General features: G+C 54.4%; 1 protein-coding gene across 5 annotated transcripts; it reads left to right on the top strand.

Annotated features, from left to right (window-relative positions):
• Positions 1–23,059: 23,059 nt before the first annotated feature.
• On the top strand, positions 23,060–69,224 carry CRHR1 (corticotropin releasing hormone receptor 1). 5 transcript variants are annotated; one of them, XM_059380540.1, is made up of 13 exons: positions 23,060–23,365; positions 42,764–42,851; positions 51,429–51,548; positions 56,213–56,298; positions 62,573–62,679; positions 63,437–63,557; positions 63,769–63,922; positions 64,239–64,299; positions 66,377–66,449; positions 66,639–66,724; positions 66,942–67,077; positions 67,261–67,302; positions 67,925–68,157. In XM_059380540.1, the coding sequence occupies exons 1-13, from the start codon at positions 23,333–23,335 to the stop codon at positions 68,063–68,065; spliced, it is 1,248 nt and encodes a 415-aa protein (XP_059236523.1). In that variant the 5' UTR covers positions 23,060–23,332; the 3' UTR covers positions 68,066–68,157. The 5 variants fall into 5 exon arrangements, with proteins under 5 accessions (XP_059236523.1, XP_059236521.1, XP_059236526.1 ...); XM_059380538.1 differs by lacking the exon at positions 66,942–67,077 and having other exon boundaries at positions 67,925–69,224; XM_059380543.1 differs by lacking the exon at positions 51,429–51,548.
• Positions 69,225–69,720: the final 496 nt, after the last annotated feature.

Raw genomic sequence — 69,720 nt, 5'->3', positions numbered from 1 at the left:
CATTGATGATGTAATAATAACTGTAAAACCAATTCCCCACTTATTAGGGTCCTGGGCAGGCTAGAGCTAAGTGCTCTACATGCATCTTTTTTTTTCCCCTCACCACTGCCTTATAAGACAAGTGTTGGTTACTATGAGGCTCAGAGAGGTTAAGTAACTTGGTAGGGTTGCACAGCAAATAATTGCTGGAACTGATGTTGGACCTCGGGCTTTCCAATTCCAATAAACTCTTCCCTCTGTATACTAGTGGTGCCCAGGTCCAAGCTCATTACATCAGAGCTACCGTGGCTCTAGTTAGAAATGAAGATTTCTGCTCCCTCACCCTCAGAAATTACTTTTTTAAAAGTTTTATTTATTTATTTGAGAGAGAAAGAGAGAAAGCACAACCTGGAAAAGGGGCAGAGGGAGAGGAAGAAGCAGACTCTCCAGTGAGCAGAGAGCCTGAAGCAGGACTCCATCCCAGGACCCCAGGATCAAAACCTGAGCCACCCAGGCACCCCCTCAGAAATTCTTACTCGGGAGGCTTTGAGTGGGGCCCAGGAATCTGGGTTTTGTCGTTTGTTTGTTTCAATGTTAACAGTTTGTCTCAGGAGATTCAGGAACAAGACCAGGTGTATTTCGGGGCAGCGCCTGGTGTATTCGGGGACACCCCCTAGAGGTGTGTGTGTCATCTGGCCCCAACCTAACCCCTGGCCCACCTCTTCTCAGGCTCTTCTCTTTCTCTTGCAGTGGGGAACAGCAAGGAAAACACAACTGAGAACAGACAGAGTGAAAGGGCTTTCTGGAGACACGGGTAGGGCTTGGGGACAGGGTGCCTGAAGTCGGAAGCCAGCCAGGCAAAAAGCTCGAGAGAAGGGAGGTTAGGTGATCTGTGGGGTCTTTGGTCTAAGTGTCCCCGATGAACACACTGAGAAATCTCAGGGACGGTGGCCCAGCATGCCTGGTCAGTCCCCGAATGATGAGTTATGAGGCAGCAGGAAGAGCTACTGCCCCGGAATGGTGCTATAAGGCAGACAGGAGCCTGCGCATCACCATTGCCCCGAGCCCTATCCCAGCACTTCCTTCTCCTTGCTGCACGTCAGTCCTCCGACCCTATCTTGTCCAGTGAATGGGGATCTTCGGTTCTAGTCGGAGGGCATGTCCGAAACGAAGGAACAGCAGAGATTACCATGCGACGACACAAAATCAAGCGCTGAGACATGCTGCAGTGTGGACGAACCTCGGGGCCAAGATGCTCTGTAAAATAAGCCCGGCGTGCAAAGACAAACACTGTAGGATCCCACTTATCTACGGTACTTCGAGGAGTCAAATTCGTAGAGACAGAAAGCAGAACGGTGGCTGCCGGGGGCTGGATGAGGGGGAATGGGGAGCTAGCATTTAATAGGGACAGAGTTTTCATTTTGCAAGACGATAGAAGTTCCGGGGATGGATGGCATGGCGGTGAGACAACTGAGTGAACGTACTTCTTGCCTGTGACTGTGCCCTTAACCATGGGTGAAAGGGCAATTTTATATGTATTTTATCCCAGTTAAACTTCTTTTTAAATTTTTTAAAATATTTTATTTATTTATTTGACAGAGAGAGAGATCACAAGTAGGCATAGAGGCAGGCAGAGAGAGAGAGAGGAGGAAGCAGGCTCCCTGCTGAGCAGAGAACCCAATGTGGGACTCGATCCCAGAACCCTGAGATCATGACCTGAGCCGAAGGCAGCAGCTTAACCCACTGAGCCACCCAGGTGCCCTTCTTTTTAAATTTTAAACTTAAAAAATATATGTTGCATTGTGTGGGGGTGGTAGAGACTGTTAGTTTCCCGCCAATATTCATGCTCTTCTCTTTCCATAGAAATAGAAATTTTATCTGGGCACAAGGCCAGTCAAAATAAAGACTAAATCTCTCAGCATCCTTTGTAGGTAACTTTGGCCATTTGACTGAGTTCTGACCAAAGGATACAAGTGAAAGAGTCCTGTGATAGCCTCTGGAACCTTCCTTAGGAGTCAGCACTAAGGGGCGCCTGGGTGGCTCAGCAGTTAAACCTCTGCCTTCGGCTCAGATCATCATCTCAGGGTCCTGGGATCGAGCCCCACACTGGGTTCTCTGCTCAGCGGGAGCCTGCTTCCCCCTTCCCTTTGCCTGCTGCTTCCCCTGCGTGTGCTCTCTCTCACTGTCCAATAAATGAATAAAATCTTAAAAAAAAAAGGGGGGGTGGGAGGGAGAGACAGCACCCAGTACACACTTTATCATTCCTCTTTGTCCCTTCCTGCATATTGACTACTGGGAACATGGAAGTTGCCATCTTGGACTGTGAAACTGGAGGCCAGGAGCTCATGGGAGTCAAAATACGCAGAACAATAGGTAGGAGGCCTTAAAATTGAAACTACGTAGTTCAGCCCTGAACTACGCGCCCAGATGTCTGTGGGAGATAGACTTCCATCTCCTTCAAGCCACCACTGCTGTTCTGTCGTCATTTGTGTACAAACTTAAGCCTAAGGCATTCAGAGGAGTAGAAGGAAGCATGGTGGCTCTCAAGGAACAGAAAGGACCATGAGGCTGGGGCATTTGATGAAAGCGGTACGATGGGGTAGGATCAGAGCTGTCCCAAGAGCAGAGTAAGGTCTGGTTCATGTGCTCAAGGGGCTCACCGCCTGTTGGAAGAAATGTACATCTATCTGTAAGCAGGGCACTTGCAATCAGCCAGTGGCTGAGGAGCCCTTGCCATGCACGCATCAGGCCAGTACGCGGACTCGTGTTCAAGCTTCCCAACAGCCCCTGGAGGCGGGTGTTATAATTAATCAGCCTTGTTTTTCAGGGGGAAACAGGCTGATGAAGGTTAAGCAGCTTATCAAGATCGTATAGATTGATGGTGGAGTGGGGATCGTGCCCCCTGTGGTTTGATCTTCAACCACTTCACAAGGCAGGATATAAGGAAACTCAACAGACGGAGTGCTCATGGTTTTGGTAGGGTTCTGGAAAGCTCTATGCAGAAAGTGACCTTTGTTCTGAGCCTCCAAGAGGCACAGGGCAAGGATATTCCAGACGGAGGACACAGCAGAGAAGATGGCGTGTCGGGGAGCTGGTGAGGCTGACCCAAGAGGGGTGTGGTGGGAGACAAGGCTGGAGAAGAAGAGAAACCGCCTCCACGTGCAGGGCTGCACAGATGCTATCTCTTGGGCCGAAAGTGTTTCTGGCTGAAGGGCTTGGATTATAGAAGGCTGTGGACCTCGGGGGATGGATCTTCCAGAAATATGAATTTTTTTAAAGGCCAAATTTTTCTCGGGAAGAAGGGGGTGGAAAGATGTAGGGGTAGGAAAACAGGTGAATTCCCGCCTAGAAAATTAATAGTCGGTGGCTTAGTTAGTCGGGCAGCTGGCAGCACCTGGAAAGGCTTTTTTTTTTTTTTTTTTTTTTTTTTTTTAAAGCAAACTGCTTGCAGATGTCTACGGAGAGTTCCAGGCCATGGATTTTGAAAACTAAAGTATCTCCAGAGACGCTAAGGGAGAAGTCAGAATGATTTGAAGCAGAGGTTGATAACAGTTTTGTTGGACAGAAAGTCCCCATCTGTACTCAGAAACTGGGGTTACATTCAACCGTGCGCTGAATGAAATTTTATCTTAAATTTAACAGGCAAAACAGAGATGTTAGATAAGTATTCATATCATTGTTTCAGTGTTTCTGCTTTACGGGGGGGAAAAAATCTATTTACAAATAGAAATGCGTGAGATGGAGGGCTCCTGAGGAATAAACCATCATCTGATTTGTGCCCTGTGGGGTCAGTTACTTGATTTGGGGACAGGTGGCCAAAGGGAAACTAAGCAGCCCCTCCAGGGACCAGGAAATGGGTAGGGTGGAGGTGGGGGAAAGGAGAGGGTGCTGGTGAGGGAGGCACTGGGGGAGGGGAGAAGGCTTGCCCTGCAGAGGGGTAGGCAGCCATAGCCCTGCACCCCACCCCTTGCCTTTGGAAGAAACTTTCAGTTTCTGCTAAGTCCTTTTATTTTCTGTGATCATAACATTCCTATGGAGTAGGAGGGAACATTCACCTGGTGGCATTATCCCGCTTGCAGTAAAGGTGAGCCTCAGAGAGGGACGTGGCTTTCCTAGGCTCATAGTTGCCAAGTGGTGCAGAAGAAGCTCCAGATATGGGGGGTAGGGAGTGGATATGTGGGTGCAGGTGTCCCAGCAGAGGCATGACCCACGAAGCGGCATGGGCTCCAACCCGGAGTGGATGGTGGGAAGGAAGGCAGTGGGAAGGGACTGAGGTCTGGGGGACCGCTCTGATCCCAGCGTGTTTCTCGTGCCCCCCTGCCCACCCCCAGCACCCTCCCACAGCCAGGGCTGGGTCCACCCCTCCCTCCAGGGAACTGTGCCTCATCCCCCTCGAAGGAGTTTACACCAAGCCCTTTGCTGCTGAGCTCCCTGTCTCCTTGTGCCTCTGTGCTCATTTTTCTTTTTTAAGAAATCAGGATGAAATTTTATTAAAAAAAAAAAAAAATCAATACCCACCACATAACCTACAGCAGATAAATCAGAGAAGCTTACGTTTCTCAGTCCCAGTGGCTTTTTGCAAGGATTTCCCCATGTTGCTTCTACTCCCTCCGCCAAAAAAGTCTTCCTGTCCTGGGAGTCTTTGATGGGCCACTTCTGGGAAGCCAGCCCCCGCCTCGCATCTTGCCAGCTTTGCTGAGCAGCGCTTTGTCCCGTCCTGGCTCACCTCTGTTCTTCATCCTGACTGATTTCACCCCCCACCCCCACTCCCACCCCTGCCAGCCCTGGCCAGCCCAGCCTCTCCCACACTCACTCGTGCCCTCAGCGCAGTTCACCTGCCTCCCCAGCGGTCTGGCCCATTGTGTCCTTCACCCGTTTCTGTGTCACCTCGTCCAAGAAGCAGGCACTTTGGTGTCAACGGCGCCTGATCGCCACTCAACTCCTGTGTGACCTTGGACCCACTGCATAACCTCTCCGAGCCTTGGGTCCCTTATGGGTAAACATGTGGACGATAACACCACTTTCACGCATTTTGGGGCCGAGGAAATTGCTTTGTGTACGTAACAGCCCTTAGGATGTGCTCAGCACACTAGTAAGCTCTCGGTGATGTTTGAGCCCTTTCTCTGGGCCCACCAGTGCTCTGATCCTTCATTTTACTTTTCTGCCAGAGAGCTACTTCCTAGGAACAGAACAGCCTACCCCTCTCTCCTCTGCTGGGTGCGTCCAGTGTGGGAGGTCTCCAGCTCCCGTCTGGAGGGTCAAGGTCAGGATTCTGTATGCAGTGAGCACTGGGTGCATGCCAAAAGGAGATGGAGGATGAAAAGTCAGAGGAAGGAAAGGAGGAAGAAGGGAAGGGGAAGGAGAGGCAGGAAGGGGGGATGAAGGAGAGGCGAGGAATAAAGGGACGGGAAAGAAATCATGGCGGCAGGAAGAGAAGGACAGACTCCTTTAGCAGTAATGGACACCATGTGAATTGCACACTGACTGGTACAGAACACAGGCTTCGGGCATGGCATGTGAATGGAGGGGTGGGTGGAGGGAGAGAAGAAAGGAAGGAGCAACAAGGAAGGAAGGGGGGAAGGGAATGCAGCATTAGTCTGTGCCCCTCGGTCTGGATTTCCCTTTCTGTCCACCTCAGCTCTCCCTCGAGGTGATGTGGGCCTTCCAGGTAAGAGCCCTTGGCCCCCGTGGCCTTGTGCTGCCCAGGAGAACCAGGAATGTTCCCCCGCCGCTAGGCAGGTGCAGCACAAGGGCACGGAGAACAGGAACAGCCCATCAGAGCCTAGGCAGGCCAGAGCATGCGCCTACGTCCTCCTCCTCCGCTTTCCGCCTAACCCCATTCTCCACTCGGAGGCCCTGCGGAGGAGCAGGCCTGTTTAGCATGCAGGGGGCCTCCTGCCTGACTGTAGGTAGGAGAGGCAGCAGGACAAGAGCCCTCTGGAGGTTACTGAGCTTGTAAGGCCTGGGTGGACAGATAGCTGCATGGCAGGCAGGGGGCTGGGAGCTAGCCTAGGCCTCCTTGTCCCCATGCTGAGTGATGGACCAGAGCTGCCGGAGCCCATGCTCACCTGGAAATACCCCTAGGAAAGCCCTAGGAAGTCTTCAAAATGACAAGAGGGAGGAAGGGACTTCCTTCGTCTCTGCCCCTTTCCTGGACATTCACTTTGCAAGGAACACAGTGAAGGCTCTGAGGAGTCCCGCAGCTAAGAAACCCATTGCACTTGACGACTGCTTGCCAAACCTCTCCCATCTCCTGAGAGCACTCAGTTCACATCTTGAAGATGAGAGTTTTGTAAGATGCAGTTTGGAAATGCTGAGGTGGACTAGGGAATAGGATTTGGGCACTGGAAGTATTGGAAAGTCACCGTGGTGCCTCTGGAAAACTCCTACGCATCCCGTGAAGCCCACTTCAGAAGACTCGGGCTCTCCATGGCGTTTCCCTTCTGGGAGAATCAGCCAGTCATTCGTCTGTGCCCCATGACCTTCACACACCACTTGACTCTGTCCTTTTCCCACAGAGTTGCTGCGTTGGGCTTATTTCCTGCTAGACAGCAGCCTCCTTGAGGGCAGGAACCGCATGGTGTTCAACTTGGTTTCTCTACCACCTGACACATAATACACTCTCATTTATCAGTGGAATTTAATACAGCATCCTTATTCTACAAAGGAGTAAGCTGAGACCTAGGGAGGGGCCAGGTCTTGTCCAGTGTTTCCCAGCCGGACTTGGTGGGGGGAGGGGGATAAGGAGTGCCCGCCGGGCTTCCAGGCTCCCCTGAACTGCCCTCTCCCCCTCCCTGACTCTGAGCCGGTTGTCATGGGTGCTAGTTTTTCTCTCTGGCATCTCTAGTCATAGTCAGGAAAAGGACTCAGGCAGGGGGAGGCTGTAGCTGATATCTCCACTTGGATCAGCAGATGTCAGGGGGGTCTTTTCTGTTCCCTGCCTTCACTGTTGATGTCACCGGTGGCTGTAAGCTTGGTTCAAGCAAGGCCTAATGCCCCTGACCCGGGTCCTTCTCTGAACCTAGTTAGTAGAGGACTCTGCTTCCTCTCATTCTTTAGCATCTGAGGCTGATTGCTGGCATCCTGGTGGGGAGGGTAGCCATCAGTTAAATAAAGCTAGGTGAGGGCAGGGAATCTGAAAAGTGGGTGAGAGTGTGCCCCAGCACCCCCATCAGCAACTCACCCCCAATCCTGTCTTTGGTGGGGGCCCTCAGTGAGGGGGGCTGGGTCTCTGTGCCAGCCTGGCAGGAGAGCCGGTGTAGAGAGCAGGAAGAGTAGGACGAAGCGTCCTGAGCCCGGAGAGCAGTGCCCTCTCTGACACCCAGCCCTGCCCAGCTTCGGAGGCAGCCGGCCCGTGCTTTGGCCGGGCTGACTCTTGGCATCTGTGTCTGTGTCCTCTGTGTGGCCTTGCCCCGCCTCGGGGCTCACATGCAGGCATGCAGGGTGTGGGTTCCAGGGAATGAGGGCACAGTCTTCTCTTGGGCCAGGTTAACGATTATGGAGTGGGCACATTTTGTGCTGAGGCCTGGAGGGTGGGAGTCGGGCACAACGGAAGTGCCAGATGAGGTTTCCTTTCAGAGAGCTTAGTGTCTAGTCACGTGAGACGTGCCTCTAAACCTTCTCTAGGGCTCGGCAGCCAGGAGGGACCCTGCAAGGACAGAATGACCCGGTGTCAGGCTGGGTTGGGGCTGCAGGGTGGGCAGCCACTCATAAGTTGTCAGGATGGGGCAACGGGACACCCCACTTTCTGGAGGAGCCCTCGTGCCCCCAGTGGGATAACCCTGAGCCCTGTGCCCCACAAAGGCTCCCCAGTTTCCTCAGGGGGACTAAGCTCCTGTCACTGTAGGGGTAACTCGCTTGGTCTCTTCCCCTCCCTGTCTCATTCTCCCCTTCCCTACTGGGGCTACCTGGCATCACTCCCCAAAAAACTACCTGCCTTCGGATCCTTATCCCAGGGTCTGCATCTGGGGAAACCTACTCTAAGACAGTGCAAGTCGGCACAATCGATCTGGGGGACGATTTGACAGTAAGCGCTGTTATAAACGCACCTGTCCATGGGTGAGCCATTCCCCTTCTGAGAATTTATCCTATAGACATTCACTTATATATGCCAAAAGATTTAGGAACACGGATGTCTTTTGCAGCACTGCAAATGGAAACACCTAAATGCCCAGCCCTGGGGATAAGTAGAACATGGTTGCATTCGATCAGCGGAATATTAGGCAGTCACGGCAAAGGAATGCCAGGGGACCCTCTTGATGGGCTGATTTGGCACCATCTCTAAGAAAAATTAAGTGGGGGACAAAAACAAGGTACAGAGAAGCATGTTTGCTTGAAACGAAAAGAATATGCAGCCATAATTCCTTGTTTGTGTAAACAGACTATCTCTGGAAGGGTACCAAGAAGCTGACAAAGTTGGAGCCTCCGGAGGGAGGGATTGGGTAGCTAAAAGCAGGGAAGGAGGGGGAAATTTTCAGGGTTGGGTCTGCGCGTGTTTTGAGGTTTGCATCATGGGCAGGGTCTGTGGTCTCCCGTCAAAATTTTATAGAACTTAAAAATAATTATAAAGGAGAACCGCAAACACAGGAACCCGATCAGAAGGTTTTGCTATCATGATCAACCCAATTTTAACCTGGCTAGGAAAAGTTGAACCTATGGCCAGGGGCGTTTGGCCTTCCTTTTCTCATTTAGCGTTCCCATAAGGTTGTTCTGCACCATTACTCCAGGTGTCTAAATAAGGAAAGTAGGCCTGAGTTCAGTCTTCTCCCAAGATGCTGAGAGTCCAAGCCGTCCTTCCCCTACCCCTTCCCAGGGGAGAGAAGAAACTTCCTAAATCTTCCTGACCCAGGGAAGGTTGAAGCTTTTCTTTTCCAGAGCTATTTGAAATGCAGACTGCTATCTTCGGAGGGGATGAGAAGAGGCAGTGGGCTGGACGGAATGACCTCTCCATGCAAGCCCCTTGTGGGTGAGCACCGCACTCTATTTCTCTGTCCCAGAGGCCCTGGCATAGCACCTGGCACGTTCGTCGGAGGGATGGGGGATGATTGCCTTTTGCCCCAGGATTTCAGGCACGGAGAAGCAAAGGGGAAGAAGACTGGTTCTTTCCAACTCCTGGGATCCCAGGTCAGTGAGAGCTGGTGAGCAAAACCCTAGAGTTGGACACATCCTCTCTGAGATCGAGGTTCTGCTTTTCCGGTACAGAGACTGCCCCTCATGCAGAAGACTGAGCAAGACCCCACTGAGGGGCTGCCCAGTGTGTCTGGTACACAGCGGCTCTGCTAGGGGTCTGCTCATCCCCACCCCTCCTCTGGGCAAAAGGATAACCATCACCAAGGTCAGACATTGTCCCCTCTTTGCCTCCATCAAGCATCCTCCTGACAAGGGGCTCCTCCTTCTGTCTAATTGTACGCCCCTTCTGCCTGCTGTACGCCCTGCCCAAGCCTCCTGTGCTCGTGTCCATGGGCAGAAGGAAAAACCAGCAACCTGGTCCCACAGGGTCCTTGTCCCTATCTGGAGGCATCGAGAAAGTTAAGGTTGAGTCCCATCACCCATGGGCCCAGCCACCCCAGTGCCTCCTGCTAGCCCCAGTCTCGGCTCCATCCCTTTTATTCTCCCTGTCCCCTCCTGGGCTAAAGGACTCCTGGTGCAAGGTCAGCTGAGAACCCTCCGGAGTCCCAGGGCACAGCACCTGCCCCTTCTCCGCCCCACTCTCTTCCCTTCCACGGGAGGAATCAGCAAATAGCTCAGAGTCTGATGACAAGGAGATTGAACCCCAGGCGCGGCAGCCCTGACAAGTTGCATTTTACAATAAATCCCCACAATTAGACCCTGCAAACAGCGCCGCTGTCGCTTCTTTGATATACGGCAGGGAATTAGCTTAATGTCCCTGGCAACCAATTCTTGGACTAAAAATAGTATGGCTGTGGGTTCACCTTCCCCTGCTCAACATCCAATCTTTGCTGGTGCCAGGGAGGGAATGGCCCCGGGGTCTGGGTCTGGGTCTTGCCGTCGTGCTAGGGGCTGGGCGTGAAGAGTTAACCCAGCTTTCACTAATGTGTCTGTCGAGAAATTATCCAGCAGGGCGGGGGTGGAGGCCGCCTTCGGTGGGGGAGGGAAGCCAGGCTGAACTGTTTTATTTTAAATACAGGCTTTTTGAGTAGGCAGTCACCCTCCCAGAGGACTCCCTGGTTGGCCTCCTGAAATATTACCTCTTCTCCGCCCATCTCGCCCCAGCCACCAACAGTAGCATGCCACCGTTTGGGGTATGGTGGACTAGGAAAGGGTTCTAACCCAGTAGGGCTCACGGTCACTTCTCTCTGGTTTGCAGTTTCCTCATCGACAGGAGGAGGGATGACATGAGCCCATCTCATCGTACATTGGATTTGCAGACACTGTAGACTCACAGTTTCCAGTCTTTGGTCCCAACTGTCCTCACAAACATCAGGATCCCTGAAATGCCAACATGTCTGTGTGCAAAGTCCCTGACAGATCGTCAGAAAGCACCTGCAGGGAAGCACGGACACACGGCATGCACGTGTACACACGAATGCACACCCAAAGGGAATTTCTTTGTGTAACACTTCTGCCGTGTGCGGCGCTCTGATATGTTTGCTCCTTTTTTCTTTTTAATATTTTAGGGCTGGTTCTGACTCACCCCATTTATTTCACCATCTTGTAATGGGTCACAAACTGCAGTTTGGAAAATGCCGACCTTGTTCAGACCCTTATTTTACAGATAGTAGTACCAAGGTCCAGAGAGGGGAAGGGACTAGTCCAAGGTCACACAGCAGGCTGGTAGGAAGACCCGGACCAGACTCTAGGTCGGCTGGCTTCACAGTGTTGGTGTGTCTTCTCACACACGGACCCCTTTATGTTGCGGCTGCTCACACGAGATTATAGTTCCACAAAGATCAGAGTCATGTCCCCAGCACCACTGCCCCTCCCTCTGTGAAAGGCTTGCCCATAGTAGGTGCCTAATAAATGGCTCCATTGGGCTGATGGGATAATGATGAGAAAGGGTTTGGGGATCAGTACTGGTCCTGCTGCAGTGGTGGTGGTGAGGTAGATACATACAGTGATCTCAGCCCAGAGACCAGGTCAGCTTCAGCTCATCAGCAAGACTGGGCTCTCCCAGGGCTTAGGGAGGCTGACATTCATGGTGGAGGAGAAATCCTACTACCAGGCTGGGGTGGTAGTGGAAGAGAGGGGGCTCTCATTAGGAGGTGGTGTTAGAGGTGGGCAGGGGCTACAGTGACCGGACGGGTCACCCGGAGCATCAGAACATGCTCCAGAGAGAATGGAACTCGGTCTCCTGTGACTCCTCCGTCTTTCTGGAAGGAGCCGCTGGGGAGGTCTCGGAGGTGAGGCAAGGCCGTGCAAAGGGGGAAATGGAGATGGGGACACAGAATGAGCCATTTCCATGAGCTCTGCTGAGCTAACACCAGAGGCGCCACAGCCCAGGGGTGGCCAGGAGCCCTCCAGAGCTCCTCCCCCGCCACAGCCACCCCCCACTCCACCCCAGAGGAGAAGGGCTGCCCCTGTCTCCTTTATCTGTGAGAAACTAGAGAGTGGGGGCTGAGGGTGGGGGGGACTGGGCAGCCTGGGAGGAACAAGCACTCATTCACCGACAAGATGAGCATCTACTTGGTCTACACCCCGTTCTCATCTCGGGAGAGAGATCCGGCGAGCAGGGACTCCTCAGGCCATCCCCTGTGGCGGATCCTTCCCGTCCTGAACACATATGATCAGCACAGATGCAGGACATAGAAAATGAGCCACGTAGGGTGGCCTGGCAGGAGCAGGTCTCGGACCATTGGGTTATTCATTCATTGCACAAGTGTCCATTGAGTTCCTGCTACGAGCGGGATGCGGTGCTCAGGGTACGAGAGACTTGCTGTGAAATGGCAGAGAGCTCAGGGTGTCAGGGAAAGCAGACTTCGCCCAAGGATGTTTTGAGTGGCAAGGGAGTAGCTCACAGAGCTCGTGGGCAGCACCAGTGAAGCCTTCCTAGGGTGAGGGAAGTTTAAAGTAACAGAGTCAAGGTGAGGGTTTGCAATGTGACAGGGGCCCGAGGAGCCCGTCTTGTGTGGGTTTATTAGAGGTCTCCTCAGCCCTGGGTCTCGGCCTCAGCTTGGCAGCCTTGGGGAACTTTGTCATTTCATCTGCCTCCAGTGGGCCAGGGCTCAGGGGGGCTGACTCACAATAAACAAACTTTCCAGAGACTGACTCATACACCAAAATGCCAATTTGTTTTTCTGTAATGGAAGTATATTTGGTAAGCGGAGCCTCATCGGCAGCCTGCTTGAGGGTTAGAAAACTGGGGTGTGAGTTTCAGGGGCCACATTATACCAAGGGAGGAGATTAGGCAAAGCTTTGATCTTCTGTGAGCCTTAGTTCCCTCATCTGAATATAGTGGCTACCCCAGGGGGTGCTGAGGATTAAGTGAGCTATTGCCAAGTGAAAGAGCCTCGTTTCTCTATAAGAATATCTATACACAAATTAGTGATTTCTTAAAGTTATGGGTTTTTAAAAAAATAGATGATCGATGTACATGGTATGAAATCCCAAAGGTACCCACATAATAGAAGTCGACAAGTGAGTCTTGTCCCTGTTCCTCTCTCCTGCCCTCTCAGCTACCGGTTCTTCTCTTTGGAAGAAACAAATAATCACCAACCACTGGTATATTACTATTTCTTTGAAGGCACTTCCTTTAAATTATAAAAGTAATTCACAGTTGGAGCGCCTGAATGGCTCAGTTGGTTAAGCATCTGCTTTCGGCTCAGGTCATGATTCCAGGATTCTGGGATCTGGGATCGAGCCCTGCATTGCATTGGGATCTCTGCTCAGAGGGGCATCTGCTTCTCCCTCTCCTTCTGCCTGCCTCTCCCCTTGCTTGTGCATTCTCTCTTTCTCTCTGTCAAATAAATAAGTAAAATCTTTTTTTTTTTTAAGTAATTCATGGTTTAAAAAAAAAAAAAATCCCAAGAAAACAAGAGGAAATACAGGAACATTTTCTTTCTCCCGAGTCCCCCAAGCTCACACCCTAGAGGTGACTGTGGCTGCTGGTCTCTTGTGTTCCTTCACAGGGTACCTATTAGTGCTGGTTCCAATGCACTTTCAAGGCGGGGGGGGGGGGGTCTGCTCAGGGGACCGGGTTACAAATGAGAACAAGCAGGATTAGTCAGGAGGTGGGCAGAGGCAGTGGGAAGTTCTCAGGGGACATTTCTATCAACTTAGGGCCATGGAATGAATTGCCTTTTCTCCACTCCAGGGAGATTTATCATCTACCCAGCCGCCCACTAGTCCACCCATTCAACCCTTGCTGGCGGGGCCCTCTGCTAGGTGCTGTGGGAACACGAGATGAATGAGTGAAACATGCTCTCTTCTCCTGTGTCATCTATCAGTGGGACAAAGGACATGCATCTATGGATTTGTTTAAGCCTGAAAGGGACAGGAGAGGTTCCCTGATACACCTTTAGCCATTGTGACATTTCACAGACAAGGAAACTGAGGTCCAAAGAGAAGATGTGACTTACCAAAGCCACGCAGCCAAAAGTCCGCGGCGCCAGGGCTGGAGGTCTGGGGACACGACCCTGATATAAGGTGGGAACGGGTGTAGGAGACAAACGGGCTTGGAATGAGTGTATGGCACCCAGGGTAGAGATTCTAGTCCTGGGGAGGGGGCGGGGCACTCAGCAGCTGGCAAAGCTTGAGGACAAGCACCAAGGCAGGTTGCTTGGAGGCTGGATATTTACAGGGGCGGAAGGGAGCAAGTGTGGAGGTGTAGGCTTGTCCAGCAAATGGGGTTTATCCTTGGAAGTTTAGCAGCCATGCGCCGAGGGACCCTGGGTACCCCTGGAGTCATGCAGGGCACAGCTGTCTCCATCAGCACAGTGAGAGAGGCATGGGCAGAGCCTAACCTTGTTTTTCTCTGGCTTGGACCCTCTACCTCCTGCCCTCCCCTACCCCATAGCAATATCTTTTCAGTGAGGTTGGGGGAGACCCTTAGGTCTCCTCCTGATGCCTCTACCAACCATGCCTCCAGCTGGATTCCCTTCACTGGAAATGAAGTCTCTGCTCATTTGTTTGAGGTTGCCCCGCATCCTGCCTTGCATCCTTGGTGTGTCTGTCCAGTCAGACCCCCTGGGAGGCCTCGTCATTTCTTGAGTTCACTGGAGTCACATGCAAGAAAAGACTCATTGTGAACACTCTCATATTTGCAAACTCAGCTTCTGAGCAGCCTGCACTGACCGAAGCCTTAGCAAGAAATGCACGGCCCACTTGAACTGGATAATTCAAGAAGAGTTTATTGAAGAGACTGTTCACAAAGATTTGCACAGAACGGGGAAACCGCAAGGGGTCATGCAGGACCCCGAGGCCAGTGAGAACGGACTCTCCTTAGATCCAAAGGGATGAGGGGAAGAAGTTACCAGAACCTCTGGAGAGAGGTTGCCATGAGAACAGCAGGGGGCCTTGGTCACGTGACACAGCCAGGCCAAGGCCACCCCACAGGGAGAGAGCTAGTGGGATAAATACCCCAACTCCCTCTCCTGTCTTCAGCTGATCTAGAATCAGGGCTTCCTGTTGGCTGAATGCAACAGGAAGTGAGAGATTGACCAGTCAGCCACGGGGGCACACAGCAGGTGGGGAAATGCAAAGGGAGCTATGGAACAACAAATGGATGACCCTGCCCGACCACCATGAGCTCCTTCATCGCCGACATAGCCACTCCCCCTTTGTGCCCTCACAAGTCCAACCAGGCTCTGTTTCCTGCCAAGGGATCTCCCACCTGCCTCACAGGTCATTTCCCCTCTTCTCTTCTCCTCTGCTCCATGCCTCAGGAGCTCTCTGTGCTTCTCCCCCATCAAGCATGCAGGTGGGCTGAAAGAACTTCAGGCTTTGTCACCCCCTTGTCCTGAGCACATGGGATGGAGCAGTATGGCCAGTCTTAGGCCAGTCCTCTCATGCGGAAGGTATCCGTGCAGCATGAGGCCTTCATCTTCTGGAATGAACAGCTATTGTGTGGCCATTAGGTTGAGCCCTGGTCAACACTTCTCTGGCTCAGGAAGACTTGGAGGTGCTGGCCCATGTCCAGCTGAGCCACTGGGGCCTGGCCAGATGGCAGCCAGCAAAGCAAGGCCGCCTCTGAGCCACAGGCCTGGCTTTGGAAATCAGGCAGTAAGTGACCTGCAGGAGGGAGCATGCCTACAGGCGCCTCAAGGTGGGGGAAATTGACCCATCCCCTGTCCCAGCATAGGCCAACTTGACCCAGACCTCAGGTCTACTAAGTCCTGCAGGAGCTATGGGACATCCGCCAGGCCTGAGGAAGGCAGTGTGGTGCAGGGCAGAGTGCAGGAATCTGACAGCCAGAGGACGAGGCTCTGCCCAGCTCTGCCCCCAATACACCTGGTCTTAGAAAAACGACTTCCCCTGCTGGGAAGAACCTTTTTCAAAACATGACCTCTGCGGTATACCTCTAATATATCAAACTGGTCAAACGAAAATGCAGCCTCTGAGCCTTCTCCTCAATCTCCCATCACCTCTTCCTCCCCCTACCCCATCTCTAACTTCAGTCCCTGAAGCATCTTTTCAGAATCCTGGGGTTCCACAGAAGATGGTTCGGGGGCACCTGGGTGACTCAGTCGGTTAAGTATCCAATTCTTGGTTTCAACTCAGGTCATGATCTCTGTGTTGGGAGCCCCGTTGGGCTCCCAGGTCAGCAAGGAGCCTGCTTCTCTTCTTCTCCCTCTCCCTCTGCCCCTCCTCCCTCTACTCGGGAGCATGCATGCACTCTCTCTCTCAAATAAATAAATCTTTAAAAAAAGAAGAAGAAGATGGTTTGGAACCCTGGCGTATATACTCCCTAAGTGGTCTCAGGCAGCTCTCACATGCTGTGAATTTTTTTAATGCATTAAAAACAAACAAAATGTTGCCATAAAACTCCCATGTACCCATCACCCAGATTCAACAGTTAGCAACTCACGGCCAACCTCATTTCATTAATATGCCTGCCCACTTTTTTTCCTGTATCACTTTAAGGAGAACCCCAGACATCATGCCATTTCATCTATAAATATTTTAGGTTGTGTCTCTAAAAGATAAAGACTCATTTTAAATATATAACCACAATGCCATTATCACACTTTCAAATATCTAATTAGAATTCATGTTTCCAATTGTTTATTTATAGGTCTTTTTTTTTTTTTTTCTTTCAATTTGTTTGAATCAGAGTCTGAGCGAAATCCTCATAGTGTGGCTGGTTAATACGTCCCTTCAGTGTCTCTGTCTTGCTCTGTGAGTTATAAGTGGCCAGTGAAGGTCAGGGTGACCACTTTTCCTGAGTTTCTCTGGGAGCAATGAAGACATTCCCAATTCCCAGCAAACTGGAGGGGAAATCTTTCCTGCCAGGAGACCTTTTTAAGGCCCGAGGGGACGGCGGAGGGTGGGGAAAAGGAAGGGTGAAAAGGCCAGGCTGAGGCTCAGTTCTATGGTTTACCACCTGGAAGGTGTAACTGCCTGTTTGGGGGCGGGGGGGCTAGCCAGGGCTGGGGTGAGGCCCAGAAGAGGTGAGGGTGAGGCTTCAGAAGAGAGAGTGCTGTGCTGCACTGGTGGGGAGAAGGACCCAGAAGAGGACAAAAACCTATAGAGTGCACTACCCTGGAGGCAAGATCCTGGGGTCTAGTCCAATGGTGAGACTGACCATTAACTGTAAATATTTCGTTTGGCATCTACTGAGCTGGAGGACTTTGACAGCGGCTGGTACTGCCAACTGAGGTGAAGAGGAAGCAGGATGTGCCCTCCAAGGAGCTCACAGCTCTTCAGGGAGATGGATAGGCACATCGCATATTTAACCTCTAGACTTCAATGAACCCATCTGTCAAACAAAAGTAATAGCACCGTGCCTATTAGACCAGCAGGTTTGTACGAGAAACTTCCTCATTCTAAATAGGATTTTAGGAATAGGAAAAAAAGGAACAAACTACACCTGTAAAAAAAAGGTGGAGGTGGGAAGGCTGAGTGCTAATCTGGGGGAGGGTGAGGAGCATTCACAGAAGAACCCAGAGTCCTTAAGTCCTCTCCAGGCTCTACCAACTACCCAGCACGGGGACCTTAAGCAGATCCCTGCGCCCCCACAAACCATCATTGGTGTTACTGCAGTGTGTTCCCTGGGGCCTCAGAGTTTTGGAAATGATGGAGTTCAAGAAATGTAGAGTGGGGAACCCTTGCTTTTCTGTGGTCTTCAGACAGAATAGAATGTGGATTTCACAGATCATAGCCCCATGGAAAGCCTGGGTTTCTGCTGTCCATGGTACCAAACTGCAGCCTAGGCCACGGAGCCTGAACCCCAGCGTTGAGATATGTTGAGCCAGATCTTTGCCGTGGGGGCCGTCCTGTGCATTGGAGGATGTTTAACAGCGTCCCTGGCTTCTATCCACGAGATGCCAGGAACTCTTCCCTGGTTATGAAAACCAAAAATACCTCGAGACTTTGCCAAATGTTCCCTGGGGGGCAAAAGCCTCCAGTTGAGAATCACAAGTCTAGACTAGAGGGATGCCATTTCTCTGAGAAGAGATGTGAGTGTGTGCCCTTCCTTTTGACTCTGCACAAATGGCCAGTGCCTCTGGTCTATTTTTCTTCCAGAATGTTCCCAAGGTGTTAACACTTCTTACTTCAGCGCACCTTTAAAATGTTTTCTTAGAAACAACTTCAGTGCTCCTCTTGGCCACACTTAGGAGGGGGAAAAGTTCTATTTATTAATTTTAGAGAGAGAGTGTGTGTGTGCACATGTAAGCCAGGGGTGGGGGGTGGCAAAGGGAGAAGAGAAAGAATCCTCAGAGAGCCTGATGCAGGGCTTGATCCCAGGACCCTGAGATCATGACCTGAGCTAAGATCAAGAGTCTGACGCTTAACCCACTGAGCCCCCAGGTGCCCCTTGGCCACACTTAATAAGGGTAAAAATACAGGCATGGTACCCAGCGTAATCATGCTTGTCCTTCATTGATCTAGACTCAGACTCGGGGAGAGGAGGTGGAGTGGGTAGGTCATCTGAGACTTCTGTGGGTGACCGGCCCACCTTGCTTGCTGTCACTGCCAAGCTTGTCCCATGGCTTGCCTTTGCTCCTCCCTTTTGTCTATCCATGGGGAAAGTAAAAGGAAAGAATGATTCTAGAGCATCATTTTCCTGGAACCAGGACCATCTCTAGGTGAAATCACAGCCCTCCAGGGGTCTAGGCTCAAGTCATGTCTCTGTGGTACACTGGAAAACATGCGGAATGGGATTTGGGGATATCAGGCTAGAGTCCTGACAGTGCCAAAGCCAATCTTGTGACCTCGGGTGAGGGATCAGCCTCTGAGCTCAGATTTCTCAACTGTAAATGCTGTAAAATGAAGCTGTTAATACTTTTTTTACAGGGTTGTTGTAGGTATTAAATGAGAACATATCTGTGAAAGAGCTATGTGGTACAAACTGCCACATGAGTCCTAATTACTATTGTTATTATCTGTTGTTCTAAATGGAAGACTCTGTGTGTGTCAAATAAATAAAATCTTGGGAAGAAAAGGATGGGGGACACCTGGGGGGTTCAGTTTGTTAAGCGTCTGCCTTCAGCTCAGGTCATGATCCCAGGGTCCTGGGATCAAGCCCCGTATCCTGCTCCCTGCTTAGTGTGGTGCCTGCTTCTCTGGCGCCCTCTCTCTATGCACCCCCCCCCCATGTGCGTGGGCACGCTTTCACACACTCTCTCTGTCTCTGTCAAATAAATAAAATCATTAAATAAATAAATGAGCAAAGCAATAATATCAGATCCCTTATTCAAGGGGATCCTCAACCTGTCCCCTTCCCCACTCTGTTCTGCCAAGCCTCACCAGATCACTACATCCCCATTACTTGTCCCAATCAGACCAGTCTTCTCCCCTGCCCCATACATGTTCTTCTGGCTGTATCTCTTAAGGGACCCTCCTGCTTTGAAGACGTCCTCTCTTCCTTACCCATCTACACTCACGTCCTTCAATATCCAACTCCCAACCTATTTCCTCTAGATCTTTCCTCTGACAAAGAGGGTCGATGAAGGTCACTTTGTCCTCTTCTCCCCAACTGAGCTACCTATAGCCCCACAACCCCAAGACAAAGTTATGCTCAGTTCTGGGTAGATCTGGATGGATGATAAGGAGGATGATGATTTATAAGATTTAATAATAAGAACAGCTGACATTTTTTAAGCCCTTCCCATGCACTGCGCTAAGCACACTACACATATTAACTCATTTATGGAGTGCTGGCTGGCCATATGGGACTGAACATCTGTTTCTGCCTCCAGAGCCTAGCACAATACGACTTCTTTGGTAGAACCTTCCTCATTGGCCCCCAGGCAGAATTAATATCTCTACCTCTGTGCCCACAGTGCCTGGATATTATTGACCTAATTTCACTAGCTTTTAATTATTTATCAAAATTTCCCCTCCCACTCTGCGAACATCTTGAGGGCTAGAGCCCTATTATATTCCTCTTTATTCATCTTGGTGTTCAACAGTAACTGCTACATAGTTGCCACTCATTAAATGTTTGTTGAATGAATGCACAGATGGATGGGATAATTAATGCCATCTCCCCTGATATGCATGTGATTTTATAAGCTGCTCCCTCCATGAGGTCATTTTCCTGACCTCCCACTTGAGAAGCATTCTAGACCAGATTTACTCCAAGCATGATCGGTCTGCAAACAATTTGTTGCCAGTCCATGGCAAAGTAAATGCAGAAATTGACAGTAAGCATTTAGAAAATTTTGGGTAACTTGACAGAGTAGTTTTGTGTCCACTGGATCACTAGAGTTAAAATTAGATCATTAGCTTTACAAATTGGGCTTTTATTTTGTCTTTCTTTGTTATTTCCTTCCTTCTTCTAAGAAGTCATCCCTACTCTACTTTGCCATCATGTCATTTGGCAACAGCTTAAAATTTCAAAAGCAAGAACAGGTTTTTCTGCCCAGGTAGTCTGAGAAGTATGGTTCCAGACCATCAAACTCACTGGGATCCCCAGGACTAAAGCCAGTGGAACCCCACAGGTAGAAGGGGCATGCTCGACCCTCACTCTCTGGGTGCCCCCCATCACTGCTGGTTCACATCTGTCTCTCCTACTGTTTGGAAGGACATGGAAGTGTCTCTTTTTCCATTTAAATTCATTTTTCTCCATCTTTCAAATCTGGCAGGTTAAATGAATGAAAGCTGATTCTGATCCGGGCCTGAACAGGAGGAGGAAAGGGCAAAGGAGGGGTCTGAAGAAAGTCTGGGAAGGGAATGACTGGATGGAGCAGGTGGCAACCCTGAAGAGGGTGGGGAGGCTCCTGAGGAGACCACCCGGAGCTGTCAGGGGTCCAGCTGGAGCAGCTGGGGCCGAGATGGGGGAAGGGCACAGAAGCCTTCGGAATGGCATCTTCATCAGGCCCAACGGATGAGAGCCAGGCTCTCGAAGGTGGAAGGAAGCAGTTTCAGCACAAATGAAAGAGAATATGGAACCCTTTTACAGAAGGGATGTTGAGCAAGAGATTCTCATAACTGACCTGAAGCAAGTGGTCAAGGCCAAAACTATAAATAAGTAGGTATTGGAGTGCTATAGAAGCTCTCCTCTTCCCACCCCAGAAGGGAAGTGGGGTGTAGATATCAAGTCCATGAAATCAAGACAGATGATCAACATGGGGTGGGGGGGAAGAAACTGTAGCATTTGTAGATGCTCCTTTAGAAAAAGAAGAAGGTCTGAATCCCACATGAAAAAGGCAGGAAGGGCAAGGCTTCATTACAGCCCAATCGATGGCATTATCATATTTAAAGATCAGGTCAAGGGGAGGACAATGCGACTCAGAAAAGCAGAATCTGACGGTGTTTATGAAACCTACAGAAGCCCGGAATCTGGAAATCTGGAGCTGTCTGGTTCCTGAAGAGTCAGTTCTAAGGTTGGAGAGTAGTAAGGACTTAACATGTCGGGGGCAAACCTCCCTGAGCACCCACCAGCTTCCTCTCCTCTGATTCCACAGTTCACTGCCTCTATGACCTTCCAATCAAGAATTCTGTTCCTATAAAGAATTGCCTAGAAAGGAGGGACCATGAGGTCCATACACTAGAGCATCAGGTCTACTCAACGATGATGATGACGATGATGGGGGGGGGGCGGTGGCAGTAATAGTGATCATTGCTAACCTTCACTAAGCCCATGCTATGTACCAGGTACCATTCCAAGCCATTTACAAATATTAACTCATTTAAATGAGGTAAGCATTCCTACCCCCATTCTATAGGTGAGAACATTGAAGCTCTGTTAAATAATTTTTCAGGTTGATACAGCTTATAAGCAGAAGAGCCGTGGTTCAAACTCCGGCTAACTGACTCCAGAACATGCACTAGGCTCGACCACTCTGCATTTAACTTTTATTGAGAATAACACATCGGCAATCTGGCTGGGGCATCCGGGTCTTTGGGGCTTGCGTGGCGTGAGTCCGTGCTGGATTCAGCATGCCCAGCACTAACCTAACGGGGGTTTTGCAAGACTCAGGACTGTGTGCTTCATCTAGAAAGTGCCACCCTGTGTGGCTAAGCCCGTGTGACCAGCTGGCTGTCTGGACAATGCCTCTCCCCACTTGAGAGCCCCAAGCCCCTTCAGGGCCCAGTCCTTCAGGCACTTTGAGCTGGGAATCAGGAACCTGAGGTTGAGGCTCAACAGCTATGGGACAGGTAACCACCAGTCTGCACCTTAGTTTCCCCGCAAGAAAACTGTGCATGTTAAATCACACTATCTCTTAAAGTAACTCCCTTCCTGAGTGAAGAATCAGCTGGATCCATGAACGCACGGGTGTCTGCCCAATGTCATGAGTAGTGGGTGGAAAGGGGGATGGAGTGCAGCGGGACACGGGGTCCAGGGAAGTTAGGATCAGAGTTTGATTTCAAAGCTGGCTGCCCACCACTCTGGGACTGTGCTCTGCCCCGGAGTCCGGCTGGCTCTGAAGGGACTTTGCTTGGCGCTGCAGGCTGAGGCTTCAGCTTCCCCGTGAAGGAAGGAAGGAGTAGAAGAAGTCAAAAATTCTGTCCAAATGCAAGGGCTGCAGAGGAAAGTTTAAGGGACTGGAGGAGGTGGGAGCTGCTTCCCAGAGCTGGGGGTGGGGTAGGGAGATAGGGAGCCAAGCCTTCTGAAGACCCCAGGTCTGGAGCGAAACTGACCCCTCCCCCGAGGGTCCGGCCGACAGGGGGCGCTGGGCCTCCTCCACGCCCTGCTTGCTGTATGCCTAGCTGCACTACGCCCTGCCGTAGTGCAATGCGCGCTCTGCTTTCCCCTCCACCGTGCTCAGGTGCCAGCTAGTCCTGCAGGGCACAGCCGTCTCCCCTTCATCTTAGGGTTCCCGGGTTAAGCCCCTTGCCTGGACCAAATCGGGCAAGCGCTTAGTGTGGAATGAATGAATGAATGAATGAACGAACGGACGAGGATTCGTCCCGCAGAGCTTCGCGTCTCTGCGCGCACCTGGCGTGTGGGGGCCAAAGGTGCTGAGGGTCGGATTCAACGCGGGGACCCCGCTGTAGGGGGCGCGGCGCGGACCTTCTCCTGGTCGGCTGCGGGGCGGGAACTGCCCAAACGCAGTTCCCAGCTTCACCCGGTTTCCGCGGCGCCTCTGCTCACTCGGGGCTGCCCTATTCTTCAGTCTCCAATCGCCTCGCTCTCGTAGATTCACCTGAGCACCCCCCCCCTCCAAGTTCCCCCAGACTCCCTGGACTCCCGAGGCCCCAACCTCAAGTAAGGCGGGAGGAGGGAGGCAGGAGGCAGGAGGCTGCCTCCTCTCCCGCCCCCGCCCCCCCCATCCCGGGCTGCGGCGGCCGCCACCGCTGCCAGTGCGTCCCGCCGACTGCCGCAAACCCGGGCGCAGGGAAAGGGGGTCAGCAAGGCTAGGGCGCGAGGAGCCAGCCCGGAAGGCTGGTGGCGGGGCGCGCAGGAGGCGAGGGGAGCGCGGAGAGGGGCGCGGCGCGGAGGAGGGACTGAAGGGGAGGGGAGAGGGGAGGGAGAGAGGGGAGGGGACGCTCGGCGAGGGGGCGGGGAGTCGAGGCGGGGAGCTGCGCGGACCGAGGGGGAGGCGGCGGGGACGCTAGGCGGCTGTCGGCCGGGCTGAGTCAGGAGACGGCGGCCGGACTTGCCCGGGCCCGGGAGAGCGGGAGCCCGCGGGGCCGGGGAGCGCAGAGCCGGGCACCTCGGAGCCGGGCAGCGACACGGGAGCCCGGCCTCCCAGCCCGCGTCGCCGCCCCAGCCCGCCACCGTCGGCCGGCCCCTCTGGGATGTCCGAGGGACCCAGGCGTCCGGGACGGTGATCGAGCGAGCCCGAAGATGGGACGGCGTCCGCAGCTGCGGCTCGTCAAGGTAAGAGCGAGCGGGTCAGCCCTCGAGCGCGGGCGCCCCCAGCCCCGGGCCGGCGCGGGACGCGGGTGGGCTGTGGGTCTGATGGGGGTCACTGGGGAGGGCTGCGCACGGGTCCCTCTCCCTGGACCTCTGGAGCCGGCGTGGCGGGGGCAGGGAGGACTCAAGTGAAAAAAAAGACATCATTGTGGCGAAGCTGCTGGGATGTTGGCGGAGGAGGGGTCCGCCCACCCCGGCCACCGGCTCCGCGCGGAGAATCGCTTTAGGCTTTGGGAGTGAAAACTTGGTTCCACCGCCCACCCCAACCCCTCCCCCCCGATGCAGACCCCGATCCCGGGACAGGCGACTCTGGAGGTGGGCTCCCCACCGGCCTCACACCCTCTCACCAGCTCCCCGACTCCGCCCGCCCCCGCCCGGTTCTTGGGAGCTCCTTCCTGCCCCTTCCCCTGCTCGGAAAGCTGCGAGTCCGGGGAGACAAATGTCCCCCGAGTCTCGCAGCCTTTGATCAACATCGCAATCTCCGGGGAGGAGACGGTGCATCCGGCGGCGCCCAGAGCCCTGCGTGGCGGCCGGCGGGCGGGAGCCCAGCGCTAGCTGCCTGAGCCTTTGCACTCGAGAGTCGCTGCGCCGCGCGGCCGGCCGCGCCTGCTTCTCCGGCTCCCGGTCTGGCGACGCGATTCCGCCGCCCCGAGTTTAGAAAAAGTCCCCAGACCGCCCGTCCAGCGTTTGCCAGCTGAAGTTCGGGGGCGACCGGGAGTGCCTGCCGGCTGCGTCCGCCGTGAAAAGGCCAGGGGGGTGTCGTCAGTCCGGCCCGCGGGTGGTGACAGCCGCCACTTCCAGTGCCGAGCGCTTCCCAAAGCGGTTCGGCTCGCCGGGTGTAGGCGCGTCAGCAGCAGGCAGAGGGAGATGAGAGGTGGGTGGGCCTGGGCACCGCTGCCCCAGAGCCCTGCTCTGGCCAGAGCATCCGGACTCCGCAGGGTCGGTGTGCACCGCCTGGGGTACAAACACAGACCACACCAGCTTGACTGGGTTCAGGGCGTTTAAAAGCGATTACATTGAGAAGAATTGAATTGACTTGGGGGAGGGGTACGAATTTCATTTTTCCATCGGTTATTAAACCAACTGTGCGTATACTGGCTCACAGTGGTTTGATTTAAACCACCCGAATTTTTAAAAATGTTAACAGCTGCCGGTTGGTCAGTGGAGATCTCAGCAGTGACTAAAGCTTTCTCCATCCTCTCTCCCTCCCCAACCAATGGGTTGGTCTGATTGAACCCATATCCCCTCCCCCACCCATTAACTCAGGACTAAGGGTGAACCCAGAGATTATTTTCTGGGTGACCAGGAGATGGAGGAGGGAGGGAGGTTGAATAGATGGGATTGAATGAGAATATTTTCCGAAAGGCTAGTGTGTACCCAACCTTGATCTGAATTCACTCATTAGTTAGACTGAATTGGATCTTTTAAATGGATTCAAGGAATCGAATCGTAGGTTTTGGGTTTGTTTTGTTCTTCTTCTTTTTTAAGTTTACGTGGTAATACGTAAATGTTCTTTCTCTGGCCTTTCTTAGAATCCTGGGCAATTCTCTGCTTAGAATTGCCATATTTTTCTACATGAAAAAACGAATTTTTTTTCTGTCGTTATGTGTGTGTTTTTCCTTCTAGATGGTGACATGTGTATTTCTCCTACTAGATGGTGAGGTGTGTGCCCTTTATGTCTGGCCTAATGAACTCATTAGGTGTTTAATAAACACAGAATGAGTGAGAGGCAGGGAATGAATGGACAGTTCATGCTGGTTTCAATTAAATAATTACCTTTTTTTTTTTTCCTATTTATGTAGCATGTACAAGGTGCTAGGTGTTGTTTTACCTGCTTTGCAAATATTAAGTCACTTCGGCTTCCTAACAGCCCTAGGAAGTAGGGATTATTACTGAGGCACAGAGAGGCTAAGTAACTTGTTCCAGGTCACACAACCAGTGAGTGGAACCAGAATTCAAACCTAGGCACTGTTGTTCTAAGGTCTTGCTTATTAGCTTTGATCCGCGAATATTCACAGCCACTTAAGTCTCATCCTAGGCCTTTGCTGGATGAGATCCCTGGTAGTTCAGTCTGTTTGAGTCCAGGGGAGTTAATCCAACATCCAGCTCAGTCCTCAACAAGTCAGCCAGTGTTGGAAGAAGACTGCACTGGTTACAGGGGACTGGGGCCGGCGGGGTTGGAGGGGGTGCGGAGTGTAGATGTGAGTAAGTGACAGGTGAAATACCGTCTTTGCCCCCAGGAGAGAGGATGCTTGAACACCTCTGGGTCACCCACCCACCAGCTGCAGCTAGGTCTCTCAGGGAGACCCAAAGGTGGGGTCCAGGTGGGCTGCAGGTGTGAGGGCGGAGAAGGCAAAGGCTGGTGGGATAGCAAAGGAGATTGGGTTCTGAAGCTGGCGCTGGTTTTCTTGCTCTTGCTCTCATCATAATGGCAATCTAGTAGGATCACAGAGTCTAGAAACCAGAGGGGACAATTATTACCCCCTCACCCTCCTAACACAGCCACTGCCATCATTTTTGAGATAATCCCTTCAGCTCTTTCTCAAGTGCAGGTTTGGGTACCCTCGTGGCCATTGGGCACACCGTCATACTGCATCACAGCCCGAATCTGTCCCGGGTTATTCCCAAACCTCCAAAGGGAGCTTGTCAACAGCTGCTACTTCCTGCGAGTGAATATACTTTGGATCCTGCACTGGCGCACATTTGGACCATTTCCAAATTCTTTTTTGACAGATACGGTGGAGCCACTTTTTGACAGGAGCATTGGCAGGAGGGCAAAAAAGTGAGCCCAGAGTCGGGGGAGGTGCTCATGGGCCACCACAGACCAGGTACAGAATAGGAGAGCACAGCCAAAAACCAGTCGAGGCCTTCCGGATTCTATACGAGTCTCTAAGGAGGGCATCAGTCCAGTTCTCAAGAAGGGGACGGACCCGTGGAAAAGCAGGACACTGACCCAGAGCCTGTGAAGATCAGCTCAAGTGGAAAATCCATTTCTCACCCTCTCTGACATTGGCTCCTCAGAGAGCATCAGCAGCCAGCAGGGTTCAGTAGCACAGATGAAGGAGTTTGGAGGGTCCCTGGTGCCCCTTGGCTGCACCCCAAGCACCTATGCTGTGATGAGCTCACAGGCCTGAACCCGGGCCGTGGTGTGGCCTGGAAAGAAGGCATTAGGCACAGGGCTGATCATTTCTACAGTTACTTGGGTGGAAAGGCCATCAGCCTGGGATTTGGCAAACCTGACTTGGGTCTCAGCTGTGCCTTTAATCAGCTGTGTGACTTAAGGCAGGTCACCTTCCCTCTCTGAGCTGTTTCTCTATAAACAAGTGTATTGAATGACATTCCCATTCCTGGGTACCTTTCACATCTCTGTGAAAAATGTGTTTCTAAACACTCCTTAGGGCCATGAACTTCCATGGGAAGACTGGGCTGCAGCAGGTCTACTTTCCAGTGCTGTTCCTCCCCAGCTGCGGGACCTTGGTTTCCTTCACACTTGGATTCAATACCCTGTCTGAGCTTGAGGATTTCCAGTTATTTATTTATTGGTGCAGCTTTTTTTTTTTAAATAGATTTTATTTATTTATTTGATATATATAGAGAGAGACAGCGAGAGAGGGAACTCAAGCAGGGTGGGTGGAAGAGGAAGAAGCAGGCTTCTGGCTGAGCAGGGAGCCTGAATGCGTGGCTCAGTCCCAGGACCCTGGGATTATGACCCAAGTCTAAGGCAGGGGCTTAACAACAGAGTCCCCCAGGTGCCCCGAGCATCTCCGGTTATGAAATGAAGACAGTGCCCAACTCACAAGGCCCAGGTAAGGACAAGAGTGTTCATCCACGGAAAGAACCCAAAACAGCACCTGCCACAGAGTTTGTTTTCAGAGAAAGTTGCAAGGTGACTGCTCTCGGACAAAATGGGATAAGGCAGGAGAACCAACCAGAAAATGCTCTTGGAGGCTCAGTATATAGCATTTTTGCATCTTTCACTTTTCACAGCCCTGGACTTAAGAGTCCACTGCACGCCGTGGTCATTTCACGAATGTTCGTCGTTCGGATGGCGTTACCGCAGCTTCTTCCGGTTTACTATTGTACGATCAGAGTAGAGTGACTGCTGTTCCCACAAGACGCAGATGTCATGTCAAAGCCACCCTAGCAGAAAAGCCATCTCAAGGCGCCTGGGTGACTCAGTCGGTTAAGCTTCCGACTCTTTGATTTCAGCTCAGGTCATGGTCTGAGGGTCATGAGATGGGACCCCACGGGCTCTGCGCTGGGTGTAGGAGCCTACTTGGGATTGTCTCTCTTTCTCTTCCTCTGCCCCTCCCCTCTCTCTGTAAGAAAAAAAAAAAAACACAGAAAAAGGGAAAAAAAAAAAAGAAAAGAAAAGCCACCTCTAATGCTCTGATGCAGATTAGAACTGCCCTTAAGCCCACTATTTTAAAAAGGAAGGAAGATAGGAAGGGAGGAAGACAGCAAGCAACAAACAGCCAGTGCAGCACCCCAATGATTTAGAGGATCCTTTAAGGGTAGAGCCTTGTCTGGTGAAGCTCTAGCCCCGGTGCTGTGTCTGGAGGAGAGCTAGTTGGTAGCAGGTAACGTGGGCCTTTCTTGTTTCCTCCTCTGTGCAGAGAGGGATGGGGTGGTGATCTCCCCCAGCTCTGACTCTCCCCTAACCAAGCCCAGAATCAACAGAAGGAAGACTGAGCCCATTTTGGAGCTAAGACCAAATCTCAATTTTAGCTGCAGTTCCACATTCAAAGAACAAATTTGTTGATTACCAATGATCCCTGTTTACTAAGATTCTCTGAGTTCCTTTTCCAGTGCTTGTCTTCAGACTTGCTCTTGGCCAGCCAGCCCTCACTCTCCCTAATGTGGAGGTCAGCGTCTTTTTGTACAGGTGGGAACATCGGGTGAAGCAGGTTGTGGCCTCTAGGCAAGTCAGGTTATCACTCTGAACCTCAGTTTCTTCATCTGTAAAAAGGGAGTAAATAATACCTACTTTATGGGATTAATCATAATGATTTCATGAGATGTCAGGTGTGAAATTAAGCACAATGGCACAGTGTCTGGCTTAATAAATAATTAGCTAGAGTAGTCACTTAATAAATCTTAACAAATTTTATCAATCCAAGGCAGACCCTCAAAAGATGGGGTAAGGGAATGGGAGGTGGAGGAAGGAGTTCTTGGCAATGGAGAATCTCCTGCTTGGGGAGTCCTTGTCACAGTCCCTGGGGAGAAGGGATGGCATCACCTGCTGTCAGCTGAGTGCCAAGGTCAAAGAACAGAAGTGCCTGCAATTGACCCTCTGAACATCTGTCATGTGAAAACAATTGATAATAAAAGTGAGACATGTAGGAAGGATAATACAAAATGATTAACTCACTGATGCAAACAATTATTTTGAAAACAACTAGCTGGACTGCTTTTTTTTTTAAAGATTTTTTTTATTGATTTATTTGACAAACAGAGATCACAGGTAGGCAGAGAGGCAGGCAGAGAGAGGAGGAAGCAGGCTCCCTGCTGAGCAGAGAGCCCAATGTGGGGCTCCATTCCGGACCCTGAGATCATGACCTGAGCCGAAGGCAGAGGCTTTAACCCACTGAGCCATCCAGGCACCCAGAAAACAACTAGCTGGGGTGCTTTAAGCAACAGAGTCTTCACCATTCCTTTGCGGGGTAAGCCCTGTCTGCTTTGGCAAAATGGAGGAGACTGGTTGGTGGGGAGGAGGGAGGAAGCCTTGGGGAGCATGGTCATAAACTTCCTTCTCTGTGAAATGGCCACATCGAGATGCATTTCTGGGAGACAGGTCCCGTGTACACAGAACTGCCGATTCAAATACTCTTGCCAAACACTTTCTTTGGCCAACTGTCTACACAGTGGCCGTGAAACTGTTTCAGGGACAAATGAAAATACTTAGGAGGACTCTGCCTGCCCTATAAACACAGGTAATTTTATGACCCCACCCCAGCCCTATTGGGCCCTTGGTGGGGGGCAGCCCCAGTGAGGTGCCTTAAGGAGGGGTTCTTGGGGTAGGCACCTGCCCCCCTTTACCTGCCCATCTTTATCCAACCTCCAGCCAGTCTGGCCGTGAGCCGAGCGCCTAGGTCAGAGTCCAGGACAGAAACTGGCCAGACTGGTCCAGCTGCTTCCATTGCTTTGTTCTAGGCTGTCACACAACAGTTTGGAGTTTTAACCGGCAGTCAGGGCTATGGTGAGGCACAGGGGGGCCTTTGGGAGGATGCACTGCTCTGTGTGCCTGGCAGGTACCTGGAGCCCAAGAGCTGAGAAGCAAGCCTAGTGGGAGTGATGGGCTAGGGAGAGAGCGGGCTGTGACATTTCATTTAACCCGCGGGGACTCCACCCCGGGGATCCATGCTTCCCCAGCCTCCTTGGCAGAGTGTGGAAAGGTGCTCATGGTTTCCAGAAGTACGTGGGGTCAGAGCTGGGTAGGGAGACGAGACTGGACTCTGCAGGCTGGGGGAAGAGACTGGGGTGGGGGTGGGGGACTCCCCTGGGGGAGGGTTGAGGGAAAGCCCTGGGCTGGATAAGCACCATCCTCAGGGCTCCAGGCACCCTTCACCCCCCACAATCCCACTAACAGAAGCAGCCTGCTCAGGGTGGACGATTTTATTATGATACAAGATGTGGGCATGCAGACCAACGGCGACGAGGCAGACAGAGAGACAGAAACTAAAGTCGATGCAGAGGTGGGTACCCCTGGCTAAAGTTGGCGTGAGAGAGGGAGAGATCTGGTGGACAGAGGAGGGAGTAAGGGAGAGAGAGAGGGAAAGACAGAAAGAGGTATAGTAAGAGAAAAGACCCGAGTGTCCTTTTTGGTCGGTTTGCTTTGTCCTTCTGTACCCCCAGCACCCAAGAGAACGCGTGCCCCTGCTTCTGAGGCCAGAGACAGCCTTTTCCCTCTTGATTTCTTCTAGGAGAGCAGGGCTGGACTAAGGCTGTGAAGGCCACAGATGGGCACCCCGATAGGAGCCCTCCCCACCCTCCCAGCCTCCTGCCCCCCCCCCCCCCCCGCCCGGGACTGAGTTCCCCTCCCCAAGTTCAGAGGGAACAGAGCCTGCTGCCTTTGTGGTCCTAAGTGACCCCCAGCATGCAGTCTGTCTCTTTCACACACACACACACACACACACACACACACACACAATCCTTGAACCACCGGCTTTTGTAACAGCATGACCCCACCCGCTCCCCCTCAGATGGTCACCACCCTGTCTTCCCCAAGCACAGCTGAACCGGGGAGGCTGGTGTGTGGCATCCCCCTGCCTGAGGCCAGGGCTGGAAGACAGATGCCCAGAGGAGCCGCTGTGCACCCAGGGGCGGTGGGCTATCTCCATGGTCACTCCCTGGGCCACACAGGCCTGGCTGGGAGGCCAAGAGCCTGGCCCCTTGGAGGGAGGCCTGTGTCCTGGGCTTGGTCTAGCCCCCCCCCCTTCTTCCTTCCTCCTGCCTTTTTCTCCAGCCAGCTTCTCTTGTCCAGATGAGCCTCTTCCAGGAAGCCCTCCAGTGGTTGTTCCTGTGCTTGCTCTAGCTCAGGGTGGGTTCTCAAACAACAGGGGACCCTCTAGTTCTTTGGTGTGCCCCCCCCACAGGATGCTCGAAATATTTGCTAACCAGACCCCACACGGACCCCTAGTCACTCTCTTCCCCTGAGCCCTTGCTCCCACCGTAGACTCTGAGCTCCACCAAGGCGCCGGGAGGAGTCCCTTAAATACACACACACATACAAAGGCCCCCAGCACCCAGTCCAGTGCTCACACCCACACCCAGCCCCCAGATGCAGAACTCAGGGGAGGGCGTCTCCTGGTTCCTGCTCCCTGCTGCACGTTTGCAGTGCGGGCAGAGGTGCTATGGTGACAGGAGACACAGAAATGACAAGCTACACAGATAGTTCCTCTGCCTCTGCGAGTGGATTTATGAGTCAATGGTGGATCGAGGGCTATGATGTCGGCACCACTTAGTAACATTGAACAATTCCAGCCCTGCCCGTGTCCCACCCCCATCCCCATAGGGCCAGGACATTTGTCTACGTGTGAAAACAAGGGCAGCATTTGGCTTCTGGAGGGGTTCTGGGCAAGGTTGGTGGGAGATGTTGTTGAAGGGATATTTGGAGCTGGGCTGACAGAGGAGCAAGATCCTTCTCAGAACCTGGGGTGTTCGGAGAGCAGGGCACTGTGGTCCCCAAGCAGGGGCCAGGGAGGAGGCGTGGTGGCAGCCTGGGGTTCCCTCTGCAAGACTGCCCTGGTTTTGCTGGGAATGAAGCATGAGTAGCCAGGCAAGACCGAGGTGGGCAGAGGACGACACCAGAAGAAAGGAGTGGGCCAGTTCTTGGCTCCCTAGGGGGGATTCTGTCTTTCAATCCACAACGAAACCCCCAGTTCCTTATGGGAAGGGGTGGGGCCGCCTCTGGTGTTTTTCTCTCCATTTTGTGGGGCCCTAATGGTTTTGTTGTTAATGCTGCCGCCAGGTTGTGAAATACAGGGTCCGTGCACCGTGGCAGGGCACATGTGCGACCCTGAGAAGTCAAGCACCCCTCCCAACACCCCCCCCCCAGGAAGAAGCGCTCTCCCTAACGCTGAGGGAGCAGGTGCCTGGGGTCCGAGGCAGGTCTGCCATGTCCCGGCTGGGTAACCTTAAGCAAGTCACGCAGCCTCGCCAGGCTTGGTCCTCCTCTGGACCTTGGTGGAAAATAAAGGAGGACATGCTGTGTGGGGAGGAGCCCGCCCCCAATAAAACTCACTGAGTGAGACCTGCTGCTTTTACTGGGGGGCCCCACCCCTCCCCTCTGCTGCCCTGGACGCTGGCCCCAACCATGGAGCCTCCTCCAGGGGGCCTCCCTGATAAGTCAGCCGCAGTCTGCTCTCCTCCAGCTAAGGCAGGGCTTCTCACACAGGCTGTGGGGAGGGACGGCATGGAGTTTTCCAGAACGAGGCAGACGGGCACCTGGTCCCACGGTGTGTGACGGTTGTGCAGCCTGTACCACACGCCCACCCTGGAGAGGTGGACGACATCTGAGTTGGTCTAACCCTGTTCAGTGAGATGCCTCTATTGACAACACAGGGGGTGGGGGGGGGTTGTCTGAGCGAAGACAGTTCACTTCGGCGTCTCCAAATGCTTACTCTCGGTGACAAATGGTTTGCAGCGCAGCAGACATCCTGACTACCCTTTGAGTACCCGGTGGTCTAAAACCCTCCTTTGGAGCCAGGATTGATGGCCCAGAATCCCTGGTTCACTTTTCATGGGAGCCTGGCTGCCGGCCATGCATGTGCCTCCTGCCATCAGGACCCAGCGACACAGCGGCTCTTTCTGGCCACGGAGGTTGGGGACCTGTCGCAGGAAGAGCTTATAGACAGGAGGGCGGAAACGTTTGGTTTCCTCAGAGCCCTTACCCCTGGCAATTCTGGGTGGGCCCCCTCCCCTCCTGGTTCTCACCCATCAACCTGCACCTTGTCCCTGCGGTGGAGGGGTGGGGGGTGGGGAGACTCATGACCTTCCGTGGTCACCATGCTCTGGTGAGACAAGGGAAACCTTTCTTCTGCGGGGGTCTCACCACAAAACTCATGGAAATCAGCCCCCGTGGGTTCTAGCCCGTGGCTTCAGGCTTGTCCGAGATAAGGGAGCCCGGCTTCTCCGTGCTCTGCCTCCCATCTCCAAGGTGCCGGCCCTAGACACAGGCTTCCCGGGAGCCTCGGGTGGGTGAGCCCAGCCTGCTGGCTTTGAGGAAGAGGGGGCCATGCGTGCCTTTCCCGTGCTGCTCGTTTCCCTGCATCGGCTGCACCCACAGGCAGGCACCTTCTTGCTTCCTCCCTGCCTCTCTCCCACACATTCCTCAGCTCCCCTGCTCTCAGCTGGAGGCTAGGAGGTAGGTAAGTGACTGGTCTGAGGTCTCACAGGGCATGTGCTGGAGGGAGTGACTTGCCCTCTATGTGTCCTACAGACCTGTCTCCCTTGTTCCCCCATTCTTTCCAGGGTCCCCCACCTGCTGTCCCCCCTCCCAGCTTCCATAATGGGCCGGCAGGTGCGTGTCTTCAGATCTGGGAGGAAGCCACAAACCGCTCTAGCGCAGGGTTTCCGGGTCTCAACACGACTGACACTTGGGGCCCGGTCCTTCTTCACGGCGGGGGCTGTCCTGTGCACAGGAGCCTCTAGGCCTCTAGCCACTAAATGCCAGTAGCACTCCTCCAGTTGCAGCGACGTGACGTGTTTCATGGGGGACAAAGCTACCCCCAGTTGAGAACCACTGGGTTCGTTCAGGTACCCTCAGGTACCCTCAGTACCGCGGGAGACCATTAAAAACTAGAGTTTCCCCTCAGGCCTGCTGGACCTCAGTCTCTGGGAGGAAGCCTGAGAAACAGAATTTTCTATCTTCCAGATGCCAAGAACTCTCTGGAAACTTCTGATTTCGCTGAATTCACTTCTTTTGCAGGCAAAAAAACCAGGGCCATTGCCTGTCTTATGGACGATTGTATGGTTATTCCTGATCTCCACCCTAAATCACCCTCCTCAGTGGGGCTCGGTGGCCCAGAAGTCCTTGAAACCAACACCTCACAGCCTTGCAAGGCAATTGTTCTCTGGAAAAAAACCAGCATCAAAACCTTCAGCAGTTTTCTAATTGAACCTGATCTCCACCCAGTCAGACGATTGCACTCTGCCCTCCTGGACCTCTCCACACCCCTTTTAAGATGCGGCTTCTTAAAGGACATCCGTTTTCTGACACTGAAACCCTCCTCCCTTCACACTTGTCAGAGAGCAGCTAAGCCGAGAACCCAGCTGCGTAGCTGGTGTCTTGGCACAGTGTCTCCAACACCTCAGCTCTGTCACCTAGAGTAGCAGATGCCTCTCCCACGCCCTAGGGGATGGTTTCCCAGGGGCTGTCACAGCTCCCAGGAGCAAGGGGCTGGATCAGGGTCTCGGCCTGGCCCCGCTCCTCTCCAAGGAGAAGACCCTTCCTGATGTCGCCTGACAGTGTCTGATGGGTGTCTACCCACCCCGCCCCGCCCAGCTCCCACGGCCAGCTCCTGGGGATCCCCACTGTAGCCCAGAGCTAGACATCAAGTGACAAAGGAAACCTGTATCTCCTCATTGGGATGGTCCATGCTGAGGGGCGGGGAGTAGGAAGGAAGGCAGGACAGGCAGGGAAACAGGCCACCCACCCAGGGGTACAGTCCCCACGCTGGAACCCCGCTCCCGTGCCAGGTCCTCCAGTTACCATGGTAAGCGACCTTGAGCAGGTTACCTTCCCTGTGTGCAGCAGTTTGTCCTCTGTGCAGTGGGATGAGAGTAAAGGCTCCAACTTCTTGGGGTTGAGCAGGATTAAATTAAGAAAAACCAGGGTCTGGCACTGGTACAAGCCTTCAGCAAAAGCTGGAATTTAGAGAAAGGCAGGCAGGGAGGGAGGAAAAGGGGAGGAGTTAAGACCAGGGGAGGGAGAGAGGAAGGTGGGTGGGTGGGAGGCAGGGGGGCTGAGAAGGGGTGAGCTCTGAGAAAATACTGATGAGTGAGCCTGAGGGGGATCCCTATGAAGAGGGGGAGAGAATGAATGCGTGAGAAGCAGAAATGGAGAGCAGACCCCGCTGGGAGGTCAGCAGGGCTCCCGGCACTGCCCATCCCCCTCTGCCCCATGCTGTTTTATCTTTATTTTTTATTTTGTTACAATTTAATTTTATTTTATTTAAATTCAATTCATTAACACATGGTGTATTATTAGTTTCAGAGGTAGAGTTCAGGGATTCCTCAGTTGTCTAGAAAACCCAGGGCTCATCGCATACGTGCCCGTGCTGTTTTAAATGCATTGAGTTGTAGACGGTCTTCAAGAGCTTTAGAGTGTAACTTTCATCCCCATTAGCCCCATTTACAGATGGGGAAACTGAGGCTCAGAGAAGTTAAGTCGCCTGAGGTCGCACTGGTAGGAAGGGGCAGATAAATGTTCCCAATGCAGATTTCCCCGGGCCCCAGAGTTAGAGGTCTGGTTTCTACTCTCCTGTGCATCTTGGAGGCGGAGCATATCCAGACCCGGAAAGGAGTGTAGGGAACACACTCCTCATTTTACAGAGGAGGAAACTGAGGCAGAAAAGAGGGTGAAGGAGTGACTTGCCCGTGAAGCAAGTTTGCCAGGGTCAGAACAGGATCTCAGCCCCACACTTCCAACCCCCCTAATACTTTTTCCTCCAGCACACCCCTCTAAGGAGCTAGGAACGAAGCGGATGGAAGCAAAGAGATGCGGAAAAACCCGGGGACTCGGGGGAGTCAGAATTGTCCCGGTGGGAATTGCAAGGGGACTCCGTGGTCAAAGGTGGCAGAGAGTAGAAACCTACCTGTTCATTTGTTCAATTGATCATTTATGCATTCAGGTGTAGTGCGACCTACTCTGCACCAGGTCCCCACTGAGGGCCCAAAGGCAGCCAAACACAGAGCCCACTCTCAGGGAGCTTAGAGCTCAAGGGACGGTAGGTCTGGGATCCTTGGAGGGGGGGTCTGCGTGAACCCAGGTCCTCACTGCCCCGGGCTGGGTCAGGCAGGCACCCACTGCACTTTGGCTGTGCTGAGGGGCCTCATTAGGGGAGCAGAGGAGTGACAAGCCGCCTGGGGCCTCGGAGAAGGGGCGGAGGCAAGGAGGAACACCCCAGCGAGTACCCCCTCCTCCCTGATCTGTAGGCAGGAGACTTTCCTTTCCAGTTTTTCCTCTCTGCACAACAGCAATTTAAGTTAATTAAATGTAACAATAAATTATTTCTCATCCGCCTAGAATAATCCTTCACTGCTCACCCACTTTGGGGGAAAAGCACGGGCTCTTTGCCTTGAGATGGGAACAGGCTGTGGCTGTCTTAGAAAGAGGCTTTCGGGGGAGGATCTGGCCTGGGCAGGATGGGAAAGGGAGACCGCCCAGGGCACAAAGGTCCTGGGCAGTCAAGAGAGCCGAGAAAGGGCACGCGGCTTTGCTGTCTTTTGTTCCAAGTCTACTTTACCCTGACTAGTCTTCAGAGCACCTCCGTGTGGATCAGGAAACACACCGTGGAGGGTCTCCGTTCTGCGGGGGCACAGCCAGTAGCCCTCCCCTCTGGTGACCTATCTGCTTGGCACCTCCGTGTGTCACCACTGCACGGGGGCCCTGCCTCTCCCCGGCGCCATCACTCTGTAGGTGCCCTGTAGGCACAGACAGGTTTCTGAAGCGTTTGGTTGGGCATATGTCTCATTTCTATAAACCAGATCCTAGGATTTTAAAAATATATTTACTTATTTATGGGGGGGGCTGCACTTGTAAGTGGGGGGGGGGGCAGAGAGAGAGAATCTCCAGCGGACTCCCTGCTGAGCCCAGAGCCTAACATGAGGCTCGATCTCACGACCCTGAGATGGTGACCTGAGCCAAAATCAGGAGCTGGATGCTCAACGGACGGAGCCACCCAGGCGCCCCCAGATCCTAGTTTTTAAATGCAACAGGGGCGTCAGCTTTTAGAGAAATCCTGACTTACGACCCCTCCTCTTTTTCATGGTTAGATTTTCTTCTCTTGCCTTTGCTCAGAACAGGCTACACCTTGCAAACTATATATCCGATAAGGGGTTAATATTTAAACTATATAAGGAACACATGCAACTCAATAGCAAAACCCTCCACCCCAAATAATCCAATTAAAAATGGAGAAAGGACCTGAATAGGCATTTTTCCAAAGAAGATGACCAACAGGTACATGAAAAAGGTGCTCACTCATCATCAGGGAAAAGCAAATCAAAACGGCAGAGAAATATCTCCTGTTAGAATGGTGAGTATCAAAAAGATAGGAGGGATGCCTGAGTGGCTCAGTTGGTTGGTTGGGCGGTTGCTTTCGGCTCAGGTCATGGTCCCGGCGTCCTGGGATCGAGTCCCGAGTTGGGCTCCTTGCTCAGCAGGAAGCCTGCTTCTCCCTCTGCCTCCGCCTACCACTCTGTCTGCCTGTGCTCACTCTCTAAGAAAAAAAAAAAAAAAAAAAAAAAAAGGAAAGGGGCACCCAGGTGGCTCCGTCAGTGAAGCATTCAGCTCTTGAGCTTAGCTCAAGTCTTGATCTCAGGGTTGTGAGTTCAAGACCTGCACTGGGCTTAAAAATAACGAGGAGAACAACAACAACAAGGACAAAACCCAAAAGGCAAGAGATAACAAGCACTGGTGAGGTTGTGGAGAAAAGGGAATCCCTTCTGGTGGGAATGCACATTGGTGCCGCTACTTTGGAAACAGCAAATAATTAAACATAGCAATTTTACATGAGCTAGTCATTGCCCTTTCTGGGTATATGTCTAAAGGCAATGAAATCACCATCTCGAAGGGATATGTGCACCCCCATGTTCACAGCAGCGTCATTTACAAGAGTAGAGACATGGAAACAGCCCAGGCGTCCGTGGAACAAATGGATAAAGACATGATCCTAGGAGGCCCATAGATGACACTGTGGGAACCCTCCCCTAGTTCAACTCTCTCGAAAACCAAGTTAGATTCGGAGGCCCAGAGTGATCAGGTTGTGGTAGGGACCCCATGGACACCTGCGAAAAACTTTGAATTTCAGAAGTCATCTCTCTCTGTCTTTTCCCCAGGTGGCTCATGTCCCTGCGGTGCAGGTAGGAGAGATCTCATCGCCCAGAGGGCCCAGGCGACTCACCCAAAGTCACAAATCAGTGGCAGGAGAAGACAGAACCCAGCAGTAGCTGGAGGGATCTTGCTGAGGGTTTACGCTGCTGAATGCGGCTGTGGCTGTGTCTTGCCCACTCCCCCTCCACCCTGCCCCCTCCAAGAGAGATTTTCCTGGGGCCTGGGAGGAGGAGGCGGGGTGGGGAGGGGGGGTTCTCCCAAGCCCGGCACCAGAGGTAGTCATGCCAGGGGAAGGAAGGCAGGCTCTTCTCCTTGCTCATCCTGAACTTTCGGAGGGGTGGAGGCAGCCCCCGGTGCCTCCAGGCCATCCTTCTCCTCCCTCCCCAGAGCCCTTAAAGGACCCTCCCTAAAAGGTTAATTACCCAATCATCCCATCAAAGGAAATTGCACTTTTGTGCCTTAAGGAGCGGACTGAGCTTCAGCATAGTTATTTATGGCCTCTAATAAGCATTTTCTGGGGGTGATTAACCTTTATGCCAGAGTCACACTGGGAATGGGGATGGCAGCTTCAATTCCAGCCATCGTGCTGGCCTGGGGGCTGGGCGGGGCGGGGGGGGGCATCAGCTGTCAGACTCTGACCCCCACTCTCCCTCTCTGAGAGCCCCTGCACCCTTCCCTCCCCTCTGTCCTCTCTTTCTTTCCCAGCCTGCCCTGATCTGGGCCACCCCCCTTCTTCCAGCCTCCATCAGCTTGCAAGTCTGCTCTCCGGCTCCTAGTCCCCACCCAGCTGCTAAAAACAGCTCTGTGACCTTGGGCACCTTAACTAAAACCCCTCTAAAATAGGGAGCATGAGACCTGCCGCATCTGCTTTCCACACAGCCGTCCCCGTAAGGGACCCACTGGGTCCTTGAACAGTCATTTTCTGTGATGCTGGAATCCAGCAGCAGCACACCCTTGGCCTTCTCAGATTTTGCGCTCAAGGTTTGGCTCTGGTGAGCGGAGAGATTTGTCACTGAGGCACTGGCTTTGTTTGGGGCCCTGGGGCCACGGGCTGGCACACACAAGTGAGGCGTCAGCTTTGCCAGCTTCCGCTTCCTAGGGCCATTTTTGTCTTCTCTACCAGCTGGAGGGGAATGGTAAACCTCACATAGTCCTGAAAACTTGGTTTGTGAGAAACAGCTCTGAAAGGAGAGCCAGCCGCTGGAGTTAATGACCGCGGGGAGGAGCCAGCGGAGCGGCCCAAGGAGGTGGCGGTTCCTAGGTCCAAACCGGCTTAGGTTTGCTTTGGGAGAGGATGACATGTCCGATGTGATGGAGGCCCAAGCCTCTGATGTGACCCCATCCACCGTAAGCTCTGGCCATCTACTTTGGGTGCAAGAGCTCCCTGAGCTGTGGAGAAAGCTCTGCGCCCTCCCCGGGGGAAAATGGTTGTCATTACGCACCACACGCTGCTTTCCTGACAGGCTCTTGTGTGTTTGTGGACCCAGATCGAGAACTCTCAGCCTTAGAAGGAAACAAACAATAACCTGGAAAGTGTTCGGCAGAGAGGAAGTATACAGGAACATCCCAGGCTTTTCCTGGAAGTGTGATTCAAGAATAAGCCAGAAGCCTTTGCAAGTCCTTCCACAGAGCAAGACATGGTACAGATACTGATTCTATATAGAACTGAGCTTTCCTGAGAGGAGAGGTTGGTTCAGGAATTTGAAGAAGCATTTTCCTTGGCACAGTGCAAACCCTGTTGGTAGAGAATGACTTTGTGAACCATCACATGTGTGATGTCAAGGTCAAGGTTACAGGCAGCCAGCCAAGGTCAGGCTTGCCATTTGCCCTTTGCATGGCATTTAGTCCGGTTTCATGATGAATCTGGATTTCCTCTGCTCTTCTGCAAACCCTAGGACATTAAGGCAGGAAGCGAAGATCTTCTGGCCTGTGTCTTTGCCAGGAATCAGAACTGAGGGGAGGGAGTGCTTTGTACTGAGACGGGTTCATGGTCTGTGAGCATCGTGAGCTCCTGGGTCTGTGGCCACGTGCACGGGAGCCTGGGTCCATTGACGCTGTGACCGTGTTGCTTTTGCTCTGGAGTGTTGGGGAAAAGTGCTGCCAAGGTGCGGGGGCCGGGGGTGGGGGTGGCCTCCGGAACTGGCTCTCGAGGACTGCAGGGCTGACTGGGTGAGGTGGTGGGCCAGGAGGGGGGGGGGGGGGGGGGGGGGTAAAGAACCGCAAAGGCAAAGGTGAGGGGACACCTGCCCCATCTGGCGGTTGGACATTGATAAGTAATTCAGTGTGGATAGGACACGTGTGTTTTCGAGGGGGATTTGAAAGACCAAGACGCAAAGCACAAAGCCGGGTTTCAGGATTAGAAGGAGAATGGTGGAATGTCGGGGGTGGGGGGCTGATATTTTCAAATAGAGCATTTCCAGGTTCCTTCGTTGGCCTGTGACCATTGACTCTGGGAGCCCCGCTTCCATTCTGTGTGTGTCTGTGTGTTGGGAGGTGGCAGAGGCCGTGGTGGGGGAACAAGCTGGGGCAGGGATTCCTAACCCCCTTCTAGAAGGGGTCTCTGGCCATCCCAGCAGAGTGGTCCCTTTCTGGGCCCAGCACAGAGCCCTGTGGTGAGCTGAGCAATGCAGGTTTGCCAGCAAGGACACACTCTGCTTAACTAGCAAGAGCTGCTGGCTAGTCTAGCGGCTTCCTCCTCTCTCTCCTGCATTTCCATTTGGAAAATGAGGGTAAAGATAGTTCTCCACCTCTCTGGGGACTGTGAAGCTTAATTACTGATTAATAAAGTGTTGGAAGCTCCTTGGGGCCAGAGAGATGAATGGGTTTGTTCTAATCACTTGCGAGTCCCAGGAACGAGTTAGCTGAGTGTCCCGAGTGCTGGGCAGAGAGCGGGGGCACAGGGCTGGGGATATGTTTCTCAGACTGCAGTTTGGCCCAGTCAGAGCAGAAAGACTCCTACGACGTGACAGGAGTGTGCTAGCAAGGGAATAGAACAAAGCCCACGAAGGACTCAGGCATGTGCTGAGGGGACGTGTGGGTGAATCATTTGGGTCCAGGGGCGTTTCCTGCAGGAGGTGGGGTGTGGGATGGATTCTGACCAGAGTGGGGAGCCCTTGATTCCATCTTGGAATGGAAGGTGGGAGAGAAGGGAGTAGAGCCTGCCTCTGTCGTGAGATGGGAGCGGAAGGGGCAGCCACTGGGGAAGGTGGGTGGCACTGATGGGGAGGGGCAGGGTAGGAGTAGGCCCAGCACTGTTAAAGAGCCTGTCTTTCTTAAGAAGTTTTTGATATTTTGTTCATCGTGGAATTATTTTGCATTAATTTAGAGTTTTAAAAAATGTTGCATTAAAATATTATGTGTCTTTTTGGCACCCCTTGAAAATTTGGACCCAAGGTGGGTGCCTTGCTTTCCTCACCCTGGTCCCAGAGGGCTGTGCACCAAGGCTGTGTGCTGTTCCAACACAGAGACCTGCTGGCCATGGGACCAGCCTCTAGCTCTCTCCCCATCTTAGTTCCCCACTGGGAAGTGGCTAAGACAGCGTCTACATCTTCCTGTCTTGTTTCTGAAGTTCTGTAGAGATGTTTGCGGACTGTGTGGAAATGAACTGGAGCTGAGATACCATCACCGGGGGGCCTAAGAGGGGGATTCAGGGAGGAGACCCTGGAAGAAAGAGCAGGGAGCAGGGTGGTCAGGTGGAGAGCCACCTCCCGTGAGGCTCCCTGCCTTGGGACCCCGGTCAGGCAGACGAGGCTGTGCTGGTCATCAGCACCCACGTACGTCCCAACAAACAGAAGGAGGGGCTCATTACAATGCCCACTCTGTACCCCAGCCCCTCACATGTTTCTTATCCTCTTGAACCTCAAATCCCAGGGGAGACCACTGCCTTGCCTCTGACCTGTGACTAAATAAAAACCTGTGGAGTGCCCTTTGTAGACCTGAAACACAGGACGGTCCATGGAGGTAGTCAGGGAATTTGAGCACCGTGAACAAAACAAAGTGCTTGTCCTTGCGGGTCACGCTGTGCTACTCGTAAAGGACTCCTACAAACAGTGCATCGGGGGAACCTGGGAGGGAGGACTGTTTCCACGTGAGGAAATAAGGCCCAGAGACGTCAAGTAACCTGCCTCCGGCAACACAGTGAAACCAGGCCTGGATGCCAGGGCTCTTTGGACTCTAAATCCGTATGTGTGTGGTGGAGGGTGACCTCAAGGGAGGGGGGCATAGTGATTGTGTGAGGGTGTTAGTTGAAGGGGACCCTGTCACTCTCCTCCCATGTGGGCTGAAATTCTAGAATCAGAGTAACATGGAACCCCTGGGAAGTTACGGGGCAAAAGTTCTCCTTGGAATAGGGCAGGCATCTTTCCAGAGACATGTATGTACCCCTTCAGCACTGTGGGCCTCTGTTTCTCATCTGGAAACACAGACAGCCACCGCAGCCCCGGGGACAAGTAAGACCCGTGGCAGATAGAAAAGGCTTTGTGAAGAATGAGGCCGAATTTGCAGGGACTGGTGATTAGATGGGTAGGGATGGGAGTCCTCTGAGCACAGCCTCAGCCTTCCTCAGGTGCAGCCTCCACGAAGACCCAGCCCTCAGGAACCAGGGAACCATCGTCCTGGGAATCTAGGCTCCTACTATTGTTACCCACTTCCCTTCCAAGCCCTTCTAGAGCAGGGCAGCTCCAGACCTTCCAGACACAGAGGACATGGGGATAGGGGGAGGGCAAGCTGGGGTGAGCAGGAAGTGAGGGGAAGCAGGAAGTTCCCCACATGGTCTCACCAAGTCCCTCGCCTCTCTGTGTCCACAGGCCCTGCTCCTGCTGGGGCTGAACCCAATCTCCGCCTCCTTCCAGGACCAGCACTGCGAGAGCCTGTCGCTGGTCAGCAACATCTCTGGTGAGTCTCCCTCCCCTTGTCATGCAAGATTCCAGGTCTCCACAGCCCCATCCTCTGCACACAGAGCCTTGCCCCTAGACAGGAAGAGTAGAGAGATTTCTCTTCCCGAACCCCATGCAGCTCATCACCCCTCTGTAGAGAACTGTGCTCAGGAGGGCCCTGAAGTTGGTGGGAAGGAGAGCTGCTGTGAGGTCCCAGCATCAGCCGTGGGGCGGGCAATGGGGGAGTCACCCCAGCCCTTGCTGTGAGAACCAATGGAGCCAAGGGCTGGGCTGTGACTCGGGTCCCCATGGTGGGGAAGGGGGGCTGCTGTCCTCTGCTGCCAGAAACCCGTCGGGTGCTAACTCCACATCTGGCGCTCTTGGAAGTACTAGAGAGATAGTAACCCAATTTTCACTTACACCTAGGGAAACCAAGGCACAGAGGAAAAAAACTAGTAAGTCCCAGAGCCAAGGTTGGAGCCGAGGCATCCTGGCTTTATACCTGCTCTGTAGAAAATATGGCATAACTACACATATTACTCCTAACTTGTACAAGCACGCCATTTGCAAAGTCCTTTTGTAGAATTATCTTTCTTCTCATGAGAGTTTAAGACTCAATGTCTGTACAGGTGAGGAAACCGAGGCATGGGAGAGTCAGGCCTGTGACGTCCAAGGCCGGGTCTTTTCTGACTTTTCAGGGTGTGGACCCTGGACCCAGGGCTCCTGGGAAGGCTGCGGCCCAGCCAAGGGCCCAGCGCTGGAAGGTCTTCAGGAGGCTCACTTTCAGTGACTCGGTTTCCTCTTCAGGTCTCTCCTTGATTCAATCCAACTTGTGCATTGAGCACTGTTGTGCACTGGGACCCCCGGAAGGCATGAGGGGGACAAAGAGGGGCTCACTATCTGGTCCGGAGTCAAACCCACAAATATGTGCCCTGGGAAGCCAAGCACCGGGCACATGCTGGCAGAGAGGGGGCCACAGGGCGCCCACAGGGAAGCAGGAGGCATGAGCTTCTGAACCTGGGCCTCAGGGCAGCTGCCGCCTGGCCTACTGGGCCCTCACTGTGGGAGGAGCCTGGGGGAGCAGAAGAGCCCCAGATTTGGAGAAGGCCAACTGGGTCCCATGCTCACCGCGGGTCCCATGCTCACCTTCTGCCCTAGGGGCCCCCTCTAGCAGCCCCAGAGATGAGCAGGCCATTGACCCCCTTGAGCCTCACTTTGTCCAAGCTATAAAGTTGGGGAAGGGGTGGCGCCTGCCACAAGGATCTGTAACAACTAAATGGACGGAGTTTTGTGGCCATCTGTTACAGACTGCAGAGAGCTGTGCCACTACTGAGAACCGTGGATGATTGCTGGTAACAGCAGCAGGCGTTCGAAAGTGCAAACTGTATAGAGCTGCAGTGAGGGGAAGGCATTCGCCATAGAGCTGCAGGAAGATCAGGGGTGGTATGAATCCAGGAAGGCTTCCTGAAGGAGTCACTTTCACAGTGAGTCTCTGAGAGACTCTGAGCACAAACCGGCAGCGAAGAGCCAGTGCTCTGAGCTGAAGCTAGAGCTGACCCAAGACCAGCAGGTGGATTTGGTGGAATGACAGGGGAGGCGTGAGGAGGGAAGAACAGTAAGCCTGGGGAGGTTACTGGGAGCCTGGAACAGCTGGCTGTGAAGTTGGCTAAGCCAGGCCATGGGGAACTGGAAGATTCTTGAGCAAGAGTCTGGAGTTCTAGCGGAGAGAGACAGAGAGGGAAGACACCTGTCTGCGGGCTGAGTCTGAGATGAAAGGCCCTGCCCGCAGTCCCCCATGCACTGGGGCCGGGTCAGCCTTCATCCATTTGCTCGTTGTGTGTGGAGGCGTGACGTCTGTGAGCCCATGCAGGTGTCACCTGTCCTTGGAGGCAAGAGGCCTTGATGAGTGTCATTAATTCCCCAATGATTTTATACGCCATGCCCCTACCCTCCGCCCAGCGCAGCCTGGCGGGCTTCATGGCATACAATCCATTACCCGGCACAAGAGCCCCGGAGAACGAGCTATTTGTCTTCCATTGCCAAGATCTACCCAGACCGATGGGCACTGGTAGAGACAGATGGTGAGGGTGGGGTGGAGGGACTGGGACAGATGGTTGGGCGTCTGGCCGGGGTGGCTGGCACTGAGTTGGGGCCTTTGGGGGGTCCTCTCACATGCCAGGAGCAGGGAGAGGGTGGGTCCCTAGGGTCAAAGCTCTGTCATGTGGCAGATCACAGACTTGGCAGATCATAAAATCATGGCATGAATATGACAATGCCAGAAAGTAATAGAATTATTGACTAATGACATCAGAGACAAATGAACTCATACCGTTGATAAGGACCCAGGGTCATTCGTTCCTGCCCTCCGTCTTAAGGTCATGAATGTTAATAATGATAGTTAATAGTTATTTAGTACCTACTGAGTATCAGACACCATTCTAAGTACTTGAATCTCATTCAGCCATCATAACAATATTGTCAGGAAGTACTTTTATCCTCGTTTTATAGAATAGGAACCTAAGGCTCAGAGAGGTTAAGTAACTTGCCCAAGCACACACAGTAGCCCCAAAATTTGAACTAAATGGGCCACCACATACATGGCTGCCCGGAGAGGCATCGTCCCCAGGGTCAGGTGTGGCCTCTCACCCCTGCAGTTTCCCACACCTGTACAGGGTTTACACACAGCCCCCAATTTCCTTCAGGACCTACTATGCGCCTGGCACTCTACTAGGTGCCAGTGATGCAAAAATGGAGAGCTCACAAGCCCACAGGACAGGAGGCTCCTACCCACTTGTCCTGATGAGTCACACACCCGCAAAGGTATCTTTCCATTCTACCCAGCCATAAAAGAGGCAGTTCAGCCACAAGGGGGTGGAGGCAAGAGCAGGACTCTCGGCCTGCCCTCTGCCACCCTCTCCATGCCAGAGTCCCAGGCAGAGCCCCAACCCCTTTATCCCAACAGTGCCTTCCTCTGAATAGGCAAGTGTGTCTGTTTCAGAGACTGTCCTTGGGCCACCTGCCACCCTATGGGCAGCTTTGGCTGAGTTCCTCTCTTAAGCTGAACCATGCAACTGCGGGGCTGCTGCTAGGTGCCCACCTCCTTTGGTTCACTCAGAGGCCACTGATGGGACACCCAAAATAACTGGGGACTAGAACCAGATTCTGATTTCCTTCTGAAATTCTCTATGAAAGAAGGATCTGCTGGGCGCTTTTGGACACTGAGCCTGCTGGGAAAGGAATTATGTCATCTACTTGAGGCGAGAAACCCATGCCCAATTGTGCACAAGCATTAAGTAGGCCACCTTCAAAGGGTTCTCACTGGGTTTGTTAAAACGCCCCCCTCCCAGGGACCCTGACTCAGCAGGGGTTTTGTCAGAGGCAAGAGGGAACTATCCACACTGTTCCTCTCTCCTCTTACCTCCACTGGCACAGGTTTTGGACCTTCTAACTGCAGTGCTCCCACAAACATCAGAGTGTGCATTTGGAGATGGAGGAAGCCCCAGGACTAGTCTTACGCATTACTTTAGCCCATTCAGCTCCACCCCCTGCCTCCAGAAAAAAACACTTAAAGGACCTGGCCGCCTCACTAAGGAGGGGGCAAGCCACCAAGTGATAGGAATGTCAAAACCTCAGATATGCCAAGTACACACTAGCCTCAGGGCCTTTGCATGTGCTGTTCCCCCTATCTAGAACACTTTTTTCCCAGATGTGCACGTGGCCCCCTCTCTTACTCCCTTTAGGTTTCTGTTTTAATGTTAGCACCAAATTGAAAGAGCAGTCCTGGCACTCTTTATCTCCTTACCCTGCTTGCTTTTTCCTAGTAGCATTTCTTACTGCTTAACAGCTCTGTGTCTGTCTGTCTGTCTGTTTGCTGCACCCATTACCTCCCATCCTCAACTAAGGGCAGGGCACTAATTTTATGCGTTACTGTATTCCTATGCATTACTGTGTCCCCAGCTCCTAAAAAGTTTCTTAGGTGGTCAGTAAAAACTTGTTGAATAAAGAGCAAAGCCATTATTCCTCCCCATCTAGGACTTAATTGGCCAGGAGGGGCATCCTGGAACAGCTTGGTGTGGGCAGCGGTTGACGATAATAGTAGCTCAGGCTTTTTGCTTCTGGCTGGTAAATCGGCTTAGCTCTTTGCAAGACTGGTTTACTCCTGTCCAGAGTGCTCCTCACCCCACAACTATGCTATCCAAGTGGGGAAAATAACCCCCAGGAGAGCAGGAGGGATTGGGCATTTAGGCCAGGGGGACAAATGGAGGGGACACTGGCTCAAGAATTAGAGTTCAACAGCCATGACCTCTAGGTCTTTATAGCACCGATGCTGAGAGACACCCAGACTTCCCTACCTTCCTTCTCCCCTTCCCAACTAGGAGATCCATGCCCTCCCCACCCCCAGCACCTCTAGAGTTATTTTTCCAGGTACCTTTTTCTCCTGACTTTCTGTCTACCTTTCCCTGTTTTCCTCTCAGTGTCTTTGTCTCCTTCTATTTCCTCTCTCCCCCTCCTTCTCCTTCTCCACTTGCTCCCATCCCCTTTTCTTCTCTTCAAGTGCTTAAATAGATTGAATGAGTGGCCTGGGTTCCCAGAAGGACCCTTTACACAGCCTGGTATGCAGTAGTGTTCTGCAACTGTTGGTTCTCCCCGCCCCAAGTCCTACACACCCTTCCCCTTTGGACACCCGGGTTCTGCCTGATCTCCAGGGACCGCGTGTCCGCAGCGCAGTGAACTGAAATCCCGGCGTGAGCTGTGAAGGGCTGGGCACTTTGCAGGAAGGTGCCTTCGAGGCAGTCGGGGTGGGAGGTCTGCTGGGCAGCGCCCACCGCCAGGTATGGCCCCTGAGGCCTGTTCTGCAGCCTCCTCCCTTCCCTCGACTTCTGGGTTCCTGCCCCTCTTCTTCCAGCCTTTCTTCTTCTAACACCCTGCATTTACTGCTCAGGCGGCTCCCTACAACCCTAAGTCCTCGCCCCATACTTGAATGCTGGTCTCTCCAAGGCCAGACCTCGCCGCCGCTTCTGATTGGCCCTGGCCTCTGGCCACGCCCCCATATGGCTACGCCCCTCCACCGGACCCCGCCCACCCGGCAGGCAGTGATGCTGCTGATGGCTTTCTACCCTTTATTCTAAAGCCTGCCCCCCCCCCCCTTTCTTCCCTTCTCGCACACAGACTTTCATTCCGTCCAGAATTTTCCGGGCTCTTAATGTAAAGGTCACGTCAATGTTAATATTACCCTGCTTCCTACCCGCCCTCTCCGCCCTACTCAGCCTTCTGTGAGTTGTGGGGTGGGGGTGGTAGAAGGGGGTAAGAGAGAGAGAGAGAGGCACTGCGGCAGCAGGGGCTAGAAACTGTGCAACCAAATGCTATGAGGGCCAGTGGCCCAGACTGGGGACCTCTGTGGTGCCGTGGGAAGAGCCCGGGACAGGTGTCAAACCCGACTTCTACCTCTTAGTGTTTGTGTGATTCTGCATAAACAATTTGACTGCCTGGGCCTCAGTTTCCTTACCTATAAATTGGAGAGAATCAGCACTCACCACAGCAGGTGGTGTGAGATCCATGGTAGGTGCTAAGGAACCCTAATCCGTACCAGACGAGAGGCAAATAATGGCTGTTCCACCTGCTTCCACCCCTCATACCTACCTACCAGCTGCGGGTGGGTCAGGGCTCCAGCCATTGGCTGCTACAAGGTCATCGAGGTCAGAAGGGCCATCTGCTTAGTAACTGGTTTCTGCCTTGGCTCTAGTCTGATCCTGGCTATGGCTGGTGCCCGGCCATGCCTGGCCCTCTGTTCTTTGCCAAAGGGGCTCTGGGGAAGTGTCCAGGGTAGGAGAGAGAGGGAGAGGGAAGGGAGGGCAGAGGGTGGAGGGTGGAGGGCAGCTCCTATGCTGAGAGAGCATGATAGACAAGTTCCTGGTGCTGCCACACATGACGTTTGGTTTGCTATTCTCAGTGCCCAGCTCAGGAGACACTGTGAATGAGTGAGTGAGTGAATGAATGAATGAGCAGCTGTCTGAGGAAGGTATAATGATATCATTTGATCAGAAGGTCTATGCAACGTACCTGGCACATGTCTAGCACACAGCCCTCAAAACTGTCGCTCCCTCCCCCGCTGCCTCCTGGGCTTTCTCTCCTCCCTTTAATGGCACAAAATGTGGCATACTAGAAAGAGCGCGCCATTTAAAGTAAAAAACACCTGGCTATACTTCTTGGTTCTTTCACTTGTTGACCCATGACTTTGAGCAAGTCGCTTAACATCCCTGTGCCTCAGTTTTCTCATCTGTAGAAAGGGACTGATGACATTGCAGGGGGATGAGGACTGAAGAGATAGATGACGATGGGCCTTGAAAAACCAGAGCATGGTCCATTATATTATCCTCCCCTTCCCGTGGCCAGTTGCCTCTAGCTTCCCCCCGCCTCTGGGCTCAGCACGAGTGGTTCAGCATGAGTGGCATGACCCATGAGAGATTACAACCACAAGCTGCTTTCCTCCTGCCTACCACACCATGATGCCATTCACAGAGGCTGTACTGTGGCACAGCACCAAGAGCCCGCCAGCTCCCCGGGTCCCTGAAGCTCCAACCCAGACTTCTTTCTCTTTCAGTTAAACCTCTTGATCTCAAGGCCTCTGCCCCAAGCCCTGATTTGCAGGAACATCCTATGGATCACTTTGATTAGAAAAAAAACCAGCACTGGGTACATGGACTGCTGGGCACCACCCAGCATCCAGCAGGGGAAGGACGTCCACCTAACCCTGGGCTGTTTCCAGAGAGACTGAGATCAGGCTAACATGGGGAGGAGATGGCAGGTGGGCCCCAGCCAGGGCTTGGCCAATCTGATGCCCAGCCCTGAAGTGGTGGCCTCTGCATTGGTTCATGGCTCTTCCTGGCTTGTCTGTGCATTCTTGCACCTGTCCCCAAGAATCACTCACCCTCTCCCATTGGGACGGGCATACTGGGTCCCAACAGGACTCATGTGCCAGGCTTTTGTGGAATAAGGGCACCCAAAGGTAGGGAAAGAGGTGCCAAGGTGCCAAGGCTATCCTCGACCCAGCCTTCCACCCCGCTCCCTGGAGACTAAAAGCCTCCCTACACAGAAGCATTCCTGTGGCCTCCATTCTGCCCCAAGAGACAGGCGTACATACACACATGCACACACTCCACCCCAAAGAGTTCTTCAAAGGATGCCTGGGTGGCTCAGTCAGTTAAACGTCTGCCTTCGGCTCAGGTCATGATTCCAGGGTCCTGGGATCGAGTCCCACATCAGGCTCCCTGCTCAGAGGGGAGCCTGCTTCTCCCTCTGCCTGCCACTCCCCCTGTTCCTGCTCTCTCCCCTGCCCCCCGCCATTCTCTGACAAACAAATGACCTTTAAAAAAAAAAAAAAAAACACCGAAGTGCTCTTCAATTAAGGAAAAATATTTGGATATTTGGAAAATATTTAGACTTTGACATCTTTTTGGAGTCATAGATCTCTTTGAGAATCTAATGAAAGCCACGGTCCCTTTCCCAATTAAGATGTGTATATACACCAATTTTTTCACTTAACTTCAGAGTCTCTGTGAACCCTTAAAGCTTCCAGTAGAGTGAGATTAAGAATTTCTGGTCAGATCCAACCTCTTCATTTTATTATAAAGACACAAATGGTGGTCCATCTCCTGGGTGGCTCAGTTGGTTAAGTGTCTGACTCTTGGCCTGGGTTCAGGCCATGATCTCAGAGTGCTGGGATGGAGCCCTTCGTCGGGCTCCGTGCTTGAGGCAGAGTCTGCTTGTCCGACTCCCTCTGCTCCTCCCCCTGCTCTCTCTGTCTCATAAATAAATAAAAGTCTTAAAAAAAATAAAAAAAGACACAAAGGCTTAAAGAGCAAGCGACGTGCCTATGGTCACACAACGAATTAGTAGCAGAGCCCGTCTGAAGTGAGTGTCCCACATTATTAGTTCAGTGTCCTTTCCCGTCCCCCTAGGTGGTTTCTCCCTCTTTTGTCTCCCTGTGGCTCCCTTCTCCATCAATCCTCTGCTAGGGCCCAGCACAGTCCAAACGCAAACACTGTGTGTTCAGTAAGTGTGGTTATCAAGTGAGGGAACAGCATGGCCAGCTTCATTTAACCCGTTCCTCACTATAGAGTCGGAGTGGTTGTGGTCTGGTTCCATTGACATGTGCAGGGGGCTAGATTGAGGACTGGCTGGGTCTGTTCCAGGCTGCTCCAGACTGTGAAGTCTCAGAAGTCTAATCTCTACCAAATGAGGGGCCGAGAGAAGTATCCTCGGGCTACAGAGTGGAGGACTGGAAGTATGTCCGGGATTTTCTCTAAATGCTCATCAAGATCTCAGCTTTCAACACCACCTTCAGCTGTCTCTGTTCCTCCTCTACTCTGGAACCCAAGCCAGCTCCCTAGTGCCATAGCGTCAAATTCACCAACTGAGCCACTAGCGTCAAATTCAGATTCCTTTCCTTGATGGCTCCTCTGCCTGAGATGAGATCATCTCTACACTGGGGGTCATCGCTCCGATCTTATTCCCAGCTGGTGTGTGCGTGTGGGGACCTGGGGAGGCTGTGGGAGTGGGGAGCTCGCCCTGCCTCACCAGCTCTCTCTGCCCCCAGGACTGCAGTGCAATGCTTCCGTGGACCTCATTGGTACCTGCTGGCCCCGGAGCCCGGCGGGGCAGCTGGTGGTTCGACCCTGCCCCGCCTATTTCTACGGTGTCCGCTATAACACCACAAGTAAGGAAGCCTATGGAAGGGGGGACCCTCTGCTGGGAAGTGGGACAGGATGGGGAGGGCTTGGAACCTGTTGGAGGTGGGGGAAATAATCCTGACGATGACAGGACTGTAGTACGTCTTGTGGATACAACCACTGTTTACCCAAGACCAGCTCTGTGCTCTCTACCACTGATTCCCACAATACCCCTGGGTGATGCTGTACATAACTCTATAGTTCTCATACCACACTGAGGTTTCCAAGGCTCCGAGAGGTTAGGGAACTTGCCCAAGGTCACCAGCTGGTAGGAGGAGAAGCTGAAATTTGCCTGCAAGTCTGTCTGACAAACTGGGTTAGTCAGGATCAGCCTAGAACAGCCCTATGAGCTAGGGCAGGAAACAGAATCACCCCCACTTGGATCTCAGAAAGGTTAGGAGGTCCGTCCAGGGCCCTGCAGCCAGGAGGTGGGGGACACAGTTTTAGATCCATAGGCAGGGGGCTGAGCCTCGTTTGCAGGCTCTTGGAGCTGGTGGGGCAAGGGAGGACTGCCCAGGGTCTGTTGGATACTTGATCCCCACATAAACACCTTGCTACCCCGAGACCCTGGGCCTCCTGAGCCTCCACCTCCAGGCTTTGCAGCTCCTTGTCACACCACCTGTCACCCTCAGAATTAATTTGCTCTCCCCTGTCAATGACTCACAGCTCCTGCTTATGAAGAAAGCAGCACCTGCAGGCCAGGGGCCCTGTCCTGTCAGAGAGAGGGCTGCAGAGTACCTAGGTGGGTTCCTGGGGTCGGTGAGCCTAGGCTCTGAGTCCCAAGGGGGTGCCGAGGGTGACCAGACCCCAGGTGGTTCACTTGGAGACTTGCCGAGTGACCTTAACATATTTTCTCCCTCTTATGGCCTTTGGCTCCTGGTCTGACGATGAGAAAGCCAGAGTGCTTGGCTTCAGCTCAGAGCTCCCACGTTCCTCCTCTTGCCCCCTCTCCTTTACCAGCTATATTAAGGGTGTTCGGGGGGGGTGGGTGGCTGCAATCCAGGAGGGGTAGGAGGGTCAGAGGAGGCTGAAACAGCCAGACCACACAGGTGCCTGTGTCTGCAACCAGTTCTTGGACCTGAGAGGAGGGGGCGGGGAGGAGGTGCAGGACCAGGGAAGGGCAGAAGGACCTAAGAAGAGAGCTTGGCGTGTGCCACCCACCAGCCTCCAATACAGTAGGGCCCGGTTTACAGTTAGGAAATGGAGGCAGAGGCTGACAGCTGCCCAAGGTCACAGGGTCATAGGGCCAAGGCTTCACTCCTGGTGCTGTGTGCCCAGTCCGTGCAGGGCTCCCAGGGGCTGGTGCCTGGCAGGGTGCCACAGGGCTGCTCCCAGAAGGACGCCCTTCTATCTCTGTCCTGTCAATTTCACCTCCAAAGTGATGTTCACTTCTGAGCCGACTTTCCCTCCATCCCCAGAGCCACTGCCCCAGTCCAAGGCACTGGCTCTCTGACTCTGGTTTCCCATCAACCCATCTGTGACTCCCAATTGCCTCCATGGTCAAGTCCACCCTGCTGAGTGGAGCCGGCCAGGCTTTCTGTGGCTACAGCCCTGTCTCTCCGCATGAGCTCACTCCACTCTTGTCTCCAAGGGTGACTTAACATGACCCCAAGGAAGATGTCCGTGCCTGGGTACGAGCTGCTGATTAGCCGCTGCCTCAAGTGCAAGCCGGGAGTCTGGGGTTCTAGCCCTGGCTCCACCTGGAACTGGCTTATGAACCCTCTGCACTGCCTTGTCCAGGCCTCAGTTTCTCCACCTGCAGGATGGGTGGGAGGTATAGGTGAGGAACTCTCTGCCCCTGGGGTGCTGGGGGTGATGCTCCTTGGACATGAAGCCAGGTCTGGAGGAGTCACCCTTCGCAGGTGCCCCCAGTCCCAGAAAGTGAGGGACACACCCATATAATCAGTGGTGCCTGGGAGCCCAGAATTGTACCTAATCATTAGGCACTAATTAATTCATTTACTGGTGAGGCATTGCCAGGACTTCCAGACCTTCTCCTTAAGGCCCTCCCTCCTGCTACATCTGATCTTCAAAGGGATGGGAAGGTTTTCCAAAAATATCCATTTTCCCGAGACTCTCCGGGAGGACTGCTCAGCTCAGCAATTAAAGACAAGGAGGTCGCATCCTCCCTGGCAACGATTTGTTGTGGGGTGGGGGTGGGGGGAGGGGGGCTGCTTTTCTTTCTGGATCACCCACCTCCTCCCCACCGAAGCCTGCTCCCTCCGGATGACCAGGCCTCGGAGGGGCGCCAGGCTCCCGCCCCACCTGGGGGACACGAAAGGGGAGCTTGAGCCAAGGGGGCCTCTCCTGCAGCCTCTACCAGTACCCCCTTTGATAGGGAAACTGTAACCTGTCCCAAATCTTAGATAAGGTTATATAAGAAAGAGTTCAAAGTCAATAATAATGAAAATAATAGAGCACGCCGCAGGCCAGGTAGAGCGCCAAGCACTCTGCACATGTGAACTAAATATGCCCACTCAGCCTCTGAGGCAGGAGATGTTGCGAAGCTTATTCTTATCTTGCGGATAAGGAAGCTAAGAGGTTGTGTGACTTGCCCAGGGTCACATGGTTAGGAAGGAGTGGTGCCAGGATTTGAACCAGGGATGCCTGAGCTGAGGGCCACGCTCTTCACCCTACTTCATGCTCCCTTTCTTAAAGCAAGACCATCCCCCTCTTCCTACCCCCGCCCCCGCCATGCCTCTTCCAACAAGATCCCTGCCCAAAGCCCCTTTCTTTGCAGACATTCCAGAGTGGCCTTGGGTCCCAGGCACGTCCTATCCACGGCAGACACAGTGGATTCCCCTGGTTCCTTGCCTCCTCCCAGACCTTCCTGAAATCCCAGTCACTAAGCCCTCGGCCCTCTGATAGCTTATCCCTCATTTAGCAATTAGGAGAGAATCAGCAGCTCCTCTGCCAACTCTGCCCAAGGGCTCAACTCTGCTGGGAAGGGAAGCTGCGCAGAACTTTAAAAATGCATTTAGCCTCATGTTCCCACTGGCACGCTGTGGCCTGAGCAGTCTTTCAGCAGTGCAGCCAGGAGTACGTTAGAGAGGCCGTGACCCTGTGGTCCTCGGGGTCAGACCATGGCTCCGTCTTTCCCAGAGGCAGCAGCATCTGCCCCCCACCACCCACCACGCCATCATCTCCCTCTTGTCCTGCTGTTGCCAGCCGAGAGGCAGGTCTGGGCTGGAGTGCCTGCTGGGGGATCAGCTGCCCAAGCCCTTCCCTTTACAGACGACAAGAGGGCCTAGCGGCTCGGGAGGCTGGCTGGCTGAGCTCACTCTTGTGGCCCAACAGCCCTGAGCCGGGCCTAGGGCGTCCCACTCTGTCTCCCGTGTGGTGCTCTGCCCCTGCCGGGCTCCGGGCTCAGAGACTGGGACTCAGGCAGCTTCCCCAGCCGTCCTGGAGCTCTGCCGGGGTGGGGAGGTGGCGTGAGGGTCAGTGTGAGCCTTGGAAGGGCCTGCAGCAGGACTGGTTCAAGGTTGATTGCTCTTCTAGCTCATGCTGCCTGGGCTCGGGGCCAGAGTTCACTCTAGGAAACATATTTAAAGCCACCAATGCCAGGGTAAGGGAGGGCGACCTCCATCCTCAAAGGAGAAAAGACTCAAGATTTGGATCTTCCTTGGCCCCTTCCCTACTGGATTTTAGGGCGCTGGTGCCTGCCAGGACACCCCAAGATGTCTGAGGTGGGTGCGGGGGTGCAGGCAGGAGGGAGAGTAGAAGGAACCCATTGTACAGCTCCAGCCACCAAGAGCCATGAAGCCAGGCCTAATCTCAGATCGCAGGGCTCCTCCCCATCTCCTTAGAAGGTGACAGGTTCCGGGCCCCAGTCCAGTCTGGTGGCTGCACGGGCCCCCATGCCTCCCTGGGCCGTCCTCCTGTCTTTTTCCCCAAACGCCCTGTGCCAGGCTGGGAGCTGGTTGTATTGGATCTCGTGAGACCCACCCCCGGGACATCCCCCAGCCCACTCTTGCGGCCTGTCATGTTCTGTCCTAAGAGACCTCCACCGTGGATGCGCCCACCACATCACCCTCCAATGTAAATCCTGCTGTTAGAGAAATGCCACCAGGACCTTCCCCAACACCTGCCCTGTGAGCCCCACCCCATGGGAAACATTGCCACGTGAGGACCCCCCCCATAGGAAACCTCTCCATGGGTAGTCCCCGTAGAAAAGCGTCATTTCAGTGTGCCACCCAAGCTGTCACTGCGTACCCTTCCACCAAGAGCGTGCCCAGCCTTGTGAGGGAGAACTGACTCATCAGCTCTCACCATCCTTTTTGCTACCATGTGAGAAGCCAAGGCGGGACGTTTCCCCGAAGGGCACCCACCACGTGATCTGCGGCCACATAAGGCCTTGCAGGGAAACAGCCGCAGCTAGCTAGTCAAGCCTGCCCCTGGGCCCCTTCCCAGGAATGCGATCCTGGCAGCCTGGGAAGGCAGAGCCACAGCCCATGGGCAGCCCTTCTGGGGCCAGAGAGCAGAAAGAGGCAAGAAGTTAGGGTAGTAGGGAAGACCCTTTCCTCAGCTTCCACGCCAGTGTCCCTCACCCAGATGGATGGGTAGATGGACGGACTGATGGACAGACGGATGCCTGGGTTGCTCTTTGGGAGAGGAGCCCATGGGTGACTCTGACTCTCTCTCCTTCTTCCAGACAACGGCTACAGGGAGTGCCTGGCCAATGGCAGCTGGGCTGCCCGCGTGAACTACTCCGAGTGCCAGGAGATCCTCAGTGGGGAGGTGAGGCTGCCCATGTGGACGGTGGGTCAGGCCCCAGCTCAGGTCTGGGTCCGCTGCACAGGCGCCCGGCATCATGGCTGCTCGCAGCCATCCCCAAGGGAGTGTGAGCCAGGAGGGCATCAGCTGGCTCCGACACAGATCACCTGGGTCCTTGCTCCTTCCCTTCTTCCACCTGCATTCCCTGGGACCGACGTCCCTTCGCCGCACACCACCCACCTGCGCAGTACATCCGGCTCCCGCCAGGGGGCGCTGTGTGTGGCCGGGTGTGGTGGGAGGCGGGGAGCAGAGGGAAAAAGCCCTGGGAGAGCCTTTGAAATATTTAAATGTTTTTGAGAAGGTGGTGCTTACACATAATACAAAATTCAAAAGGTACAAATGGGAACACAGAGAAGGGTCCTTCCTGCCCTGCCCTGGCCACTGGGTTCCCGCCCCAGGGACCACGCCCGTTTCCTGGGTGCTCTTCCAAACACCTTGTCTGCCTAGGAGAGTAGTTACATATACAGGTGTTCTTTTTTCTTTTTATCCAAATGTTGCTTGTTCTCCACACCGTCTGACACCTTGCTTTCTGCATATGATCATCTGTCTTGGAGATGGTTCCAGATCGGTACCTAAAGAACATCTTCATTCTTTTTTACATTTTCATAATACCACATTGGGCAGACATGCCATCATTTATTTAACCAATCTTTATTCTCAGTCTGGTTATTACCAACGGCGCCGCAATGAATACTCTCTTAAGGGTGGCGTTTGGCAGGGACCCGAATGTATCTAGTGTTGCAGCTGCCGCCCCCACCCCGTCTCCTGTGCCCCCTCCCCTCCATCTCCACACATCCTTTCAGTGGGTGCTGAGGAAATGAGTGAGCAGAAGGCAGAGGAGAGACGGGAGGACACCCCAAGCTGTCTGAGGGCTCCGGGCATCTGGGTCTTGGAGGAAGGGGGCGGATCTACACCATCCTGAGAATTCCAGATCTAAACTGGAAAGGACCTTGGAGACCCTCTGTCCCCTCTTAACCTGCCTGGTAGGAAGAGCCACCCAGAGCGCTTGTTCAAAGACAGGCCCAGGACTATCTTCAACGCCCGTGAGTCAAACTCTGCAAGGAGGACCTGGGAATCTGGTTTTGTATTTGTTTTTTAAGATTTTATTTATTTATTTGACAGACAGAAATCACAAGTAGGCAGAGGGGGAAGCGGGCTCCCTGCTGCAGGGCTTGATCCCCAGACCCTGAGATCCTGACCTGAGCCAAAGGCAGAGGCTTTAACCACTGAACCACCCAGGAGCCCCGGGAGTCTGTTTTTTTTAACAAGAACCCCAGGGGACCTTCTGATGGGAGGGGTGAATAACTCTGACCGAGTGCAACCCATTCACCTTGCAGGTGGGGAGACTGAGGCCCGGAAAAGGGGAATCGTTCCCACAAGGTTACACAGCCAGAACGAGTCAGAGCCTGGAACCCGGGCCTTGGGGTCCAGGCTCGCCTCTGCCTCCCACCAGGTGCTCTGTGCGAGGTCAAGCTGATGGAGGAGGAACAGCTTTCCTCCCCTTGCACCCCACCTGGCCCTGGGTGCTTTCATGACCTCCTTCCCCAGGCTGTCTAGCTTCTTGTCACTGAGCCATCGGGACTCGGGACTCTGCTGTCTCCTTCCTGAAGCTGCAGGCACAGGGTAGTTTAGCCTGGAAGAATGGCATGTGCTTTGGTGGGCTGTTTTGGGAGCGTGAGTTCCTAAGGATGCCGGAGAGAGGTTTGCTGGCATCTCCACTCACAGGCAGCTTCATGGTCCCCCGCAGGCCACGGTGTGTTGGCCCAGCCCCCCGCCCAGACCTGAGTAGGGGGCTAAGTACCCATACGGTGGGCCAGCCTGGGAAGTCCTAGGGTTGCATGTGAGGTATCCCCACCCCTGGGAGGGACTGGGGGAAGGAAGCGGGGTCAGGAAACAGTTGGGCCAGAAGGTCTGGGGCAGGGGTGGACAAGAAGACCACTTAGCCTGTGAGGAACTCCTTACCGGGCACACAGGAGATGGGGCTCATGTGCAGAAAGCGAGGGCAATGCTGCAGACAACTTTTAGGCCACAGGTCACATGCCCATAGGGAGAGGGTGGTGGCTGGGGGGGGGGGGGGCATGGCCAAGGCGAGAAGTCTTCACACCCCCCCCACAGCACCCCACCCTGTCCTGTGGGGACTGCAGAACCTGAGGCAATGATGTATCTCCAACTACAGGTCAGGTGGCCAGCCTCCTGGCTTAAAACAAATCATCGTCTTCCCCCAACCCCCATCCACCACCGGGGAGCAGTTGTCTGTCGCCTCCTGTAACAGGAGCAAAGCTTGAGAACCATCAGCTGCTCCCTGCCTTTCCCCTGCATTGGAGCCCCCTGAATGTCAGGGGAAGTTCACGGTTCACCCGAATCCCTCCTGCTCTAATTTAAGTTCCATCCTCCTAGCTGGCTGCCGGAGGACACCACCCTGAAGCTCCCGCTCCTTCGGCCACGACAGAGGTGTTGCCCTCTCTCTGCCAGCGGGGTGAGGGGGAGAAGGAGGAGGGGGGACGCCAGCGTCTCGGCAGTCCCCTCTTTGGCAGAGTAACAGGAACAGCACAGGCTCAGCACTGGGTGGTTTGCTGGATGCTGGTTCCAGCACAGGAGCTGTGTGATCCCGTGCGGGTAATTTACCCCCACCAAGGCCCAGCTTCCCCATCTGTAACAGGGCCCGGAGCGACAGAGTCTGCCTCCAGGAGAGAGAGGGTCACATCTGCCTGTGTCTTGGTCTGGGGAGGGCACTCCATCCATCCGCCATCCCTCTGCCTCTCCCCTCCCCTGGGGTCAGGGGAGATTGTCAGGTACACCTGGGTGGGGGGTGGGTGCCATTGATGAGACCAGGTAACACGGGCACCGTAGTGTTCCTCTGGTTACCAACTTGGTGGGGGCTGCCACCCACCCCTTTCCCGGGCAGCCCCTGCCAGTCCGCTTGCCTGGCACTCTGGGTAATCAATTAATTTAATTACTGAAAATGCCATTCCCTTCTGCCAGCCTCTAGCCTCCCCACTCTCAAGACCCCTCCCCACTCTCAAGGCTCCCGGATCTACTCTGGAGCTACTGAGAAGAGGAAGAGAAAAGTAGCCAATTAACGAAGCAGCCAGTTTGTCAGCTCAGGGCAGGCTAAGCCCTAATTAAGCACCAGGGCCCCCAGGGATCACAGATAATGGATTCGTGAGGGCGCCCAGAGGCCAGGCCAGGGAGAAGACTGCCTACAGCCACCACCACCAGGGGACAAGCCCCCACCTGCAAAGCTTGACTTGTTGAAGACCCAACCCCGAGAATGGCACTGACCCCCACCCCAACCCAGTACCACCCTACACTGGCCCCCACTCTCCATATCAGCCCCCCCAGACACTGTCTCCCCTAACTGCAGTGACATCTACCCCCCACACCCAAGCCCAGACTCACCCCCACCTCTCCTGACACACCTGCTCTGCTTCCCTCCCCTACACCCTGCTGAACTGGGGAGCCCAGGCACATCGTGGGAGGGCACACACCTTGACGCATATGAAAGGGTTTCAGGGGTGTAGGCTTCTGGGCTGGGGTTCGCTGCTCACAGCGTGTTGTTTGGAGCAGAGTTTCTGAAACGCTTAAGAATCATTGGGGCTTCTGGCTAAAATGAAGATTCAGACTTAGGGTCTGGGGCGGGGCTTCAGATTCCTGCAAGCCCCCGGTGAGTGATGCTGGGGACCACACCTGGAGGAGGAAGTTGCTGGAGTGCCCACGGTGGGTGAGGGAGTAGCTGTGGAAATCTGCTGGTGAGAGGGAGCCCCAGAGTGGGATGGCCCTGGTGGGAGCAGGGAGAGGCGGTAGCGAGCGCTCAGAGTCATCCTGCAAAGGCATCAGGATAGGTCTGACACAACCGCCACGTGGGACAAGGTGTGTCCTGCAGCGTCTGATCGAAATTGGCTGGGCACTAATTCCTTACTGGATCCTGGTCACTGAGAGTGCGACAGAGTGGCTCTGCCCAAGGGCCAACCTGTGACCCCTTCCTCACGGCACCAGCCGGTCTCCACGCCGAGCAGGAACAGTGCAGGTCAGGTTCCCAGGGACTGGCTGTGTCCGTGTGTCCTTCAGCTGCCTCAGCTGCTTCTGCTGCTAACAGTGGCCGTCTCGCCGGGCATCATAGGGTCTCTTGGAGTGTCGCTGGGTGGCTCCTAGGATCTTGCTGGCTCTTCTCTGTGGCTGCCATCGACCCCATCTCAGGCTATTGCTGACCAGCTCCAAGGGTGTCGGCTGTCTCTTGAGTGTGGCTGGCCGTCTCCTGGGGTGGCCCTGCTGTGTCCCGGGCAGTCTGCCGTCTGCCGTCTCTCAGACTGCACCAGGCTGATGTGGCAGGCAAGGGAGGCACGCAGAGGCAGCCCCCTGAATGGATCAGGCCCATTCTCCCCTTTTGGCCTGGATGGAGAAAACCCCTCATCCTCCCCCACCCGCCTTGCAGCAGTCCTTGGGGATCCTGGGCGCTGGGCCGAGGGAGCACCTCTGTTTTCAGTCTCCGCTTGTCTCCCAGAAATGTGCCACAGTGTGGGACGGAGGCTGGGAAGGAGGGTGTCTAGCCGGCTGTGCAGACCTGGATTGCCATTGCTGGCCAGGCAGCTTGGGCCGATTATGCAGCCTCTTCAGCTGGAAAAACAGAGACAGAAGGACAGTCTCTGAGGGCCGTCATGAGAAAGAAAAGTACGGATATGCAGTAGGTGCTTAATAGACCCACCTGGAATCTAATGACCCGGGCTCCGGGGTCGGGGGGGTGGGGAGCGGGGGTGACCGCACGCGGTGGTGAAGGGGTTCCCTGCACACCCGGCTGGCCGTGCCCACCTGGGCCAGCGAACAAGCTGGGGCGTCGAGCTGTTCTAGCTCCTCAGGAATTCTTACCACCCGGGGGCCTCGCAGCATAGATTTGCAGAAAATTTAATGAAAGGAAATTAGGTCCCAGCTCCAGACAGACCGGGTGTGCGTATCTTCCAGAGCCTTCGGGTTTGGCCTCTACTGGCAGGCACTCAGAGACCCTTCCCATCTGCACGGTGGCCATAGATAGCGTGTGAACCCCTTCCCCTCTGTCTCTCTCTCCTGCTTTTCTGTCTGCCTTTCTCTGTTGCCTGCCTCCGTGTACACCTCAGTGGGTCTCAACCCTTCAGAGCCCGAGTTGCTAATGTGATTTCCTGCTACGTTCCTGAAAGCCTCTTGCAGGAAAATCAGCGTCTTAGAACAGAGTTTCCCGAGCCTTCTGGGCCTCAGAGCTTCCTCAGGGAGGACATGCCTTCAGAAGGGGTGTGGTGGGCGCTGGGAAGAGCAGGGGGAGGGAGGGCTTGGCCTCTTCTCAGAGGCCAGCTCGGTGACCCGCTGTGGAGGTCTGTCCTTCATGTTTGGGTGAGAGAGTTTGAGCCTCAGTTTCCTCATCTGGAAGAAGAGTGGGGCTGGACTCCAGCCTTAGGACCAGCTCTGACGTCCGTGGATTCTGACTGGAACTTCTGTGGAGGGCCACGTGCTCCTTGGTGTCCCTGAAAGTTTGAACAAAGCCTTCGTGAACTTGCCCTTTTCCCACCACTAGCCAGGGTCTGCGCATCCTCATGGCCTGGCCCCACTCCAGACCCTGAAAGGGTAAGGGGAGGAGGTGCTAACAGGGCGCCTCCCCCCGCCCTTGCAAAGCCAGCTGCTTTCAACAACCATTTCGCCTTCCTTCATGCACAGTTGTGGAGCCCACTGCGTGCCCGGTTCTGGCTCCCTGGGCCCTGCCCTCTCGGGACCTAGGAAAGGGTGAAGGGGGGTTTGCTGTCTGCCTAAAGCTGGGCACTGGGGACCACCGGTCCCCACTGTGGGGTGGAGGGCACCGTGGTAGCCTCAGCGCCTTGCCAGTCTGCCCGTGCCGGTGAAGAGGTGGTTCAGGCTGAGGGACCTCGAATGGCCGCCTGGTGTCTGGGCAGGACGGAGAGGTGAGTGTGGGAGCTGCACGCACCGAGTGGGGCCCCCTGTGTGGTGTGCAGAGCCCAGGTAGCCAGCACTCGTCCAACAGCATGGAGCAGTGGGCAGAGTGTGGGATTCAGGGACAGACATACAGACAACAGTCTCACCTCGGACGGCCCCGCTCCCAGGGCCACGCTCAACACACAGCTGGGGCTCGGGCAGGGCAGTAACTCCTGGTATGGTCAACTCCATCTCGGCCACCCGAGGGGGCTGTCCTCATATGTCCCGTGGGTGCAGGGGTGCAGCTGTGTGGGAGTCTCACCCCTGTCCCTCTCTCCCACCCCAGAAGAAGAGCAAGGTACACTACCATGTTGCCGTCATCATCAACTACCTGGGCCACTGCATCTCGCTGGTGGCCCTCCTGGTGGCCTTTGTCCTCTTTCTGCGGCTTAGGTGAGAAAGACTCAGCGTTGGCCCCAGGCCTTGAGCTGGGTAGAGAAAGAAGATGCAAGGAACAGCTCTGGGTGAGGGGCTGCTGGCAAGGGGGGGCCCTGTCCTCTCACCTCAGTGGGAAGGGGTGACAGAAGAACAAGTCCCAGGTCCCTTGGAACCTCAGGCAGGGCCACTTCTGCTCCCCCCCGCCTCCCCGAACCCAGTCCTTGTCAGGGGCACAGGGGATGGCTGAAGCCCAGGCTTGCCTGTGCTACCCTGCCCGCGCCAGGATGCACCCATCTAGAAGGCTGGGAAGGTGGAGCCCTTTGGGTTCGAACCTGGCTGGGCCCAGAACTATTGCCAAGGCTTCAGCCGGCCGCACCAGGAAGAGGGGTGGGAGTCGGAGTCGATTGTCAGGCCTGCATGCTGGGAGGGAGGCATCCTGCTGGAAACTGTTTATTTTCTGACCCTGGAGCTACAGGAAAGGAGGGGTACTGTGGGAGGAGGGGCATCCCCAGCAAGCAAGAAGCCCCCATTTCCCAGAGCATCAGCTGTGTGGCAGGCCCTGCCGTCAGAGCTTTGGTCTGGGCGGGGCTCTGGTAGGAAAGGCCTCGGGAGAGCCCCTGCTGCCACGTCCCGCTGTGACTTAGCCAGTGAGCCCTGCCCTCAGTTTCCCCATCCACCCATCTGGGCTGGAGGGATGCTGGCAGCCTGTCCCTCACCCCCCCTCCCCTCCCTTGCTCACATCACCGACTCTGCCGCCCCCCTCCACCCCCAGGAGCATCCGATGCCTGAGGAACATCATCCACTGGAACTTGATCTCCGCCTTCATCCTGCGCAACGCCACGTGGTTTGTGGTCCAGCTCACCATGAGCCCCGAGGTCCACCAGAGCAACGTGGTGTGTCCTAGAGGGGCAGCCCCAGGGTCAGAGGAAGGGTCTGGTGGAAAATGGGCAGGGCGCAGGCCTTGAGGCTGGATGGTTCCCTGGGGGGCGGGATGCATCCTACGGAGAGAAGGCCCCAGGCCTAGGATGGGGTGCTGCTGCTGCCACCACCACCCCCCGCCCCCGTCTAAGTGTCATCTCTGCTTGGGGGGGTGCGGGGTGGCAGGGCTGGTGCAGGTTGGTGACCGCTGCCTACAACTACTTCCACGTGACCAACTTCTTCTGGATGTTCGGGGAGGGCTGCTACCTGCACACGGCCATCGTGCTCACCTACTCCACCGACCGGCTGCGCAAGTGGATGTTCATCTGCATCGGCTGGGGTGAGTCTGCCCCCCCCCCCCTTCCCCCTTCCCCCCTCCCCCCCGGGCGGGCCCCCCCCCCCCCCCCCACCCAGGACTTACACTCTGGCCAGCTGGTGAGGGCCTGCGAGCCCAGGGCCAGGTCCAGGGCGGGGGTCAGGGTGAACACCTGTGCCCCTCCTCGGGGGTGGCGTGCAGCAAGTTGGATGCGTGAGTACGAGCTCTACCCAGGAGAACCCCTGCCCACCTCAAGGCCCTGGACCACATGAGGTTCCTCCAGGCTTTGCGTGCTCCCAGATCCCACTGATGAGCCTTGTGACAGCCAGTCTCTCCCCAGGTGTGCCTTTCCCCATCATTGTGGCCTGGGCCATCGGGAAGCTGTACTATGACAACGAGAAGTAAGTCCCCTCTTCCCCTGAGCCCTGAGGTCGGGGCTCACATCCTAGCTCTGCCTGGCGCTCCCCAAGGACCTTAGGCCAAATCACCTTCCATGGCAGGCCGTGGTTTCTTCATCCATGTAGGGGAGGGTGCCGGGGGCTAGACTCGATCTGCGAGTTCCAGCAGTGCTGTGCTCCAGGTGGAGCTGGCTGAACAGCTGGATCCAGGCTCCTTGATCTGTCTTGGGATTTCACGAACAGCGTAAGGTCTACGGGCAGTGTCTGGAGTCACACGGCCCAGGTTCTGAACCATGGACCCCTTCATTAAGTAGTTCTATGACCTCGGGCTAGCTACTGTGCTGTGCCTCAGTTTCTTCATCTATAAAATGGGCATCCTAGTAAAATTGGTTCCTGTAAAGGGTTTTTGTGGGGATGATAGAAGTCATATAATAGTAAGCCTTCAAAAGAGTGTCTGGCACATAGTAAAGGCCATAGAAATATTTTCTATAAATATTAAGCCTTGTTTAACAAAAGACTCCATGGATTTAATAGAAATGAATTCTGATGATCTCACAGAGTCCCCCCCTCCCTCCCCCCGCCAAGCTCTGAAGTCCTGAGGTGACTTTGGTCTCGGCTATTCCCAATTGCCCCTGAAAATTAGATTTCTGCTGTAGTGGTTCTTAGCTTTGGCTCACGTTAGAATCACCCAGGACACTTAAAAAAGCACCAGCGTCCAGGCTTGACCTCCAAAGAAGGGGATGTAATTGGTCGGAGTGTGTCCTGGGTACGGGGATTTTTAGCTGCTAAGACTGAGAATCACTGAGAGAAAGGCAGAAAATGTGGGTTCATACCAGGAACCCACTGTCGATGTCAATTCCTTCCCACCCCCACAGAGGGGAGGGGGCCGCCACAACCTCACTAAGCTCGACAAGGAGCCTGGAAAATGATATTCATATTTACCAGGCTGATGCTTCCTGACTCTGACCTGGCTGGCTCTCTCTGCCTTTGGCACAGCTGACAGGGTAAGGGAAGGTGGCCAGCTGCCAGACACCCCTGGGGGCTTGAGGTCATGCTGGAGATGTTGGGTCCTGGCACAGGAGCATCGTAAACCGTGGGCAACTGTGCCTGTGCCTGCAGGTGTGCAAGCAAGTACAGGGGAGGCAGGAAGAACAGGTTTCAAAAAACTGCCCAGTGTGTTTTGGAGGAAAAAGGACCCTTGGCTCAAGAAAGTCTGCCTGAACGGCTCTGTAGCTCCATCTAGTGGTAAGGTGCTGACACTGCAGCAGAAGGGATCCAGGTGTAAGACACTAGAAAGAACTGATCTAACTTACAGACCCTGGGGTTAACGATTCCACCTGAGGTCTAGCTTGTATTTGGCCTACATAGTGCTTTTTGAAACCTTGAATTCTTTTCAAAGAGGTTTCACATAAAAATCCATAAGCCAGTTTCTGGTTTATGGAAGCATCATGAGATCTAGGTATTATAGGTCTGCATCCCCTGAGGGCCATCGTCTCTGCACAAGGACATGGGACTTCCCCTGTGCCTCACCTCCACCCACTCCCCAGATCCCCCAAGAGATTGCTGGAGGGAAACTCAAGAAAACGAAAAGCAGTTCTGCCTCTTGAACAGGTGAAACCTATGGAATCTCTGCCTGGGGTTCCTTCGGGCTGCAATTTAAGGGATTCTGAGATCACTGGCTGCTGGGGACTCGCTGCATGACAGTCATCACATGACAGGTGCCTGTGTGACAGGCACCATGAGAGGGCTCGTGCCAGAGCCCCAGTAGGGCCTCAGGGGAGCAGTGATGTGCTGAACCCTTGCCTGTCCCACTCAGTGGTCATTTCCACCAACCCCCCTCCCTGCCACATTGCCTGCTTCCAGCTTTCATCTCCTAATAGAGGGTGCCATCTGCCCATTTTGCAGATGGAATAACTGAGGCATTGTGGTGGGATTCTGACCTTCTCCCAGGGTTGGAATCGAGGCACCCAGATCCTGACTTCCAGCCCTAGTTCTGTCCTGACCAAGCACTGCCCTTCCCCATGCTGCTGCCCTGGGCCCAGATGACCTCCTCTCTTACCATCCCTCTGTGGCTTTCTAGGTGCTGGTTTGGCAAAAGGCCAGGGGTGTACACTGACTACATCTACCAGGGCCCCATGATCTTGGTCCTGCTGGTAAGACCCTGGGTGGAGGGGGGCAGGCAGGAGAGGGGGACAAGCAGTGCCTACTGTGAACGGACAGGGTCCCCATGCAGACCAGACTTGATCAAGACCCTGAGACCCCGCCCTGTCCACCCCGCCTGCCTCCAGCATCTTGTCCACACACACATGCCTATACCATCCCACTGTGTGCTCCAATTACAGATCAATTTTATCTTCCTTTTCAACATCGTCCGCATTCTCATGACCAAACTCCGGGCGTCCACCACGTCTGAGACCATTCAGTACAGGTAACCCGGCCCGCCTCCCTCCCCTAACCGTGGGGGCTCCAGAGATCCCAGCCTCGGACCCAGGTCTCCCCGCGCAGGTCCAACAGCCCCTCCTGAAAACCCCAGATCCCCATCTCAGACCCTGGAGACCTGGCACTCCACCCCCAGGTCCAGCCCTCTTCCTCCCTCCTGGGGTGGGTTGTGACTCTGGGCCTCCGCACCCCCCCCCCCACCTCAGGAAGGCTGTGAAGGCCACTCTGGTGCTCCTTCCCCTCCTGGGCATCACGTACATGCTGTTCTTCGTGAACCCCGGGGAGGACGAGGTCTCCCGGGTCGTCTTCATCTACTTCAACTCCTTCCTGGAATCCTTCCAGGTATCACCCCTCACCCCTCACTCTGGCTCTGGCTGTCCCCCGCACCCCCCCCCCTTGGGTGGGGATTCTTCCAGGCAGGGGCCCGGAGGGGCAGGAGGCTGTGGAGAGGAAGGGGGTGGCCCGGAGGCTAGGTGGGGCCACACCTGTCCCCGTCCCTTGACCCACCTTCTCGGTCCACTCCAGGGCTTCTTTGTGTCTGTATTCTACTGTTTCCTCAACAGTGAGGTAAGGACACTGGGGCCCCCCGGAATCGCGGGGGCCTGTCGGGATCTGAGGTTGTCTGAAGCCTCCTCCTGCCCTCCACACTCTCTCCTCCCTGCCCCCAGGTCCCTAACGGGGAGGCTGCTGGGAGCCCCAGGGTGGTCCCTGACACCTGCCCACGTGCTCCTGTAGTGGCAAGCCCACTCCTTTGTTCTCATAGGCAGTTGGCGCTGGGTGGGGTGGGGGTGGGGGTCAGAAGCTGGGGTTTCAGTCTCATCAATGAGTCTATGAAAAGGCTGGTTGAAAACAGGAAGGGCTGAGCCCTTGGGCAGAGCGGGCACACGTGCTGAAGGGAGGAATTCTTCATGGCAAAGGCGATTTGACGCCTTTAGGTGGATGGGGAAAAGGCATCCCTTCTCAGAACATTTGAGAAAATCATCCTTGCGCATGCAATATGCAAATATGCAAATGAGAATGTTAACTAGATGCAGGTCCCCGCCTCCTGCGCTGCCCTCTGTGCGCCTCACACCTGCGCACTGCGCACCTGCGCGCTGTCCCAGTACCGCCACTGGTGCGGGCCCTAGGGAAGGGAAGGGGGTGCTGAGACCCAGGCTCCCGCAAAGTGCTCTGCTCCGCGCCCTCGCAGGTCCGCTCCGCCATCCGGAAGAGGTGGCGCCGGTGGCAGGACAAGCACTCGATCCGCGCCCGCGTGGCCCGCGCCATGTCCATCCCCACCTCCCCGACCCGGGTCAGCTTCCACAGCATCAAGCAGTCCACGGCGGTCTGAGCTGGAGGGCCAGCGTCTGGAAGATGCTCTCCAGGCTCCGCCAGCTGCCCTGCCTGTGGAGGGGACCGGCCCCTTCTCACACTCCGTATCCCCAGAAGCCGCTGACACCGACAGCCTGGGGGACACGCCCCCTCCCCGACCCCGGCAGAGCGGGAGTTCCAGGCCTGTGAGAGCAGCCACGGTCTGGGCCCCGAGATGAATGGGAAATCATCTGTAGGACTGGTCTGGGTCCAGGGCCTCTGGCTCTCCCGTGCCCCAGTCCTCCCTGGAGATGGAAGGAAAATGGAGTGAAAATGGCTAGCTGGGAACCCAGAGCAGTACATGGGTCCCTCCAGGAGGTGCCTTCTCCCAGAGCACAAGAGACCTGGGGCCTGTCCTCAGCAGCTGGGGGGCAACAATCCCTGTCCTAGAGGAATTAGGGGAAACTTTTGTGACAGCCTCCAACCACTATGATGATGCCTCCGGGTGTTGGCAATGCCTTCCAGTACCAACGGGAACCAAAGCCAGGTTGCCAGAAGCCCCAGGCAATGTCATTAGAAATCAGGTGACATCATCAGACCACAGGCCACACAGCAGGAAATCCTCCCGAGCACCCCGGACTTCATCTGTGGCACTGTGGTCAGAAACGCCCTGTCTCGCTGCCTTGCACCTTGGACCTTGACTTCCCTGTAGGCCAGCAGGCTGCCCCACCTTTACCCCCACGGTATTCACACCCTGCTTTCTGTCTCCTCCTGTCCCTGGTGTCTCCCCCTGTGTGGGAAGATGGGGATGGGAGGGAGAGGGAGTGTCCTGTGAGCAAGAAAAAGGGGGTGCCCCAGACAAAGCCAGTGTCCCTTTCAGGGGGCAGAGAATACTCGGGGCCCTCCTGCCTGCTGGCCTCAGGGGTCTGGCCTCCGGGGGAGCCTCTGTGCTGGTCGCAGGGAATTTGGGGTCCCCTGGGTGGCCTCTGGGGCAGCATGATTAGCTAAGCGGAGATAGGAGAAGGGGCAGGGCACTTGGCTCCTCTCTGCCTGAGGGTCCTAGAGCTGTACAGCTGGCTCTTGGGACAACCAGCTGGCCCCCACTGGACCCTCCCGTGGCCAGAGGTCCTGGGTCACTGGAGCCAGGCTTTCAGAGATAACAGCATCAGCTCTGAGGGGTGGCTGTTGTAAATAATAATATTTATCTTTCCAACCAGCATTTGTGAATGTCTGGTCTGCACAGGGCTGGGTGGGGAGGGCGCAGCAGAGAAAGGGAGGCCAGTTTTCAGTCTTTGGGACCAGGATGTGGCTGGGAAACCTGACACCACTCTCACCCCTCAGGGTGGAGGCCAAGGTGAGCCACTGGGGGCATGGGTCTTCGGACTCAGCTGCCAAGGACAGCTCTTAGAAGGGGAAAGTCATGGGGAGGGAGCCACAGGTGAACAGTGCCAGGCAAGGACACTGTGGATGGGGCAGGGGCCACGGGGACAGCTTGAACCCAGGTGTGGCCATGGGACCAGACAGGAATGTGTCCCAGCCCCAAGGGAGGGGCGGAGCTGGAAGCCAGAAGAACAGCTGGGGAGGCCTTGACACTGTCTCGGCTTGAGACTCCCAGAAACAGACTCAGAAACAAGGTTTCCAGAACCAGTTCGGGGAAAGGGAGCCCAGGAAGAGAGTGGGGGCGTGAGGCCAGGA

This window comes from Mustela nigripes, chromosome 16 (assembly GCF_022355385.1).
Source record: "Mustela nigripes isolate SB6536 chromosome 16, MUSNIG.SB6536, whole genome shotgun sequence".
NCBI lineage: Eukaryota > Metazoa > Chordata > Mammalia > Carnivora > Mustelidae > Mustela > Mustela nigripes.
This window is presented reverse-complemented; position numbering and strand designations above follow the sequence as displayed.

Coding starts and splice junctions, on each gene's coding strand:
- CRHR1 (XM_059380538.1), top strand. CDS start 23,333: ATGGGACGGCGTCCGCAGCTGCGGCTCGTCAAG. Junction 64,300..66,376: donor CTGTACTATGACAACGAGAA/GTAAGTCCCCTC, acceptor GTGGCTTTCTAG/GTGCTGGTTTGGCAAAAGGC. Junction 66,450..66,638: donor CCATGATCTTGGTCCTGCTG/GTAAGACCCTGG, acceptor CTCCAATTACAG/ATCAATTTTATCTTCCTTTT.